The 69,352-nt window shown below is 50.8% G+C and overlaps 3 protein-coding genes across 5 annotated transcripts; 2 read left to right on the plus strand and 1 right to left on the minus strand.

Moving 5' to 3' along the window:
* Positions 1-4,423: 4,423 nt before the first annotated feature.
* Positions 4,424-13,316, plus strand: GAPDHS (glyceraldehyde-3-phosphate dehydrogenase, spermatogenic). 2 transcript variants are annotated; one of them, XM_068992370.1, is made up of 11 exons: positions 4,424-4,490; positions 6,635-6,797; positions 7,836-7,932; positions 8,102-8,208; positions 10,557-10,647; positions 10,728-10,846; positions 11,213-11,294; positions 11,578-11,729; positions 11,890-12,052; positions 13,056-13,153; positions 13,244-13,316. In XM_068992370.1, the coding sequence occupies exons 1-11, from the start codon at positions 4,424-4,426 to the stop codon at positions 13,314-13,316; spliced, it is 1,212 nt and encodes a 403-aa protein (XP_068848471.1). The 2 variants fall into 2 exon arrangements, with proteins under 2 accessions (XP_068848471.1, XP_068848472.1); XM_068992371.1 differs by having other exon boundaries at positions 6,644-6,797.
* A 409-nt stretch (positions 13,317-13,725) lies between these two features.
* TMEM147 (transmembrane protein 147) lies at positions 13,726-15,521 on the plus strand. Of its 2 annotated transcripts, XM_068992802.1 has the most exons (7): positions 13,726-13,876; positions 13,955-14,024; positions 14,562-14,621; positions 14,708-14,844; positions 14,984-15,068; positions 15,154-15,275; positions 15,358-15,521. In XM_068992802.1, the coding sequence occupies exons 1-7, from the start codon at positions 13,800-13,802 to the stop codon at positions 15,479-15,481; spliced, it is 675 nt and encodes a 224-aa protein (XP_068848903.1). In that variant the 5' UTR covers positions 13,726-13,799; the 3' UTR covers positions 15,482-15,521. The 2 variants fall into 2 exon arrangements, with proteins under 2 accessions (XP_068848903.1, XP_068848904.1); XM_068992803.1 differs by lacking the exons at positions 14,708-14,844; positions 14,984-15,068.
* Positions 15,522-18,783: 3,262 nt separating this feature from the next.
* ATP4A (ATPase H+/K+ transporting subunit alpha) lies at positions 18,784-31,245 on the minus strand. The gene is made up of 22 exons (XM_068991653.1): positions 31,234-31,245; positions 30,992-31,132; positions 30,847-30,906; positions 30,262-30,465; positions 28,786-28,899; positions 28,346-28,598; positions 27,807-28,075; positions 26,955-27,153; positions 26,473-26,582; positions 26,256-26,390; positions 25,594-25,786; positions 24,410-24,585; positions 23,791-23,927; positions 23,553-23,703; positions 23,289-23,457; positions 23,042-23,196; positions 21,730-21,853; positions 21,147-21,292; positions 19,689-19,822; positions 19,202-19,303; positions 19,019-19,110; positions 18,784-18,812 (listed from the first exon to the last, which is right to left on the minus strand). Exons 1-22 carry the CDS (start codon positions 31,243-31,245, stop codon positions 18,784-18,786), a joined length of 3,105 nt encoding a protein of 1,034 aa, XP_068847754.1.
* Between the last annotated feature and the right edge of the window lie 38,107 nt (positions 31,246-69,352).

Genomic DNA, 69,352 nt, shown 5'->3' on the forward strand with positions numbered 1-69,352 from the left:
AGAAGCACCCCTCAGGGAGTGGAAACAATCATTAGACCTTGCTCTGATTGTTGTTGTTGACCCCTGCCCCCTGCACTTACTATGCTCCAGCCACACAGGTCTTCTCTCTGGTCCTCAAACACACCGAGCTCATTCCTGCCTTATGCCCTTGGCACTTGCTCTTCTCTCTGCCCAGAATGAAGAACTCAGATTTTCACAGGTTGGGTTCCTCCTCACTCTCTTCTTGCCTCAGATGTCACCTTCTCAAAACACCCTTCCCTGGCCCTCCCCCAGTTATACTCTGTAATGTCATCCTTTACTTTTTATAAGCTCTTACTACAATCCGAAATTATTTTTTATTGTCTGTCTCACCTATCAGATTGTATGCTTCCCAGGTGGCGCAGTGGTAAAGAACCCACCTGCCAATGCAGGAGATCTCAATTCAATCCCTGGGCTGGGAAGATCCCCTGGAGAAGGGCATGGCAACCCACTCACTGGATTCTTGCCTGCAGAATCCCCACAGACAGAGGAGCCTGGGGGGCAACAGTCCATGGGATCGCAAAGAGTCAGACATGACTGAGCACACACACACACACACACACACACCCCTATCAGTTTGTAGACTTCCAGAGGGCCTTTGTCTGTGTTGGTCATGCTGTATCCTGAGCTTCGAGAACATTCAGTAAACATTTGTAGGCTGAACAATGAATGGATTAGAAGATATCAGGGGATGAGAGTCCAGGCCTGAGCCTGGGTCTCAGAACATGATGGAGGGAAGTTTGTATGTGTCCCCAGAGCAGCATCAGGTCCCTTGGTGAGGGTGGCAGATTTTGGAACCAGAAACATTCTTGCCCTACCTCCCAGCCCTTGGGCTAAGGCAGAGGACTGATTGCCACTAGCTGGGACAGGACTTAGTGTCTCCTGAAAAGCCGGTTGAGGCAGCCACAGGGAGGAGCTGAAGACCCAGGGCAGCAGGAGCCAGTCAGCCAGAACCTGGGCTGGGGGCCAGGAGCTCATCCCTTCCTCCCTCCTCCCCCTGAGGCCTCCTAAGTCCCGACCTGAAGTCCCAAGTGTTGACATAATGGCAAGGGCTGGAGACAGAAACAGCTGAAAATTTGGCCTCAGCGTGGAAGGGGACATCAGAGCGAAGGGCAGGGGGCGGTGGTAGGTCTGTCCTTGGTGGGTCTGTAGAACTGGTTTGGAGGGACTAGAAGGATGATGGCCAGAGGGTGGGTACAGTTGGGTGCCAGGTGAAAGATATTTGGGTTTTGGTGCCAAAGGGAGAGCCTGGGAGAGGGGGCGAAGATGGGTTTGCAGGTGGGCAGGCCAGGTACGAAGGAATGTGCTGGGTGTGAGCAGGTGGGGGCGGTGGAGTTATGCGTGTGGGTACACAGGTGTGGCGAGAATCTGCACGTGTTTTCAGGCTTTGCTCAACAAGGGCGACAAGATCCACTCCCCCTGGAGGACCCAGGGCTCCATCTCAGATCCAGGGATCCAGACCCAGAAAGCCAGGAGTTTCTGCCTTCTCTAGGCTCTGCCCATAGACCATGATTAATTGTGCCACCACTCCAAGCTTGAGCTCACCAAGTTGGTTTCACAGTCCAAGGATAAAGTCAAATCTCTGGGCCACCTCAGGTGTGGCTTTCCTGCCCTTGTCCAGCACCAGAATGAGGGAGTTTCCCAGGCCGGGAGGTTGCTAGGTGGGGAAGGGTGAGCTTCAGAATCTTAATCTGCCCCAAGATTGAGAGGTGGGGCTTCTCCTTCAGAAACGCACTCCGTTCCTCTCTCCCTGCCCCATCCTTCCATTTTCTGTCAGTCCCCATCCTTCTCTCCAGTGCATAGTTCTCACTGTTGTTGTTCAGTCATCCAGTCATGTCTGACTCTGCGACCCCATGGACTGCAACACATCAGGTTTCCCTGTTCTTCACTATCTTTGCTCAAACTCATGTCCATTGAGTTGGTGTGATGCCATCCAACCATCTCATCCTCTGTCACCCCCTTCTCCACCTGCCCTCAATCTTTCCCAGCATCAGGGTATTTTCCAATGAGTCAGCTCTTTGCATCAGGTGGCCAAAGTATTGGAGCTTCAGCATCAGTCTTTTCAATGAATATTCAAGGTTGATTTCCTTTAGGACTGACTGGTTTGATTTCCTTGCTTCCCAAGGGACTCTCAAGAGTCTTCTTCAACACCATAGTTCAAAAGTGTCAATTCTTCGTGCTCAACCTTCTTTATGGTCCAACTCTCACATCCATACATGACTACTGGAAAAACCATTCATTCTCACTTGCGCTGTTTAACTCAGGACTTTGGCATCTATCTCCATATATGAGATTAACCTGGAGTTGTCCTTTCTCTGCTGTTTCCTAGAGTGAGTAGTGGAGGTTTCAGGAGCTGAGCTGTCACAGCACCCCACAGCACTCATGAACTGTGCAATGTGGGTACACACAGTGTGACTGCCACTCCATAGGGCCTCAGAGCCCAGGCCCTACCCAGAGTGCCTCAGCACAGGAGCTGCCTCTAGGTTTCCCAGCTTCACTTAGGCTCTGCACTAGGTCCCGTAGAATGGCAAATATTTGTTCCCAGGGCCTCAGCACATCTTGCCCATAAAATCATTGGGATCTGAGTCACCCTTTGGGAGGACAGATCTTAACTCCTTGTTTCTTCTCTTGTTATTGGCCTACGCAGATTTGCCATTTCCTTTTTTTTTTTTTTTTGGTGGCGCTAGGTCTGTGTTGCTGGGCATGTGTTTTCTCTAGTTGCAGTGTGCAGGCTTCTCATTGCGGTGGCTTCTCTGGTTGTGGAGCTCAATATCCAGGGCTCGTGGGCTTCAGTAGTTACTGTGCACAGTAGTTGCGTTGCACAGGCTTAATTGTTCCGAGGCTTGTGGGATCTTCCCAGACCAGAGAAGTCCTGCCATTTCTTTTTGTATCAGTTTCGATCCCTCGTATTTCCTAAGAACATTTTAACTGCATCTAGTTTTTCACATATATTATTGTAAAGGCATACAAAATCAGTCCCTTTTCAGTCCTGGTTTTATTTGTGCACACTTCCTCCACCTTGACTATACATATTAAATTTGGTACCCCCCACCTCTGTTCTCTTTTTTGGTCTGGGTTTGTTGACATCTCCCTAGCTGTTCATTCTACTTATTTTCAGTTTCACCTTTCCCATCCAAGCAGGAGGGCCTCACCCTTGCTCTGTCTCATGGCAGATGCTTAGCACACTGAGTCCTTATGGAGGTCAGGGGAAGGAAGAGGTTATGTCATTCTGCCCTTTCTTGCTTCCACACCTCTCTCTGGGACGATGACTCCCTCCTGGCCCAAATCCCCCCTAAATCTTGGTCACAACTGTGTATCAACTGGCCCTACAGGTGAAGGTGCCTGCCTGTGAGTCACAGATGAGCAAGCAAGCCCCCACACCCCATGCTGTGGGGGGATGGGGCCATCGGTCCCTGTGTTCTTCCCAGAATGTTTAATGAAAGCCTGCTTTGTGTCAGGCACAGGAGCTGGAGGACCAGTTATGAACAAAACAGAAAACAATGGTCCCAACAGGGAGACAATGAACAAGCAAAGGAGTAACTGCATCAGGGTAAATACATGAAAAGCCATCAGGAAAAGAACAGCATGTGTGAGAGGACAGGACTCAAGATTGGGCATCAGAAGAAACCTCAGAAGGTTACATTTATTCATTCATCCTGGAATTATTTTTTGAGCCAGCACCTTTTAAGTACCATTCTTCTAGTCAATGGGATATAAAAGTGACAAAGGCAGACAAGCCCTCTAATGGGCAGAGACAATTTGCAAGGAAAAAAAATGGGTAAATAAAATGGTCTTTAGAGAGAGACATATGCTGGGAGGAAAAGAAAATTATAGAGTATAACCCTAAAGCAGTTTGGCACATTTTCGTACGTAACCCAGGATGGGAAGTCAAACAAAGATTCCTGGATGACAGGAGTAATGGTCATGGCAGACAGTGACTGAGAAAGGAGAGAACTTTAGATGCGGAGTTAGGAGGAACTCTCTTAGAGCACGGCACCTGAGGGAAACCAAGAGGCTGCCAAGGGAAGAACTGGAATGAATGCCAGAACGAATGAATAAACACAGGACTTCCAGGCAAAAAGAAATAGCGAGGATAACTATCCGGAGAAGGGTCCAGAAGAGCATAGAGCCCGTGTGCCCAAGGAGAAGAAAGAACAGAGGAAGGGCTTTGAAGGTCAGTGCAAAATGCTGGATTCCATTCGAGACGCCAGGGGTGGTCTTGGAAGGGTGGGACACGGCCGCGGCCACGTGCCTCGGCTGGGACTGGGCCTTCACCCCGGCTCCTCTGTGACGTCACAGGACGTCACGGTAAGACGTTCGGTCCCTCCAGCCCTGAGCCCCGTCAAGCAGTAACATCTCCGCGAGCGCCAGGGCAGCTGGCTGGGCCATGAAACTTTAGAAGGCCATGTCGAAACGCGACATCGTCCTCACCAATGTCACCGTTGTCCAGCTGCTGCGACCGCCGTGCCCTGGTGAGGGAGGCGGCGGAGCGACCCCTGGGAGGGAAGAAAGGGCGGTGGGTCCGAGTCCCTGCCGGCGGGAGGCGCCCCGGTAGCGTCCACCAAGAGCCGGACAGGAGGCGCGGGGTGAGGGACCGCTTGCCGGTCGGGGGCTCTTCCATCCTGACTCGCTGCCTTCGCTCCCCGCAGCCCCACTCTCCTCACCACCTGGTTTGTGGGCAAAGTGCGTTCTATGACGGTGGTGGAGGAGAAGGGGACCCCCGCCTCCAGGCTGGGCTCTGCGCCAATACCGCCATGGAAGGGTAGAAACCGGCCTGGGCGGAGGCAGGAGCCGGGTCTACGAGGGGGCACCCGGGATCTTCACCCCCTTCCCTCCCCGCCCCCTTACCGACTGAAGGCTAGGCGGCTCGCAGCCTCCGCACCTCAGGGGTGTGGGCAGGGCCGCGGTCGGCGAGGCTTGGGCGGGGCTCCAGAGTCCTGGAGACCCTGGAACGGGTTTGTAGGCCTTGAACCCCTCTCCCTGCTTATCACTCGCTCAGTGATCTCAGTCGTCGGTTTCCCCTCGGCAAGGTGGGTGTACAGCGCATGCCTCACAGGATTCAGTGAGCTGATGCACATGAAGAGCTCGGCACAGCACCTAGCCTTGGTGGCACCAGGAAATGGGAGCGTCATTGTAAATAATAGCGCGCCCAGTACCGTGTTTCACCTACTGGATGAGGCTTCATCACTGAAGCTGCCCCAGGCTCTTCCTTCCCAGCCCATGTACCCGGTCCAGGAGCAGAGGGAAGAAGGCAAGCCTGGGGGAAGTTGCAAAAGAAGGACCAGCTGGGGTTTCTCCTGAAAGGTCACAGAGTAGGCTCAGATCCCTACTCTTCACCATATGAAGAAATCCCCCCTTTTCACGGAAGCAGAAACAGAACACAAAGGAATAGAGACATTCTTAAAGTCACCAATAACCACCAATAACACTGACCAATAGTTTTATGAACTTGTAGCGGTACTGGAAACACACACAGCCCAGCCTCAGGTCACAAGGTCTTTGGCAAATTGGAGAGATTAGAAGAGAGGTCGGCTGACCCCCAGCTCCTAATCCCACTCTCTCCAAAGTCCCTTTGATTCTGGTGCCAAACACAACTCCAACCTTCATCCTCCAGTCTCTCTCCAATCCCTTCCATCTCCCTTTCCTCATGAATACACTAAGTGTCAGACATTCTCCCCTCTATTAAAACCAGCACCGATTGTGCCTTGAGATCTCGCTGAGTCCTCACAGTAGCCCCCAAGTGAAGGGTCGGTGTGACACCAGGAAACAGGCTAGTTTCATTACCTTGCTCAAGACAACTCAGCTGGCAGATGGCTGAGCCAGGGCTGATATCCAGGCCTGACCCCCAGCTTGAAACCCTCTGCCAGCCAGGGTCCCTTGACTGCTGTCTCCACCAGGTCCCTCCTCCCCACATCAAGCCCTCAACTGTAGCTCAGACAACACAGCTTCAAGCATAGGTGTTTAAAACACAGTATGGATGTGGACACGCATGTGTGGAGAAGCAGAAGCGGATAGGGGTTTCCATTTGTTTGATATGTTACGATGGACTTGTGTTTCTGAGGATAAGAATCACCTTGGAAACAGGATTCCTGGGGCTCAGTGCAGACCCACAGAGTCAGATTTCCCTAGGAAGAGGTCTTCCTGTGATCCTTACCAAAACACTTTGGGGACCACTGGACTAGACCAATTAGCAGATAAGTCTGGGAAACAATCTTCCAAATATTAAGTGTGGCATGTTTCCCAGACTCTCTTGCAAGCACTACCTGTGTCACCTCATTTAATCCTTACAGTGATCCTCTGCGAGAAGTACCATTATCATCTCCATTTTACAGAGGAGGAACAGGAGGCCACGAGACCATCACCCCAAGCAGCTGTTAAAAGTACACATCTGCTGAATTAGAATCCCCAGGGAAGAGGCCCTGGCACTGATATTTTAAAGCAAGCCCACACCCCTATTCTCTCTTTGGATTAGGTAGTTTTGGGAAACACTGGGCTCGACACTTGGCCACTAGGTGCCAGAAGCCAGCAGCGGATCCTGAGTGGCAAAGATGGCTCGTTCTGTCGCAGTGATGATGCAGCTCATTAGCTCACTGTCCCTCTCCCCTGCTCCCAACAGTAACCAGAGCACCGCCCCCACCGGCGCCCAGGGTTGAAGCTGAGCCTGAGCCCCCACCCCAGCCCCAGCCGGAGCCAGTCAAGGAGGAAGTCCCACCACCTCCACCACCACCGCCCCCTCCTGCACCTAAGAAGGTTCGGGAGCTGATAGTTGGCATCAATGGGTGAGTCACCCCTGAGCGGTTCCCAAAGCTTTAGGGCCTACCCCTAAAGCTCTACCCAGTTGGGCTTCCCTGGTGGCTCAGCTAAAGAATCTGTCTGCAATGCAGGAGACCTGGGTTTGATCCCAGGTTTGGGAAGATCCCGTGGAGAAGGAAACGGCAACCCATTCCAGTATTCTTGCCTGGGAAATCCCATGGACATGGACAGAGGAACCTGGTGGGCTACAGTCCATGGGACCACAGAGTCGGACATGACATAGCGACTAAACGACGACTCTCTATTACTAAAGCGGGCTTTTCCTCATGTCTTACCAATGCTTTCATCCTGCCCATCCTGGAGAAACACAGGGATAAAGTCAAGAGGACTCCACCTTCAGAGAGCTCACATTTGGGCAGAAAGTCAATGAATACGGAACACGGCAGCTCAGTGGTGAACAGTGTGGAACTTGGGGGGAGAGTAAGATTGAAGAGGGCTATGTTAGCCAGGGACTCAAGGAAGGCCTCTGGGAAGTGACACTGGAGTCCGACAATGCCCTGAGTGACAATGGGGCAGCAAGCAATGGCTATGGGGTGTAGGGGGCAGCTCAGTGTTCTAAGGACAGACAGGAATTCAGCACAGCTGGTGGGGGGCGGCACTAACAAAGGAGAAGAGGACGGAGGATGGCAGAAAGCCACACAGGGGCCTGGAGGACCGTGGTGAGGAGTTTGGATCTGGTTTTACTGATAGACGGGGATAGAGGTTTTCATTTTTCAGCTTGAGAGACATAATCTGACCTGAAGTTCTACAGGATGCATCCAGCTATGAAGTGAGGAATAGGGGTGAGAGGACACAGGGGCAGAGAAACACAAAAAGTGGTGGAAACGGGCGAGATCGTGTGAGCAAAATGACACTGGCCCACACAGGGATGCGACCGTCTTCCCCAGATTGAGACATCCCACCCAGTCCCCGAGCAGGCCTCTTTTAGCCCCTCCGTCCCACCCCCCTCCTCTGCCTGCTGGCTGGGAACTCTGAGGACAAACCCCCAGCCTTCTCCTTGGCAGATTCGGACGCATCGGTCGCCTAGTGCTGCGTGCCTGCATGGAGAAGGGCGTTAAGGTGGTAGCAGTGAACGACCCATTCATTGACCTGGAATACATGGTGAGCAGCAGACAAAAGGCAGGGTGGGAGACAGTGGGACCGGAGTGGCGAAGGGGTTCGGGGGAGCTCTGTGGAAGGCTCCCAGCTGCCCGGTGGACCCCTCACGGGGTGGGGGCCACTGCTCACTCCCCATCCACCCCAGGACTAGAAGTCATTCTGTCTCCTGCAGGTGTACATGTTTAAGTATGACTCCACCCATGGGCGATACAAGGGGAGCGTGGAACACAAGAATGGACGACTGGTCGTCGATAACAATGAGATCAGTGTTTTCCAGTGGTAAGGGCGGCTGTCTGATGCCAAGCTGAAACATACTAATGCAGGGGTTGTAGAGGTGATTAGAAAAGGATTCCAGGCTCTCATGTAGGGTTCAGTTTGTAACCCCCCAAACTGTATGTGCATATGCTTCCGGGTACTGGTTTGGAGAGGTGATCTCGGAGAAGCGCCTGACCCCTAGAATGGTGAAGCACTGATCTAGAAAGATGCCCCACTGTACTCAAAACACTTTTTATTTAATACATATGTGTGTTTTCTCTCAGGCCTATCAACTCAACCTGTCTAAAATTCAACTCTTGATTATCCTTCAACCCTTCAATCTATTTATTCCCCTGCCCAGGAAACAGTATCACCATCTAGCCAACTACTTCCATTCAGTTCCTACATAGCAGCCACAGAACCCTTCTTCAACAGCTGGACTGGTTACCCCCCATCCCCACTTAAATCCTCCAGTGGCTTTCCCATCACCCCACATACAAAATCCCAGCTGCCGACGGGGTTCCCCATCATGTGCCCCATGCCCCAGCCCCATGTCACCAAAGACACACTGGCGATCAACCTCTTGGAACCCTGCTCCAGCACCTGTTAGAACCCACTTCACCCAGTTCTCACTGATACAAACACTCCTCCTTTATCTAAAGATGTATTTGTGAAATATTTATTTGGTTACCTCAGGTCTTGGTTGCAGCCCATGGGCTCAGTGGTTGCCCTGATGCATGTGGGATCTTAGTTCCCCTACCTCAGGACTCAAACCCATGTTCCCTGCATTGCAAAGTGGATTCTTAACCACTGGACCACCAGGGAAGTCCCTTAAAGATGTTTAAAATCTAGTAAGTCAAAATCTTGTAGGAAAAGGCAACGGCACCCCACTCCAGTACTCTTGCCTGGAAAATCCCATGGACGGAGGAGGCTGGTGGGCTGCAGTCCATGAGGTCGCTAAGAGTCGGACATGACTGAGCGACTTCACTTTCACTTTTCACTTTCACGCATTGGAGAAGGAAATGGCAACCCACTCCAGTGTTCCTGCCTGGAGAATCCCAGGGACGGGAGCCTGGTGGGCTGCCATCCATGGGGTCACAGAGTCGGACACGGCTGAAGCGACTTAGCAAGTCAAAATCAGTAACAAGTAGATGTTTACTAAGCTTCAAATACATTTTCAAAATACCAAAAAAAAAAAAATTAAAATTCATAAAATGGGAATCAGTAAATCTACTTTATCTAAGGTAAATTAGCCACTGCTGGCCCTGTGGCTGCCTTCCATTTTACACACATGCACGTTCGCAAGCCCTCTCCAGCCGCAGGCAAGATCCACAGCCTTCCCAGGGCTCTTCCCAGCAGGCCCACTCTCAGCCCTGCTGTCCATCGGTGGCCAGGTGTGGGTGGAGGTGAGGACTGGAAAGTCAGAGTGAGAGAAGCTGTCTGACCCCAATTTGAAGCCATGACAGCAAAAACAATTCCAGATTCCAGCAGAGCAGCTGTTGCTCAGAGTCCTTTCCTTCCTGGGCCTGGGCACCATTATCCCTGTCCCCTAGGGTACCCTCCCAGGGCTGCTCCGCCCCCACACAGGCGCCCCTCAGTGTGTGCCCCACTGCTCTGCATTACAGCACCATGGATGCCCTCTGGCATGTCTGCACAAGCAGTGTGACTTATGTGTGTACTTTATCCTGCTCCCCCACCTTCCTGTTGTGTGACCCTGGGCAAGGGAACAAAGCTTGGTCTCCTCGTGTGTCTGATGGGGATGCTGATCATACCCACCACAGCCAGAGCAGGGAGAAGGGCCAGAGGTGTGCAGAGAGCACCAGGAAGGTCCTCCTCCCAAGGAGCCTCATGCAGCACTCCCGCAGGGAGGGCCCTGTCAGTCTGCAGTACCACTGTTGCTCTGGCATCTGTGGGCACAGGCCCAGTGGGTAGACTCAGTACTTCCTTGAAGAACGAATGAATAGAATCCTCAAAACAGGCCCCTGGGCAGGAGGGCAGGGCCCATGACAACCTAGGGGAGGGGGCTGGGGTCTCCAGGGTCACTGACTCTGCCGCATGCCAGCTCCCCAGTTGCTGCAGAGGAATTTGTTGAAGGGCCCTTTCCCCAACTTGGAAGGCAGACAAAGCGGGGGAGGGGGGGATAAGAGAAGAGCTGCTTGGGTCAGATGATGAAAAGGGGGACCTGCCAGATGACCACAGAGTGAGAAGAACCACGCATGGTGCCCGGGGAGACGGGGAAGCCGCTCATTCCTGCCAGATGGCCTGGCAGGAAGGCCTCGGGTCAGCCTTTCTCAAATGGTGAAGGCCAGGGACTGTGAAGGGGAGGCCAGGCAGGGGAGAGACCTACTGACAGCGCTGCCGCCCCTCCTCAGCAAGCAGCCCAGAGAAATCCCCTGGAAGTCTGTCGGGAGCCCCTTTGTGGTGGAGGCCACCGGTGTGTACCTGTCCTTAGAGGAAACTAAGGTAAGTTGGGAGGAGACACCCGGGGCTGCCTGGGTGGGGTGGCACTCGAAGTGCCTCATGACACTCTGCTTCTTCTCTAGGCCCACATCGAGGCAGGTGCCCAGCGTGTGGTCATCTGTGCGCCCTCTCCAGACGCACCCATGTTTGTCATGGGGGTGAACGAAAAGGAATATAACCCCAGCTCCATGAAAATCGTCAGGTAACGACGTATGGGCAGCAATGTTCTGCAGGGTGTGCCTGACGGACAAGCCTGGGGGTGGGGGGTGAGGGAGATAGGAATCCTCTCACCCTCACCACTCCCCCTCGCCCCCTGGTGCTGTCTTCACTTCACTCCACTTCTCCTTCCCAAGGTCTTAGCAGCCCTCTTGTTCATGTTACCCTAAAGCCATCAGTTAGAAATGTTCTCAGAACATGCTTGGGGAGCTTCCGCTCCCCACTGCTCCCTCATCCCCAGCCCAAGTTTTCAGCAAACCAAGTCGGTGTGCAAACCCTGAAGGTCAGGTAAGGGGGGAGGGGCGGCTCTGCGGCTCACCTCACAGTGCCCTGGCACTCCTGGCTGTTTCAGCAATGCGTCCTGCACCACCAACTGCCTGGCCCCCCTCGCCAAGGTCATCCATGAACGATTTGGGATTCTGGAAGGCCTGATGGTAAGCTGGGGAAAAGGGGCGGGGCAGGAGACCCAGCTGGGAACCGGTACCTCTTCCTCCTGTACTTGCTTCGTGTGTGGAGTTAACAGGGAGAGACTGGTTTTCTGTGTGGGGAGAAGCCCACCAGTGGTGACATCCTTTGAACCCTGGATCCTGCCTGCATGTGCCCCTCCTGGGTGGCTGTGGCCCTGCCAACCTCCACACCTGGACTGCTAACCCTGGGCCTGGGAAGAAGAAGCCTAGGAGCCAGGAAGGCCTCACCTTGGCCCTCTTCCTTCCCAAGACCACAGTCCATTCCTACACGGCCACCCAGAAGACAGTAGATGGGCCGTCGAAGAAAGCTTGGCGAGACGGACGGGGCGCCCACCAGAACATCATCCCAGCCTCCACGGGGGCTGCCAAGGCCGTGGGCAAAGTCATCCCAGACCTCAAAGGGTATGAGGGCATGAGGCTGCAACTGGGGCGAGGGCGTACCCAGAAGGACTGGACTGGCCCCCAATCCTGGAGGTCTCCAGTGTGGCGAAAGCAGAGACAAGGGGGAATGGTGGCGAGGCCCCTGGGTTCTGACTCCTGCCCCTGCTGTGGGATTCTTCAGGAAGCTGACAGGAATGGCATTCCGAGTGCCAACCCCAGACGTGTCTGTGGTGGACCTGACCTGCCGCCTGGCCCAGCCTACCCCATACTCAGCCATCAAAGATGCCATCAAAGCAGCAGCCAAGGGGCCCATGGCTGGCATCCTTGCCTACACGGAGGATGAGGTGGGGGCTGAGAAGGGACCCTGGGAAGAGCCCTCTGGGGAGGGAGCATGGTTTTCCATTTAAAGGAGTTGTTTGCAGCATATTAAAATAGGACCTGCAGGGCTGGGAAGGTCAGCTCTCCCCACCAAATCAGGGTCTCTGTACTTGCTCCCCTTTGGTCTGGACTGCTGTTCCCTCAAGTAGCCACACAGTGCGTCCTCACCTTCTCCAAGTCACTACTTAAATCTCTCACCTCTTTTTGTGGCCCTTGTCCTTACCTGAAATGTCATTTCATGGTCACTGTTGGCTCTGCTAGCATGAACACTCCAAGACAGTAGTGACCTTGGGACTCCTTTTTCACTTCCATAGCTCCAGCCATCTTCCAGGGCCTGGCATACAGCAGGTGTTCAACACCATGCTTAGTGAACAAGACAAGGACTCCCATTTTGCTTTAGGCCAGCCACGGCCCATGGCCTTCCCTGTGAGGAATGGGTATCACCTCCCTCTGCTCCATCAGTCCACTTTGGTGCTGTCTCCCTGCTTTAGCTCCTTTAGATCCCTTTAGATCCCTCCCAAAGCTGCCGGGATCTCTTAAAGAAATCAGATCACATCATCCTCAGAGCTGGAAACCTTCCTGTAGCCTTCCACCATGCTAGGGTCAAACCCCCAGGGGCCTCATGCTCCAGTTCCTTCCACCTCAGACCCTACTGAGGGGTGGAGCTGACCAGATCCTCCTAGTCGTCCAGAGCCAGGCTCACCACCTTCCCTCAAGGGCCTCTGGCGACTCATCCCCCTTGCAGGATTCCCAGGAAGAGATGTCTGTTGGTGCAGCATCAAAGGCTGTTTGCAGTCTGTATCCTTTAGCTTGGCCCCTACCTGCAATGCCCCCCATGAGTCTCCCTATACCCTGTCCCCAGAACCTGGACAGAGCGGGGCTCCATCAAACACTGTGCGCCCAACAGACTGAGCTCCTGAAGGTCCTTCTTCTGCGACCCACGCTTATCTTTGAAATTCTGATATTCAGGTCGTGTCCACGGACTTCCTTAGCGATAGCCACTCGTCTATCTTCGATGCTAAGGCCGGCATCGCGCTCAACGACAACTTCGTGAAGCTCATTTCCTGGTAAAAGGGGAAGGGGTCAGAGACCGTGGTGGGCAGAGTGGGAGTGGTCGGAAAGGATCCCCTGAACCCCCTCCATCCCTCCCTCCCCAGGTACGACAATGAATATGGCTACAGTAACCGGGTGGTGGACCTCGTCCGCTACATGTTCAGCAGAGACAAGTGAAACAGGCTGACCCACCCCTGCTTCCCAGTGCTCTCGGGCCGGAACCTGTTTCTCATCCCCGTCCTCGGCCCCCCGGGGAAAGGTGGGCGTCCCCGCGCGAGGGGCCTGTGCCGCTGGGCCAGTGGTAAAATAAAAACCCAGAGTGCTCACAGTTGCGCGCCATGTCTCTGCGCCGGTCACGACGGGGTCGGGTCCGGGATCCAGAGCCGCTCCGCATGCGCTCGCTCGATCCGGGCAACCAGACCCCAAGAGCCGCTCCAGAGAGGCCGGGACGGCACGGGGTCCAGCTCCGGACCAGGCTCCTCGCTGGCCGCCCCCGGGCGCCGCGGCGGAGCCGGATGACGTCAGCGCGCCGCGCCACGGACTCCGGCTCCCAGAAGGCCGCGCGGGCCGCGGCAGAGGCAGGTGGGCGCCAGGCCCGGGCTCGGGCGCCAGGCCGCCGAGGCAGAGAGGCGCGCTCCGGCGGGCCGGGCGGCCGGCGTCATGACGCTCTTCCACTTCGGGAACTGCTTCGCCCTGGCCTACTTCCCCTACTTCATCACCTACAAGTGCAGCGGCCTGTGAGTGCGGGGAAGCCGCGGGGCGGTGGGAAGCGGGTGCCGCGGGTCGAGCCGACCCCTCACCGCCCACTCTCGCAGGTCGGAGTACAACGCCTTCTGGAAGTGCGTCCAGGCCGGGGTCACCTACCTGTTCGTGCAGCTGTGCAAGGTGAGGGCGCCAGCGGTGCCGCGCTAGGGCTCGGGGGACCCTCGTCTCTGCCCCTGCCCGGACCCCGGAGGTGGGGCCATTCCCGCACCCCAACTGGGTGCTCCAGAATGCCTAGGGAAGCCGGGCTTGGAAGGGCTGGAACCCGAGGAGAGGTCCCCGAGCAACTTTTGTATAGCACTTTTAGTAACACTGAGAACATTCGATTACATGGCCAAGAGGGTTTTGGATACTAACTACTAAGAGCCGCTGACTAACCCCAAGTCCCAACACTGCTACCACTGCCCTGGTAGATAACCAGCCGCGGCGCCTCCAGACCTGACCTCGATCCCCTCTGATCACCACAGAACCCAGACTTCCAAGCCCCTGCCCTCAGTCACCCTAGCTTCTGCCTTCTTGCTGCTCTCTGGTGATCCCTCTTCCATATGGACACCGCCCCGCAGAACCCCAGTGTACTCCCCTCCACATACTAACTTCCCACCCAATCCACGTGGTTGCTTTCCCTCACCTTGAGGTGACCTCTGTGTGTTCTGGTCTCAGATGCTGTTCTTGGCCACTTTCTTTCCCACCTGGGAAGGCGGCATCTATGACTTCATTGGGGTGAGTGGGGGCAAGGGAGGGGGAGGGAGTACAGGAGTGGGGGCCCCTGGCACCTGTGCTTACTCAAGCCTCAACCTGACCCACAGGAGTTCATGAAGGCCAGCGTGGACGTGGCAGACCTGATAGGCCTAAACCTTGTCATGTCCCGGAATGCCGGCAAGGGGGAATACAAGATCATGGTTGCTGCCCTGGGCTGGGCCACCGCCGAGCTCATTATGTCCCGGTGTGTGCAGCAGCCTGGAGCCCAGACTCCTGAGAAAGGACACCTGGGTTCCAGGGGGTGCTGGGGGGGGGGGCTCACTCCGATTCTGGGTGCCGAGGGTGTCCGGGTACTGGAGAACCCCTCCCTCTGCCTTCCTCAGCTGCATCCCCCTCTGGGTGGGAGCTCGGGGCATTGAGTTTGACTGGAAATACATCCAGATGAGCATCGACTCCAACATCAGCCTGGTATGCACCCGCTTACCCCGCACACACCCCCTCTGCTGGTGGCTCTTCTCTGGAGGCCCAGCCCTGACTGCCCGCTTCCCTCCAGGTCCATTACATCGTCGCCTCTGCCCAGGTGTGGATGATAACTCGCTACGACCTGTACCACACTTACCGGCCAGCAGTCCTCCTCCTGATGTTCCTGAGCGTCTACAAGGCCTTTGTCATGGAGTGAGCGGGGTGGGGTTGGAGGCCGGGTCCAGATGGGCCAGGTTGTCACTTCTCCCTCCCTCATTGTGCTGTTTCCTCACAGGACCTTCGTCCACCTCTGTTCCCTGGGCAGCTGGACGGCACTGCTGGCCCGAGCGCTGGTGACGGGGCTGCTGGCCCTCAGCACCTTGGCCCTGTATGTCGCCGTTGTCAACGTGCACTCCTAGGCTTGGCATCCCAGACTCTCACATACCTTCTCCCCATCCCCAGGTTCAGTGAAGTAAAGAGTATTTGGAAAGTTGTTTCTGCCTCCGTTTCTCTCTCTGGAACTGTCTGCCAATACTGTGCTCACCTGGGTCCCAGCGGCCCTCGTTTTGGTTTTGGAGCCAGGTAGACAAGCCGGGAGACTAGGCCGCGTTGATTCGTCCTATGTTCCTGGACCAGCTCCTCTGCTTCTTGTTTTCCCTGAGTTGGCTGAGGGCTTGTAGACAGTCTTTGAGCAGTGGCATAGCCTAGGCCCTCAGGGAACAGGTGACAGAGGGGAGCTAGAATCCAAGAGATGGTTCTTGAGGGCTTCTCCTCCCTGCCTTAACCTGGCCCTGTCCCACATGGCTCTTCCCTGGCTGGTCACCTCCTCAGCTCCTGGTCCCAAACCATCCCTCCATCCACCTTTGGTATGGGAACTAAGGGAATCTATCTGAAACCCCCATCTTACTAGTTTGCCCTTCTCTGCTTACAACCATCTAGGACTCCTCACACTGGAGCAGTCCACTGGACCCTTGGTTTTATCTTTGAGCGTCTGTTTTGTGATTCTGAGGTCCTCAGTGCACTGACTTGTTTTTGTGGCCCTCAGATTAAACCCTGGCCTGAGTCTTCTTAGGGTGGAGAACAGAGACAGCTGCAGCCCAGGAGCAGAGCCCACCAATGTGGCTGTTACCCTGAATACCACCCTGCTCATCCCAGTCCTTCCCTGGTCTAGTGAGGCCAGCTTCCTGCCGCTTTCTCTCCCCTTCCCTAAGGGGGATTGATTAGAAGCAAGGTGTTGAATGGCTTTCTTAAGATCCACCAGCTGCAACCCCAGACCACGTGGGAAGGTGCACCCCAGCCCTGCTGTTATCAGTGGGATCCCCCAGGGCATGAGATGGAGCGCGTGCCCCTTCCCTCCCTCCCTCCCTCCCTCCCTGCCTCCCTCCCTGCACTAGGCTCTCAAGTCCTGCCATAATGTTACTTGACCCGGGGCCTAGGAAAGCAGCAAACACAGATCTGTTCAGCTCTACTCTGAGTCTTGGTGTTTCCAGAGGCAGCATTTACCTTCAGATGGGGCAACCACCATGTAGCCCACATCCTTCTCATTGTTCCTAGTCAGGACAGGGTTCCCAGGGGTCTTGGGATGGGGTGGGGAGGTGAGTGGGAGGTCACCATGAGTTTGATATGAAAAGGGGGTGGATGGGGCGCTCCCCAAGCCCGCATGCATGGATGTATAAGGGCATTGCCTTCTCCCGTATGCCCCTCCCATGCCCCACCTAGCCCTGAGCACATAGAGGGAAGGTTGCAGAAATGACTATTCAACCTATCTGCTGAGCAGGGAGAAGGCAATGGCACCCGACTCCAGTACGCTTGCCTGGAAAATCCCATGGATGGAGGAGCCTGGTAGGCTGCAGTCCATGGGGTCGTGAAGAGTCGGACACGACTGAGCAACTTCACTTTCACTTTTCACTTTCATGCATTGGAGAAGGAAATGGCAACCCACTCCAGTGTTCTTGCCTGGAGAATCCCAGGGACGGGGGAGCCTGATAGGCTGCCGTCTACAGGGTCGCATAGAGTCGGACAGGACTGAAGTGACAGCACCAGCAGCAGCAGCTGAGCAGGGACTCTGATCCAGGCCTTCTACTGGTGGCCATCTGTCTGTGAAGTAGCCCCAGCATTCATGGGGTTCAGGGACTGAATGGGGGCACGCAGGCCAGACCGATCAGGACTGATGGTTAACCCTGGCCGGGATGGTGGCCCTGGTGGGCTAGACTACAGTGATAAGGGCTGGGAAGGGAAAAGATGGCTATCTGTCTCCTGGAGGAGAGGGTGTGTGGGCTGAGACTTAAGAGGATGAGTTCATGGGGCAAAGAGAAGAAAGTGGGTGTCAAGGCCCTGCTTTTCAAGGAGCAAAGTCCTTGAAGTTAAAAGAGAGCGGCTGGCCTTTCCAGGGAAACAAGAACTGGTTGGAATGAGTTCGGGGAGCTGTGTGTTTTTATCTTGCCAGGTGGGCTGGGGGTGGGGAGTAGGGAGATGACCAGTGAGAAAGGAAGGAGGCCAGGGTAATAGAAGTGTGTTTGTGAGCACCCGTGAGGACGTTTCCAGGGAGGAGGAGCCAGAATGACGGGAGCAGGTTTGGAGGACGATGCAGAGGCCAGTGTAGGCCCCCTTGAACATGCCAGAGGAGGCTGGGGGCAGATGTGGGCATCACTGCAGAGACAGCTGAGGCCGGTAGGGGGGTGGGGACTGTGCCGATGAGGAAGAAGCCTGGGGTCCAGCCAGAGAGACTTGTCAAAAAACAGGGAAGAGAGGCAGGAAAAAGGACTGGGGAGAGGAGTGGCAAAAGTAGGGGTGGGGGTACTGTGGGCAGGGGAGTTTCCAACAGTTGGAGGATTCACTTTTCAGGTGATAGGGGTGTGAGGAGGGGACCTGTGACTTTCAGCCTCCAGGAGTCGGTTGGGACTAACCAGCGATAGGGTGCCCACTGCAGCTGCAAAGGTGTAAGTGGAATCAGGAACCTGTGAACTGGGAGGGGCTGCTTCAGGCAGAAACAATTCTGATGATTCTGACACCTGACACCTGTCACCTGAGGAGCCTCCAGAGATGGAAAGGGGTACTGAGAAAGGAGAGCCCAGAGGTGGTGTTTAGGTAGTGGTACAGTTAAAAGGCACTACTCTGGAGCGTGCACACAGTCACACCAGCTTGCCCAGAAATGCTGTCGCTCTCAGCAAAGAACTGGGAATTCCTTCTCCCAGGCAACGTTTACTGAGTACCTACTATGTGCCAGGCTGTGTTCTAGAAACTGGAGATAACAGCCTGGAACAAACAGCCCCTGAGTTGTAGGAAACAAAGGGGCTCATGAAGAAAAAAAAAAAAGATGACGATGCCCAGCACCAAATAAAAGCAGTCAGTGTGAGCTGGTTTATTACTATCATGCAGACACAAGTGTGTTTTTAAAGAAGACTTGCTGGCCTGGAGTCCTAAGGAGAGACCCACCTCGTAGGAGCTGTGAACTCCTACTCCCCTTCAAAGCGCCCCCTCCCCTTCAGGTGGGGGCGTCCCTGAGGCCAGCTCTGAGAACTGGGCCTAGGGAGGGGGAGTGGGGAAGGGGAGTAGGGAAGGTCTCTCCGAGGTTGAGTCGTTGTGGGCTACAAGAGCAGGCACAGATGGGGCTGGAACTCGACTGCTCAGATGTTTTGGCGGCTGTTCAGAGGGTCCCAGGTGTCCCCCACCTCCACCCCTACTACAGCGGGGTGAGGATGACTTGAAGGCAGCAGCCCTTCTAATAGTAGAGTTCCTGGTCCCACCAGCCTGGGGGAGAGAGAGAGAAAGGAGACTCAGTGCTGGGGGTTTCGGGTGAGTATGTGGGAGCCAGGGGCTCAAAGGTGATAGCTCAGTGGTGGTTTCATACGGCAGGTCCAGGGCTTAGAGGTCAAGTACTGGAAATCAAACGTCAACGCAGCAGCTCTAAGAAAGTTTCAGCCCTCCATCCCCAGGCTTCTAGGCTCCACACTCACTTCCTGGGCAACAGCGGACTCCAAGTTTCCGGATCTCATCATAGACAAAAATGAGGAGGCCAAAGGGCATGGGGACCAGCCACCACTGGTACCTGAAGGCACAGGTGAGATGGCAAGGTTAAGGCTCCTCCCAGGTGTGTGTCCCACAGGCCCACCTGACGCCCACAGCTCACAGCCCCTCACCGAATGGGCATGAAGTTGAAGATGTTGGGCATGCCAGGGCAGTAGCACAGGAAGCAGCCGATGCAGACCTGGAACACGATGGCAATCACCAGGATCCTGTTCCTGCAGGTGGGGCGGGGTGGGACAAAGACAGGCCAGGAGGAGATGGTGACTGGACGGACATCAGGGTGCTGGGTCAGAGGGGGTCAGATAGCAGCTGCAGGGAGATGTTCTAAACACCGAACCCTGGCGTAGCTCGCACCTCTCCCCCAGTGGACGCTGGCCCTACACCAGGAGTGGTCAGCATCACCCCTTTAGCTGAAGAAACATGGAGGGGCCGGTTGAGATGCACAGGGTGGGGGCTCTTGGCCAGCTATTGATCAGGAACATTAGCACCTGGCCCCGGCACATCCAGTGCTGGGGTCCGCTGGCTGCAGTAAACCCTGGTCAAGACCTGCTGGGGCTCGGAGGGCAGGGTGGGGGCGGGGCTGTGGCTGGCCAGGGGCACCTGAAGAAGCCCTGCTGGAAGGCGGAGAGGCGGCGTGTCTTCCGGATGAGCACGTCTGCAATCTGGCACATCTCGATGCTGATGAAGAACACGGTGTAGCAGGTGTACTGCTGGTACAGGCGCTGCCCGAACGTCTGTGGGCCCAGCGGGAACAAAAGCAGCCTGAGCCCAGGCGGAGAGCCTCTGCAGCCAGCCAGGCACACGGGGCCTGGGGCCACGAGCCCCTCAATACTCTATCCCTTGTGTCAGAGGCCGGGCCGGGGACAAAGGAGAGATGCACGGTCTGCCAGGGGTGCAGGACCCCAGAGTGCAGGGCCTAGAAACCTGGTCTAGTGAGCTTAGATGTCAGTGCCTGGCCAATCAGTAGGTCAGGTCAATTGCCTTCATAATGAAAGGAGGGATGCAGGATTTCCTGGGCACCCTAAAGGGAGCACCTGGGCAAAGGGAATTCGAACCCTGAGGCAGGGTATACAAAGTTCGGTGACTCCAGGACCCGGGAAGATGGCAAACATGAGCCAGATGGGCCTTTGAGGAATGCGGCACAAGCCACATTTAGAGGGGCAGCCACTGTTCAATCCATGTCTTCGGTATAACTATTTCTATAATACCACTAATTGTGTAAGGAACACTCACTATGCTCCAGGTACCAAGTGTTTTGCATGTATTATCTCATTGAATCCTTCCAATAATCCTCTGAGGTAGATTGGTGGTATTCAAACTTTGACATACATCAGAATCCCCAGAAGAACTGGTTAAAATATGGGTCCCACCCCTAGAGTTTCTGACCCCAGAGGTCTGAGGGAAAAACTGAGATTTTCAAACAAGTTCCCAGGTGTTGCGGATGCTGCTGGTCTGAGGACCACACTGTAAAAATCAATAAGGTCAAAGTCACGAAGACATGAGTAGGCTATCCACTTTAGAGGTGGGAAAACAGGCAGAGAGAGGCAAATGATTTCACCCAGTGTCACATAGCTGTGAGGAACAGTGGCAGACAATGAACCCAAGCAGTCTGGTTCCAAGCTCTATTTTCTTAACACAACAGTAAACGTTCAAGGGGAATGTCCCAATCTGTCACTCCACAGGGCAAGCTAAACACACCTGCCGGCCAGATCTAGCCTCTCTATGCACCAGCTTTCACCTAAGTCAGCCACACGTGCAAATACTCTGTGTAAGTCATGCTGCTGCAGGACGCTGGAGGGCGGGGCAGGATCCTGGTTCCACACCTGAGATCATGTCTTGCTGTCAGGGCGGAGAGAGGACCCATCTGCAGCTAGGGTCCTCAGAAATGAGTCTGGAGCTCGAGACTGTGATGGGAAAGGCCCCTTACCATAGAACTGGCAGAGCAGCTTGGGTGTCCAGGAGGCTCCGGCTGAGCTCAGTCATGCATGGAGGAGTGAGTGTGGGCCACACTCAAGGAAGGTGGCGCTGGAAACTCAGGGGATAGGGGCAGGGACTCACCCACTCCTGGCCATAGCTGTCCTGCAGATCCTGTAGGTGGTGGTCCTCCCACTGCGGCCGCAGTCCCACACATAGCAAAGGGAACCAGCCCTCCTGGGCCATGGCCGTGAAGTAGTCAGTGAAGCCAGCGAATGACTGGATGGCACCTGGGTGAGAAGCAAGGAAACAGGGAGACAGAGATGGAGAGACCGAGAGAGTCAGGAACACAGAAATGATAGCATGGAGACAGACAGGAACACAAACCGTGGACAGACAGAGGAAAGACTCCAAGAGAGATCGACAGTGACACGAGACAGGACATGGAGAGGCAGGGACAGACACACACCCAGAGGACCCAGAAGAGACAAAAGGCAATGACCCAGAGGCAGGGCCAAGGAGAATGAGGCCAGAGACGGAGGAGGGACCCAGGGGACCACAGGGGCCATCATGTGCAGACAAAGACTCAGAAAACAACAGACACCCGGGATCAAAGGCAGACACCAAGATCCAGAGCAAGGCCAAGTCCCGGGGAAAGACCCCACGGCGGTGAGCAGTCCCGCAGGACAGCCCTGCACCGCCCCACCCCGCCGCCACGGGCACGCACCGATCTGGAAGTAGGAGTAGGCAGCCAGGGGCTCATTGACCAGTCGGTCCCGCTTTGGGTTCCGGGGACGCAAGTGCATGATGTCACTCTCAGCCTTCTCGTATGCCAGGGACACTGACGGGAACTGGCCAGGGGTGGAAGGAACCAGGGTTGGCAGTTTGCCTGGGCCCCTGTCCCTGACTCTTTGGACCCCCTCCCCCTCTGCAGTGGACGGGGACAGAACTGAGGTAAGGAGGTGAGGCCCACAGTGGTCACACAGTCACACCTGCCCGGACAGCCTGAGGCCAGCTGGCCCTTTCCACGTGTGTCCACACCTGTCCTGGTGTCCATCTCCACGGGAACGTCTGGGTTTGTCGCTGCTATTGTGTGTTCTCTCGGTCTCTGTCTTTGTCCCGTCCTCCTCCTCCTCCTCTCTGTTTCTGGTCTGGGCTCCTCTGGTCTTGACGGCTTTTCCCATTGCACGTTCTGTCTCTCTCTGCCCCTTACTTTCTTTGTTTTTTCCCTTGTTGTTCCTGTCTCTCGTCTCGTGCTGTGATTATGTCTCTACTGTTGCATCTCTGTGCTCCTGTCTCTATCTCTGTCACTATCTCTGCATCTCTTCTGCCTCTCTGTGTACCTGTGGCCTCCTCCCTGTCCCCTACCCGTCTGTTTGTGGCGGCAGACTGTACTGACCGAGGACAGAGGTTCGAGGCACCAGTCTGCCTGGGCTTGAATTAGCTGTGTGACCTGGGGCAAGCCACTCAAGTTGTCTAAGCTTCAATTAGCTCATCGGTAAAATGGGGATGGTGAAATAAAACTCCTCATAGACTAGTTCTGAGGACAAAATGAAGTAATTAGCACATACCTGGCCCAGAGCAGGCATTGTGTAAGTGCTGTTGAATAAATCTGTGCCGTGACCGTGCATCTGGCTGTATTCGTGGCTGTATCTGAGGCTCTTTTCTGTCTGTCTGCTTTGAGGTCTATCTGACACTATTTATCTGTCCATGTCTGTTAGAGAATGTCTGCAATCCAAGCTCAGCCAGATAGCTGTGTCTGTTAAAATCTGTTTGTCTGAGTGTCCATATCTGAGTCCATGCATATCCTTGAGTTTGTCTGTGCCTACCTGAGTGTCCACCTGTGTGTCCATGTCTGTAAGTCTGTCCATGGCTAGCTTCCTGCCTGCCTGTGTGTCCACATCTGGCTGTCTGTTGTACACACATCTGTATCACTCTGAGTCTAAGACTGTCCGTGATGGTCTCTGTCTATCACGCCTGCCTGTGAGCATATGTCTCTGGGCACTATATGGGAGGGGGCATCAGGGCCGTAGACTCACGATGTCAGTACAGAGTTCTATGAAGAGGATGGTGATGCATCCAAGCGGCAGGGGCACACTGACAGTGATATAAATGAGATACGGTGTCAGCTCAGGGATGTTCTTGGTCAGCGTATAGGCGATGGACTTCTTCAGGTTGTCAAAAATCAGTCGGCCTGCGGGGGAACCACAAGCACCTCAGTGTCCCCCTAAGCCCACTTCCTCCCACACCCACACTGCTGGCCCCCATCTCTGGTCTGGCCCGGACCCTGCTCCACGCCTGTCACAATGGAGGCAAAGTTGTCATCAAGCAGGATCATATCCGCTGCATTTTTGGCAGCGTCTGAGCCAGCAATGCCCATGGCCACGCCGATGTCTGCCTTCTTCAGGGCTGGGGAGTCATTCACACCATCTCCTGTCACGGCCACGATGGCACCCTGCAGGCAGTGAGTACAAGTGGGAGGGTGGTCAGTGACAGTGCAGCCCAGGGCCAGCCCAGCCCATCTGCCTGCCGGCATCGTCAGGGTCGCACCAGTCTCTGGCAGCTCTCCACAATCACCAGCTTCTGTTGGGGACTGGTACGAGCAAACACCATCTCAGGGTGGGTCCGCAGTGCCTCGACCAGCTCTGATGGGTCCATGTCCTTCAGCTGCATGCCATTAATCACACAGGCACGGGCATCCCTAGAAAGGGAAGTGGGAGGACATCACTGGGGCCTCAGTCCATGTGGGGTGTGGGAAGAACTACAAGGAGGACATAAGGGGACTTACTTCCGGTTAACCTGGTCCACGGGCACACGGAGGCGGGCAGCGATGTCCTCCACTGTCTCACTGCCTTCTGATATGATGCCCACGCTGGATGCAATGGCCTTGGCTGTGATGGGGTGGTCACCTGTCACCATGATCACCTGAAGGAGGAACCAGCAGACCCCTGACCCCTTCAGATTAACCCACTCTCCCTGTCTGCCCCAGTGGACATTCCTCAGCCACAGTGATTGGTTCAAGGATGAACATGTAACCGAATGTGGCATAACTGCCAAAGATGCACTCTTTTTTTGGTGTGATGGCTAAACAGGTGGGATGTTATTTAGTTGGAGCTTCTGGGTGGTGGTCATCTTTGTCCACCAAAATGGAGGACTGCTTGAGAATAAAGCCAGCAGAGAGAAAAGCAGAGCTGAGACGTGGAGAAAGGCAAATTCCTAAAGATACTGAACTCCTGGATCCAGCTATACCCAAACCTTCATTCCCCAGAAATTTTCAGTTCTTGAACCAATGTATTCCTTTGTGGTTCAAGGTGTTTTCAGGTGGGTTTCTGTCACAGGGTTGCTCATCCTCAAATACTGTCATCCTCTGTTCTCACCCCCGGCTGATACTCTCCCCAGGGACATACCCGGATGCCTGCTGTGCGGCACTTGAGCACAGCATCAGGAACGGTGGCCCGGGGTGGGTCTATCATGGATACGAGTCCCGCAAAGCACAAGCCACTGGTTGGAAAGTTCATGGCCTCCACGTCGAAGGCGTAGCCATGTGGGTAGTCCTTCTCACTCAGGTAGAGCTGGCAGAAGCCTGACCAAAAAACAAGGAAGTCAAACAGGAGTCCTGGGTGAACCTCTCCATAGCAAAACCAAGTGATGAGTAAAATAACCACATCTTGCACCAAGCATCTGTGAATGCCTGACCCTGTGCTGAATCCTTCACTCACATTACACTTAGCCCTCTGTATCCACAGCTTCCACATTCACAGATTCAACCAACTGCAGATCAAACATATTCCCAAAAAACTCCAGAAAATTCCAGAAAAACCTGAGTTTGCCACACAATGACAACTACTTGCAGAGGTACATCCTACCTAGTGCATCAGGCGCTCCAAGTAATCTGGAGATGATTTTAAGGATACAAAAGGAAGTGCACAGGTTATATGCAAATACTACACCATTTTACATGAGGGATTTGAATGCCTGCAGATTTTGGTATCTGTGGGGTAGTAAGGGTGTGGGGGGAATGTGGTGGGTGTCTTGGAAGCCGTCCCCTATGGACACTGAGAGACGACTGTGTTGGAATTCATCTCCACAGCCACTCTGGGAGTTACTAGCATCCTCATCTTGCAAATGAGGACACAGGTTTGGAGAAGGGACACTTCTTGCCAGAAGTCACACACCAAGCAAAGTGGAAGATAAGGCAGGGGTTATGGAAGTTTAAGGAAGCAAGACAACACTTGGGAGGGGGTCAGAGGTCAGAACAAGGATTGAGGAAAACCTTGAGTTGAGGCAGAGACTGGAGGAAGTCGAAAGGTCTGGAGGAGGATGCTGAAAGGCAGACGAGGAAGAAAACAAGAACTGGGCATCGGGTGGGGCAAGAGTTGGGGAAAATCAAAGGATCACAGGTTGAGTCAGGAGAGGTAAGATCCAGGTGAGGACAGGTTGGGTGGGGTAGACATTGACGACAGGGATCAGGGCTGAGATAGGGAAAGTCAAAGTTGAGTGTGTAGACTGGGGCAGGTCAAGTGTCGAACAAGGATAGGAAAGGTCAGGGTTGGGGCTGGTGCAGAAGGTTGGGCAGGATATGGAGTCTCACCCAAGACGCGTTCACCCAGGCCTCCCAGGCTGAGGTAGGCAGTCTGGAAGGCCTCGCGCCATTGCTCATCCAGTGGCAGCTCCTGGCCCTTGATGAGGATGGAGCTACAGCGCTCCAGCACGCGCTCGGGGGCACCCTTCATGACGAGCACGTGCCTCGGGTCTCGCGGGTCCTCCAGCGTGTGGATGGACAGCTGTGGGCGGAGGAAGAGGCGAGGTTGTGGGCGAGGTCAAGGGGGAGAGGCGGGGCTTGGGGAACCGAGGGGCTGACAGAGCCCAGGCGCTGCGGGAGCAGCCTTGGGTGGGTCAGGGAGGGACTGAGCGTGAGGGGCTTGCTTGCTGGGCAGGTCCTTAGCAGAGGCTGAGGGTTGGGGAGGACCTACCGGCCTGGATAAGGGCCTGGGCGTGCGGAAGGGGCAGAATTTAGGTCGGAGTTGGACTGGGGCGGGATTTGGATTGAGAGCTTCTCCGCATCGAGGGCCTGACAGCTGAGAGCGGGCGGAGTGCCCGGGCCCTTGCAGGCCTTTGGCTGTGTAGAGGGAGGGGCCTGAGAGTGAAGGCCGATCGCAGGCCAGCCCGGAATGTGGGTGGGGCCTTAGATGGGCGGGACTTGTGGTGGGCGGGACTGGACCGTGGGCGGGGCCGGCCGCGGCGGGTGCGCACCTGGAACTTGTTTGTAGAGTTGAAGGGGATCTCACAGACTTTGGGGAAGCGCTCGCGGTAGCCCATGGCATTGCCCAGGGTCAGCTCGGAGAACTTGAGCAGCGCCGTCTCCGACGCGTCCCCGATCACGATGCGCTGGGAACGCGGGAGGTGTCAGGGGCGAGCCGGGATCCCCAGGCTTCGTCCCTCGACTCCCCTGAGCGCCCGCTGCTCTCACCTTGGGCACCGGCACTGCGTCCTGGCCCGATTTGAAGGCAGCGCGGTTACACAGGGTGAGCACGCGGCACAACGCCCGCCATGTCTCCGAGGATTGGTCAAATGTCTGCCCTGGAGGCCAGGCATCCAGGCTGGGGCTGCGAAGGGGCTCTCCCGTACCAGAATCGAGTTCCCCAGCCCCCTGGATTCAAGACTGAATTCCGGCCTGGGTGGGACCCACACACCTCCACGTACCCCGGGGCGGAGCTTTCTCTCCAGACCCAGTATCAAGTCTCTTAGGAGACCCAGTAAATATCAAACCCCTTCACAGACCCGGAGCTTAGCCACCCAGGACCCAGCCTTTGCCTGATGACTGCTGGAGCCCCTTCTCCATTAATGCAAAGCCTTCCCCAGACTTCTTTCATTAACTTCAGAGCTCCCTTCTAGATCTCCACCATCTACCAGATCCCGCCCAGCCACTGTCCCCCACCCCCACCCCCACACCTGACTGGTCTTCTGTAGTGTCCGCCGAGTGGATGTGGTTGTCGAACCACAGATGGGACACAGTCATGCGGTTCTGAGTGAGGGTCCCCGTCTTGTCAGAGCAGATCACCGAGGTGGAGCCTAGGGTCTCCACTGCTTCCAGGTTCTTGACTACACAGTTCTTGCTGGCCAGCCGCTTGGCTGTCAGGGACAGGCACACCTGGGGGAAGGGTGGGGAATGCAGGCATGGGGATCAAGCCTTGCTCCCCGCCCCAGCTCCCTCCTTTCTCAGCACTGGGGATCCTTTACCCCAGCCGCAGTATGCAGCGTTAAGCTGCCACAGTACTGCGTACACAGCACTCCCCTGCAAAGACTGGGCTTTTTCTTGCCTCCAAACTTTTGTCCACTCTGCTTTCCACTTGGGGTGCCTCCCCAGTCTGTCCGGATAAATGTAGTCAGGCCCCTCTCTTAGGTGTCCTAGCTGAGGTTCTGCAATTCCTTACCAGCACAATCAAAGTAAGAAAACTAACATTCCCCAAGTCTCCTCTTGGACTGGCCCAGGACTGGGTGCTCACTATGGAAGGCTGCCCACAGCAGCTTTCAACACCCAGCCTCAGCCTCCTCCTGTCAAAGCCCTTCCCTGTTCATCTCTGAGTGTTGGGTGTGTGGCACAGGACCCAGGCCAGAGCAGACCCAGTGGGTGTTTGCTGAATGGATGGGATAGGTGGAGAGATGGGGGTGGGGAGAAGGAGAAAAGGTGATGGAGGATGGATGGACAGACAGGGAGAGGATACAGGGAGGCCTGGATGATTGGAAAGATGGATGGACAGGCCTCTCAGCTCACTGCACTGTTCTTCTGTGTCCCCAGCTCACCGTGACGGTGGCCAGCAGCCCCTCAGGCACATAGGCTACCACGATGGCCATGAAGAAGACCATAGCTCGCAGGAAGGTGTAGCCGATGCACATGGCCACGATGAAAAATGTGGCACCAAAGAGGATGGCCAGGCCTGCGATGATGTCCACAAAATGTTCAATTTCGATGGCGATGGGCGTCTTCTCATTTTCTACTCCTGAGGCCAGTGATGCGATGCGCCCGATGATGGTGCGGTCGCCCGTGTTCACCACCAGGCCCTGGGCGGTGCCTGCAGGGGGGCCAAGAGGGTAACTCAGCATCAGGTGAGCGGCACTGGCAGGGGTGGGGGGCAGGGGTTCGCTTGCACAGCAGCAGCAGTGAACCAGAGGGACGGTCATGGAAGGCACTGGAGGCAATAGGGGGAGCTAGAGAGGCAGCAGTCACATCAAGTCGGGGAGTCAGTGGGTCTCAAAATGAAGCGAAGGGGGCAGTGGAGGCAGCAAAGGGCAGCACGGAGGCAGTGTCGTCAACTGGACGGATGGCTGGGGACCTCACAGACCCTCAAGGCACATGGTGGAGAAGAAGGCAATGTTGCGGGTCTCCAGGGGGCTCTCATGGGTGCAGTCGGGTGAGCGGGTCTGTGGCTCAGACTCTCCCGTCAGCGAGGAGTTGTCCACCTTGCAGCCCTGGGCCTGGAGGATGCGGATGTCGGCCGGCACTCGATCCCCGCCTTTCATCTCCACCAGATCGCCCACCACCAGCTGATCTGCGTTGATCTGGAACTTGTCCCCGTCTCGGATGACAGTTGCTTGCTGTGGGACCAGAGCACCAGAGTTGGGCGCAGGGAGCAGGGGTGAAAGTTGCAGGGGGAAGGTGGGGAGGTGAAAGTGGGGAGAGGTGAGGACCTGTGGGGAGAGCTGGGGGCAGGGGGTGAAGGGCTGCCTGGGCCTGATGGGAGGAGCCACAGAAAACGCCAGTGGCTGGGGGCTGGGGGCCCACCTGGGGGACGAGGTTCTTAAAGCTGGCAATGATGTTGGTGCTCTTAAACTCCTGGTAGTAGCCAAAGCAGCCTGTGACCACGACCACGGCGATGAGGGCCAGCGCCAGGTACAGCTAGGGGAGGCAGAGGGGTTGGGAATGACCAGGGGCTGGAAGCTCCCTGCCTGAGGCCACTGCCTGCTTTCTGGTCCCCCTGGTGATTTCCTCCAGGGTCACCTCCATGGTTTTCCCCTCTCTACTAGGAAGCCTCAGGCACTATTTCCTGAGACCTGTGTCCCTGTCCCCATGAGCGTCACATCCCACATTCAACTGCCCTGTGCTCGCGGTGGGCACAGGTCCCACTTTCCTGGCCCTGTGGCCCCATGCCCTGTGACCGTGCCCCACATCACTGTGCAGCTTGGTGGCACGTGTCCCCTTTTCCTATGCCCCCAAGTCTTGCGTTCTGCACTGTCCTCTGCCTCATGTTTCCATGTCCTGTATTATCTGTTTTCCAAGGTTCATAGTCTGCATTTTCAAAATCTGTGTGCCCTGAGCCCCTGTGGGAGGAGCCACAGAAAATGCCAGTGGCTGGGGGCTGGGGACCCACCTTGTCCCCTGTGCCCAACAGCCCCTGTGCCCTCCTGTCGCCACTTCCATGCGTGCTGTCGATCTCATGCTCCATGTTCTGTGTCGCCCAATGTCCCAGGTCCCAAATTCCAGGTCCCTCCACACGTCTATGTGCCCTTGAGTCCCCATCCTGTGTCACATGACCTGTGACTTTCAATCCTCTGTCCAGTGTCACATGTCCCAGGGCCCCCATGTCCCTTGTCCTGACCCTGGCATGTATCCAGTGTGCTCTTGTCCTGCATCTCAATATCCTTCATGTCCGTGTGCTCCATGGCTAATAGCTTGTGTGTCTCCATGCGCCGTGTCCTGAGTCTTCTGTCCTCATGCCCTTGTGTCCCCATGTCTGAGTCCCAGTGTCCCCTGTGCCCTCTGTCCTTGGTCTGTCTCATGCCCTCATGACCTCTGTTTTCCAAGGACTGTGGTGTTTATTTTTTTTAATGTTAAAGTCTTCATTGAATTTGTTACAATATTGCTTCTGTTTTATGTTTGGGATTTTTGGCCCTGAGGCATGTGGGATCTTAGCTCCCCAACCAGCAATCGAACCCGCACCCCCTGAATTAGAAGGTGAATTCTTAACCACTGGACTGCCAGGGAAGTCCCTTCCCAGGACCATATCTTAAGTGTTGCCTGTCTGTGTCTTCCTCCCTATGTCCTCCATCTCCGCAACACAGACTCCCCTGCATCCCCTGTGATCTTGGGTCTGTCTCTTAGCCCAGTGTCCTTCAGCCCACATGACCCACGTCTTAAAGCTGTTTTTCCATGTCTCTAGATCCCCATCCTATGTCACTCGTATCCTGAGTCGCATGCTTAACATCCTCTGTCCCCCAGGTCCCTGTGTCCCAGATCTGGCTCCCAGCACCCACCACTCACATTGTCGTCCGTGGTGAGGTCGCCCTCACTGGCCTGGATGGCAAAGGCGATGAGGCAGATGGCAGCAGCCACCCACATGAGGCACTGCAGACCGCCCGCCAGCTGCCGCGCGAATTTGACGTACTCGGGGGTGCCCCTCGGCGGCCTCAGAGCATTGGGCCCATCCCTCAACAGCAGCTCAGCAGCCAGGCTGGCAGACAGGCCCTGGGGATGGGCGGGGGTCATGGTGGTCACCAAGGGCTCTCCTCTCATTAACAAGAGCTCTCCTCTCATTAACAAGAGCTCTCCTCTCATTAACAATAGCTCTTCTGCCTCTGTCTCTTCCTGCTCCCTTTCTGTCTCTCTGTTTCTTTTTATCTGCCTCTCTTGTCCCTTTCTGTTTGGCCTTTTCTTTTCTTCTTTTGACTGCACTTTGTAGCATGTGGGATCTTAGTTCCTCAACCAGGGATCAAACCCATGCCTCCTGCACTGGGAGCAGTCTTAGCCACTGGACCGCCGGGGAAACCCTGTTTGGCCCTTTCTAATGTTTTCCTCTCTCCCCTCCTCTCCTTCCCTGCACCCACCTCTCTGTCTGCCCCAGCTCACCTTGGTTGCACTGGTTCGGTATTTCTGTTCCAGCTCCTGCACTGACAGCTGGTGGTCATTCTGCATGGAGGGGGCACCACACTCACTTTCTGTCTCCCGGGCCCCCACCCTTGCCCTCACCCAGCCCCGCCCAGCCCCTGCTCACAATCTCCATCTCCTTCTTCATGTTCTCCAGCTTTTCCTTCCTCTTGCCCCCTCCACTGGCCGCCTTCTTCTTGCTCATCTTGGCCGCCATGTCCCCACCAGGGCCAGGACCCAGCTCTACCTGGTGCAGCTCGTAATTCTCCTGGGGTTGGGGGGGCGGGGAGCGGGCAGGACAGAGAAGGCATCAGATCCCACTAGAGCCCCTGCCTCCAACCTCCACCCCCCATCCCTGACCGCACTCACTGCCTTCCCCATGGTGCCCAGTGTAGTGCCCTCCTTTGTTGAGACCAAGCCCAGGATCTGGACCAGCCCTGATATACCCAGGGAGGTAGGGGGTGGAGCAGGACAGGCTTGATTACAGCTGATTACAGGGCTCCTTGGGGTGACCTCCAGGCCTGGGCCGCTCGGGTCTTTCCTACTGGGCTGCCCTACCAGCCCAGACCCCACTGCAACCTGTTCCTGAGATCAGGGGCCCACTGGGAAAAACCGTCCAGACAACAAGAGGAATAGTAAGAGCATAAGGTGCTCTTATGAAGAGCAGTAGTAAGAACATAAGAACATTATGTGCTCAGCACTGTGCTAAGGGCTTTCACATATTAGCTTGTTTAACCTCACAACTACCCTTTGAGGTGAGTGCCATTCTCACCTGCCTCCCCCTCCTTACAGATGGGGAGACAGGCACAGGGGGGTGAAGTCACATGTCCCCACATCCCACAGATGTGAGAGGTAGGACTCAGAAGCAGGCAGCTTGACTGCAGACTGTCTGTCCTATTTAAAACTGCATAGCAGGTGCTGGACCCCTGGGTGTGTGGGGGTCACAACAGTGGCTGTCCTGGCTGTCATACAGGGAGAACTTATCCTGTGCTGGGTCAGCCCTGTGTGCTTGGCTCGAATGTTTCCTTAGCTCCTCACAACCACCCCATGAAGCTATGTTCTCTTATTATACCCCATTGTACTGGTGGGGAAACTGAGCCACAGAGAGATCAAGGACTTTGCCTGAGGTTGCAGTGACTAAGTAACAGGGACTGGTTTCCAGGCCAAGCTTGACCCTGGAGCCTGGCTCTCATAGGCGCTCACCAATGAAAAGACCCCAACTTCCCAGCAGCAGTGCTAAACATGGGCCAGTACTGAGCATGAGTCCCTGCGAGAAATTCCTGTGAAGGTGGTAGTGTTATTCCCATCATACAGAGGGGGAAACTGAGGCTCAGAGGACCCCAGAGGCATGCCACCCTCCAGCTACAGCCATCACAGCCCTCAATCATTGCCTTGCCTCCACCCCAGCCTGCCCAGGTGGGAACCACAGTGCAAAGTGGGGAAGGGATTTTTTGAACTTAGTGCTTGGTACCAGGTGTGAGGTCTGGAGACCCCCATCGAAACCTCCCTAGGCAGGGACCTCCATGGGAAGCCATGAGGGCCGCTCTGGTAGGATGGCAGGTCCTTGCTAGTCTCCTGCTTGAGCCTCACAATGTCTCCAGGGGCATGTGTGGGTAGATCTGATAACTGCCTTGGCAATGTCCTTCTCTTCTGGGGCGGGTCACCTGGGAGCAGTAGGAGCCCCTCACCTCACCACCACCACCACCCCCTCATCTGGCTGCAGGAAACCCCAAGAGAGGAGGCAGGGCCAAAGTCACACACTCACTCACCGGGTACTTTTCTCTCTGAGTCACACGTGTAAAACGGCTTGTTTTACTATTCCCCTGCTTACAACCCTCCACGGGCTTCCCTTCACACTCAGACTAAACTCTGAAATCATTCCTGTAAGACCTGGCCCCGGATCACTTCTCCCAGTTCAGTCTCTACTGCTGAGCCATTGACACTGGCCTTGCTGTGCTTTGCCCCTCTGTCCATGGGATTCTCCAGGCAAGAATGCTGGAGTGAGTAGCTGTTCTTTCTCCAGGGAATCTTCCCTACCCAGGGATTGAACCTGGGTCTCCTGCATTTCAGGCAGATTCTTTACCGTCTGAGCCACCAGAGAAGCCCTTCTTTCCCTCAGATATCAGCTGGCTTTTTCTCCCCTCCAGGTCTCAAATCATATGTTGACTCTTCAGAGAGTCCTCACATGTAATACGGCATCCCCACCAGACTCCACCCCCTCACCCTGTTTACTCACACAATTAACCCAACCTGACCTTGTGTCTTATTTGTTTGGTGTCATTAGTGTCCCAGTGGAAGGAAGACTGGGACTTGGCCGCGTTTGCTGCTGTATGCACAGCACCCGGAAGGGTGATCTCAGACACCCTGTAGGTGCTCAGTAGACACTGTTGGATATTGAACAGGATTTCTCTCTTTGAGTGGTTGGGAACATTCACTAACAAGGAACACAACATTCAGGAAGTCTCATCATTGGGAACTCCTCTGGTGTCCCCTCACTGTGTGCAGGGCTGGGAGCAGATAGGCAGACTCGTCTGTATAGATTAGGGAAGCCCACAACCTAGGTCACAGGTGAAGAGACAAGGCGCCATCGCTGGCAGCAGAGGGCTGACCCGAGATACAGTGCGGACCCCCATCAAAATTCAGGGACTGCCCTTCTCTGGTCCCTAGCTCGTTTGTACTTCTCATTTCTGAGTTGTATTATGTTCATTTTCAATGATTTTAAATATTTTAGACTTACAAGTCACAGGGATAGTAAAATGAACTGCTGCTTACATTTCCCCTCAATTTAATGACTTGACCATATCTGTGCTAGACAGATGATATAAATAGATAGACAGATGATAGATTTGTTATTGCTGTTCAGTTGCTAAGTTATGTCTGACTCTCCACGACCCCATGGACTCCAGCACCCAGGCTTCCTTGTCCTTCACCATCTCCCAGAGTTTGCTCAAATTAATGTCCACTGAATCGGTGATGCTTTCTAACCATTTCATCCTCTGCTGCCCTCTTCTCTTTTTGCCTTTGGTCTTTCCAAGCCATAAATATTAATAAATGGATAGCTACCTGATGCAAAGAGCCAACTCATTCGAAAAGACCTTGATGCTGGGATAGATTGAAGGCAGGAGGAGAAGGGGACAACAGAGGACGAGATGGTTGGATGGCATCACTGACTAAATGGACATGAGTTTGAACAAGCTCCTACAGATGGTGAAGGACAGGGAAGCCTGGCATGCTGCAGGCCATGGTATCACAAAGAGTTGGACACGACTGAGCAACTGAACAATAACAAGATAGATGATAGGTTTTTTTTAAATTTTTGGCTGAATCACTGACTCATTTGAGAGTAAGTTGGAAACAAGATGCTTGTTTACCTATTAATACTTGGGCACGTGTCTTCTATGAACAAGGGCACTTTCTTACATAACCACAGTCCCCAGTCAAATTCAGAAACTAATGTGGATATGACGTTATTAACTGATTTAGGGAATTTATTTGAATTTCCTCAGTTTTCCCGCTTATGTCTCTTTCTTGGTCTAGGACCCAATCCAGAATCAGACATTGCATGTAGCAGTCCTGGCTCCCCACTCTCCTTCAGTCTGTGACATTCCCCCAGTCTTTCCTTGCCTTTCATGACCTTAACGTTTTGGAAGAGCATCTCTGTTATTTTGCAGAATTTCCCTTGGTTTGGGTTGGCCGATGGTTCCTCGTGGTTGGCAGGAGCACTGCGGCTACGTTTGTGTTCTCTGAGTATCATGTCAGGGCAGGCTTTATTTTTGAGTTTTCAAGCAGTCTGGAACAAGTCAGACATTTGGGGGATATCAAGAGGCTTAGGGAATGACCAGAGGGCTGTTCTATGGACTTTTTATTTTCTACTTAAAACACTGTGGCAGTCGCGGGCTGGCACTCAGCTGGACCAGTGATTCAAGTAGTGGAAACAGCCACTGTCTGAGCCCCCAGTCCTCCCACACCCATCCCAGCCTGACCTTGCTCCAGCCCCTTGGCCTTGTCCATTCTGACTAGTCAGTTCCCCATTAATTTTTTTTTTTCATAAGCCCCCTGCCTACACAGTCTTCAGCTGGCACTCAAGTTCTGCATCTTCGGGGGGGTCTTTGCTTGTGCATTTTTTCTTTCATTGTGTGTCCAAGCAATCCTAACCCTGTCTCCAGGGTGGACAGGCGGGTGCCCCAGGCAGGATCTGGATAAAGTGGGAGGTGTACCAACGTTGGCACCTGGAGCGGTGCCCAGGCAGATTGTGCCATGTGGGAAGGGGACAGGCAACTCCCAGCAACACTCAGGGACAAAGACTTCTCTCAAGAATGTCACAAAGCGTGACACAATCCATCTAACACAGGGAGCAAGATTTCCCTGAACCTGGGGCACATGGGACAATAGAGACTTTCTGAGAACAACTGACGTTCAGAATTGAATACTTTTTCCTATCTGTCAGAGAAGACAGACTGTTAAATGAATGGCAAACATTTGAATGGGTTTTTATGGGCTTCCATGGTGGTTCGGATGGTCAGGAAACCGCCTGCAATGCAGGAGACCTGAGTTAGATCCCTGGGTTGGGAAGGTACACTGGAGGAGAACATGGCAACCACTACATATTCTTGCCTGGAGAACGTCATGGACAGAGGAGCCTGGTGGGCAACAGTCCATGGGGCTGCAAAGAGTGGACATGACTGTGCAGCTTTCACTTTCAGGGGAATTTGAACAAGAGTTTCCTTTTGTGACCGCACACACTCTTAGGGACTCTGCATCCTACAAGACCCTCTGGGAGCAGACCCCTGGCTGTCCCTCCTTCATCCCATGTGCCACTTCTGCTTCATGCTTTAAGATGTCTACTCATCAAAACTGTTAATTCAAGGGAATTCCCTGGCTGTCCAGTGGTCAGGACTCCACACTTTCACTGCAGACTCGATCCCTGGTCAGAGAACTAAGATCCTGCAAGCCAAAAGAAAGAAAAAATCATTTCAAGACCTTGAAACATACAGTTTTCTCTGCCTGAGACACTCACCTTTCATCCTGTCCACGTTCGACTACCTCTCATCTATCCTGCTCCAACACAGACGCCCCTTCCTCCAGGAAGTCTTCTGGATCAGGTATCCACCCTGGGCTCCCACAGACCTCTAGGTTTCCCTATACTAGCCCGAGACCAATCTGACGCTTAATTCCTCCTTCACAAGCCTGACCACTCTGGGCTGACTCTGTCTGGTGACATTTCCTCTCCCCACCTCCTCCAGAGGATAGAGTCCCAGATGTCTCGGTCACCACCGTGTGCCTGCACCACCCAGCCCAGAGTCACCCCGGCTGGCCTCAGAGAGTGTTTGTGGAGTGAAAGAGCTCATTGTGACCTTGGTTTTCTGTGTTTGGTCTCTGATAAGATAGTGGGTTCAGCAATGCCCTTTGCCTCCCGGGCAGCTCACCCTTCCCCCACCTGTACTCCCCCTCCAGCTGGATGCGAGGGGCCCAGCAGGCAGGGACCTTGCTTCCTCTTCTTCTTGCAGCTGGCAGAGGAGTAGGCAGTGGGTCAACGAGGGAGGGGCAAGGCCACCCCAGCCCAGCTGAGCCAGCAGCCTGGTCTCCTGGGTTCTGCTCCCCTCCAACCTTTGTACAGATGTGCAAAGGTCAGATGTCCTCGGAGGTTCTTTATCCGGGATCTTAAAGTCATATCCTGCATCCAGCCATCTCTCCCATCTCTGCTCCCTCTCGGGTTCAACCTCCATCCCTTCCCGCCTGGGTTCTCCACCTCTGTCTCCCCGCTTTCATCCCCCTGTTCCCATCCCTGTCCCCATACACGCAGCTAGAGGAAGCTGGTGAACCCCTGAGTCAGAGCAGGGCCCTCCTGGCTCAGAGCCCTCCCCGGGCTCTACCTCACTCCAGCTGAAAGCAAAGTCCTCACACTGGGGCCTGAGGTCCTGGTGAGCTGTCCTGTGGCCTCTCTGTCCTCATCTCTCCCCCGCCCCCGCCCCACCCCCCACACCACTTCCCTGACCCCAGCCACGCAGTGCCTCAAGCACAATGAGCAGTCCTGCCTCCTGGCCTTTGTATTTGCTGTTTCTTCATCCTGGAATTGGAGGAAAGCATGGCAACCCACTCCAGCATTCTTGCCTGGAGAATCCCATGGACAGAGGTGTCTAGCGGGCTACAGTCCATGGGGTTGCAAAGAGTTGGACACGACCGAGCAACTTAGCATGTACGCATGCCATGTCCTGGAATGATTTTCTCCCGGATTCTGCATAGCTCCCTCTCTCCCTCCACTGGGTCTTTGTCTCTTTTTTAATATTTATCTATTCTTGGCTGTGTTGGATCTTCGTTGTGTCACGTCTACTGTGTTTGTCGTGTTGTGTCTTTGGTTGCGGTGCGCGTATTCTCTAGTTGTAGTGCGTGGACTCTGGAGCATGTGAGCTCAGTTGTTGCAGCTCACGGGTTAGCTGCTGCAAGGCATGTGGGATCCTAGCTTTCCCACCAGGGATCAAACCTAAGTCCCCTGCATTGGAAGGTGGATTCTTAACCACAGGGCCACCAGGGAAGTCCCTGAGGGGGTAGGATTTTGGAGGCATCTGAGGTTTGATCAAGAGACGGGCTCCATCAGCACTGAGTTTTAGGAAGCTGCCCCTGGCTGCTACATAGACAGTGAATCAGAGGAGACTAAGATTAGAAGCCAAGGGAGAAGGCTGAGGAAGGAGCCTGGGGGAAAGGACAAGGGGTCAGCCGGGAGGAGGGGTGCTCAGGCTGGCAAGGCAGTGTCCAGGTGAGGCCCAGGGCTCTGGCCTGAGGGTGGTGAGGCCGCCCCAGAGATGAGGCCTGGGAGGAAAGGTAGACTTGAGGAAGTGCTCAGACATGGTAGGAGCAAGGGACATGCACGGAGATGACCAGGGGGCTCCGGGACAACAGGGTCTTGGAGCTTACAGGAGAGTCGGGAACTGGGCACTGAGATAAGGGTGTTGTCAGTGTAGAAACGTTTTAAAAAGATATTTATTTATTTGGCTGCCCCAGGTCTTAGCTGTGGCATGAGGGATCTTCTATCTTCATTGCGGCCTGTGGAACTAGTCCCCTGACCAGGGATAGAACCCAGGCCCCCTGCCCTGGAAGCACAGTCTTAGCACCAGACCACCAGGGAAGTTCCCATGGGGAAACTTAAAGTGAGGTACAGGAGATGAGACAACCTCTGGCAAGGGTGGGGGAACAGCAAGGTGGGAGGGGAGGGCAGGGCCAGGACGCAGCCTCTGGGAGCCACGCTATTAAAGATGAATGCACAGTCTGAGAGGTGTGAGAACCAGGGACGAGGGTGGGATGGAGGGGGTGCTCCGGAAGCAAAGGGAAAAGGAGCCTTTTGAAGGAGGGTGGGTTCAGCAGTGTCTTGGGTTTCTAAGAGCCCCCAGTGCCCAGCACAGAGCCTGGCACACAGCATGTGGCTCACTGTTTGCTGAATAAAGGCATGGCTGGAGGAGTCGAAGGCAAAACTCACAGATGTTTGATAGAAACCGTGAGAAACCAACAAGGACTGAGTTTTGTGACTAGGGCATGCCGACTCCCCTTCCTTTTGCCTGGCAGGGAAGCTTGAGAAAATTAGAGTTAGAAAAGGTAATCTCGGATAGAGAAGTATGCAGATCTCAGAATGGGGTTCAGAAGCCAAGAATGAGGCATACAGTTCTCTTGACCTAATCGTCTAATTCTGGAAGGAGGGGGAGGGGCAAGGAGCCCGGACATCGTTTTCCAACTTCTAGCCAATCAAAAGAGGAGAATCAACATGTGGGACTGGACCAGCGTCATCAGGAAAGTAAGCCTGTCCATACCGACCATCAGCCAATAGGGAAAGAGAAACATGGGGGCTGGGGGGCCGTGGCATCAGGATGGTGGATGTCCAGGACACGCCCCTTGCACACGTCAGCTAATCATGAGAGGAGGAAAAAAAAAAATGATGATGGGGCTGGACCAGCAGCTGGTTCATACGGATTCCTAAGCTCTGTACACCTTCTTGGCTTTCCAGCCAATCGGGAGTTGGAAGCAGGGGAACAGCTTTTTTTTTTTTTCCTTCAGTACTTTGAAAATGTCATACTAATGTCTCCCGGTTTCAATTATCTCTAATTAGAAGATAGTCCTTGGTTGCTAACACTATACTGTATAACTGAAATGTGTTAAATTTGTTAAGAGGGTCAAACAAAACTGTTCTGTCACACACACAAAGGTAAATAAATATTGATATGTGACATGATGGATGGGGGGAATCCTTTCACGATATATATGTGTATCAAATAAGCACGTTGTACACTTTAAATACCTTTTGTCAGCTACACCTCAAATAAAACTGGAAAAATAAAGAGAATAGTTTTAGGGGTTTTTGTTCCTTGAAGTTCAGGTGTCTTTTCGGAATTCTCTGGTGGTTCAGCGGTTAGGACTCTGTGCTTCCACTTCCAGGGGCATGGGTTCCATCCCTGGTCAGGGAACTAAGATCCCACAGCCATAAAAAAGAAGAAAGTTCAGGGGTCTTTTCTCTGTGGTCACTGCGATGGTTAATTTTATGTGTCGACTTGGCTAAGCTATAGTGCCCAGTTGTTCAATGTTACTCTGACAGTGGCTTATAGATGTGGTTAACATTTACCATCAGCTGACTTTAAGTAAAATAGATTACCATTCATAACGTGGGTGAGTCTCTTCCAATCAGTTAAAGCCTTAAGAGGGACAACTGAGGTTTCCTAGAAAATTAGAAAGTCTGCCTCAAGACTGTATCATAGAAATCCTACCTGAGTTTCAACCTGTTGGCCTGCCCTATGAATTCTGGACTAATAGTGGCAACATCGATTCTTATTTGAATTTCCGGGCTGCCAGCCTGCCCTACAAATTTCAGATTCGCCAGTGCCCACAATCACAGAAGGGCTTCCCTGGTGGCTCAGATGGTAAAGAATCCGCCTGCAGTACAGGAGACCCAGGTTCGGTCCCTGGATCAGGAAGATTTCCTGGAGAATGGAATGGTTACCCATTCCAGTGTTTTTTGCCAAGAGAATCCCATGGACAGAGGAGCTTAGCAGGCTACAGTCCCTAGGATTGCAAAAAGTCAGACACAACTGAGCGACTAACACATTTCTTCACAATCACAGAAGCCAATCTCTTAAAATAAATCTCAATCCCCACCCCCATCTCTCTTTTTATCGATATCTCATGTGTGCATGCTAAGCTGCTTGGTCCTAACCGACTGTAGTCGTCTGCCAGGCTCCTCTGTCCATGGGATTCTCCAGGTTAAGATACCGGAGTGGGTTGCCATGCCCTCCTCCAGGGGATCTTCCTAAGCCAGGGATCGAACCTGCCTCTCTTACGTCTCCTGCATTGGCAGGTGTGTTCTTTACCACTAGTGCCACCTGGGAAGCCCCATCAGTGTCTCATCGTGTTCTGTTTCTCTGGAGAATCCTGATGGATAAGCTACTTTAGAGACACTCTCTCCAGACCTTTCTGAGCTTTGAGAATCAATGGATTAATGTTATCTCATGATTTAGAGAAAATTATCAGCCATTATCTCATCACATATTGAATCTGCTGTGTACCAGAGCTCCTCTCTATACAGAACTCCAATTACAACCACGTTACATAATCAGACAGTGTCTGGTAGCATTCAGACAGAGTGATACTTTTTCCTTCCTTTTCTTCTCTGTGTTTCACTTTGGGTGATTCCTATTAAATTGGTTTTGAGGGGCTTCCCTGGTGGTCCAGTGGTTAAGATCCACCTTCCAATGCAGGGGACGCAGGTTTGATCCTTGGTTGGGAAACTAAGATCCCACGTGCCTTGGGGCAGCTAAGCTTGAGAGTTGCAGCGAGAGAAGCCCACATGCCCCAGTGAAGGTCTGGTGCAGCCAAAAATTAAAACAATAAAATAAAGTCTTACCCTCACAAAATAAATACGTTGGTTTTGAATTTATTGATCTTTTCTACTGCATCCATCTCAATTTCAGAACCTGAATTTTTCAGCTGTGCATTTGACTGTGCATTCCAGCTTTCAGTCTGCCACATCAGCCCATTCGGCCTTTAAAGGCTTGGTAAGTTTCTCTTCCCCCAGAACAGTCCCTCTGTCACAGGCCCAGCCCTTTAGCCACCTGTGCCAAAATTTAGCAAGTTTACTTGAGATGGACCCTTCATTCACTAGAATTTGGTTTCTTGAGATATTACCTTTTTTTTTTTTTTTTGAGATTTTGCTCTTTATACCATAGATCTTTGATGACTTTAAGCTATGATTTTTTAGTTTATTCCTCTATCGTTGTTACAGAAAGAAAATAGTCTTCCATGACCTTCTACATCTTCCAGGAATGGAATTTGGGCTTTAAAGATAGAAATCAGATCGCGTGCTTTCCTGTTTAATACCTCCGATGGCTTCCCTTCACTTCGGATCCAAACTCCACACCATGGGCACGACTACCATGACTCTGTGACTCTGGGTGATCTGTTCCCTGCTCAGGATGCCATGCTGACTTCTTTTTTTTTAATTAAAAAAATAGTTGTGTGTGTTTATTTTTGGCTGTGCTGGGTCTTTGTTGCTGCATAGCTTTCTCTAGTGGTGGCGAGTGGGGGCTACTCTGCAGCTGCAGTGCAGGGCTTCTCACCGCAGTGGTTTCCCTTGCTGTGAAGCACAGGCTCTAGGCTCATGGGCTTCAGTAGCTGCAAGCATGCAGGCTCAGTAGTTGCTGTTCTCGGGTTTAGTTGCTCCACGGCATGTCGGATCTTCCCTGTCCAGGGATCAGGCTCATGTCTCCTGCACTAGCAGGCAGATTCTTTACCGGTGAGCCACCAGGGAGCCCTCACACTGACTTCTTAGCGTATTCCCAAGGCTCTCCTCCAGGCTTACCGGCTCTTCCCCTTTTCCTATGCTTTCTTACCTCAGGGATATTATACTTGGTATTCTATCTCATTGATTCTCTCTTCTCCTGGTAATTCGATAGCCCTCACCTTCTCATGCTTCAGGCAGGCCACAGCTCAAATATCGCCTCTTAAGAGAGGCTTTTCCTACATACACGCATCCCTGTGTTCATTGTTGTTCAGTCTCTCAGTAGTGTCTGATTCTTTGCAACCCCATGGACTACAGCAGACTAGGCTTTCCTGTCCTTCACTGTCTCCCAGAAATTGCTTGAACTTGTGTCCATTAAGTCAGTGATGCCATCCAGCCATCCTCGGTCATCCCCTTCTCCACCAGCCCTCAATCTTTCCTAGCATCAGTGTCTTTTCCAGTGAGTTGGCTGTTCGCATCAGGTGACCAAAGTATGGAGCTTCAGCTTCAGCATGATTTCCTTTAGGATTGACTGGTTGGATCTCCTTACTACCCAAGGGCCTGTCAAGAGTCTTTTCCAACACCACAGTTCAAAAGCATCAGTTCTTCATGCTCAGCCTTCTTGATGGTCCAACTCTCACATCCATACATGACTACTGGAAAACCATAGCTTTGACTAGATGGACCTTTGTTGGCAAAGTGATGTTCTCGCAGCACTACTTACAATAGACAAGACATGGAAGCAACCTAAATGTCCATCTACAGGTGACTGGATAAAGAAGGTGTGGTGCATAGAGACAATGGAATACTACTCGGCCATAAAAAAGAATGGACTAATGCCATTTGCAGCAACATGGATGGACCTAGAGATTAAAGTCAGACAGAAAGACACATATACAATATCACTTATGTGTGCAATAAAAAATACGACACAAATGAACTTATCCACAAAACAGAAATAGACTCACAGACATAGAGAACAGACTTACAATTTCCAAGGAGGAGGGGGTTGGCGGGGAATGAAATGGGAGTTTTGGGGTTAGCAGATTGCAAACTATTATATATACCATGGATAAAAAACAAGGTCCTACTGTATAGCACAGGGAACTATATTCAATATCTTATAAGAAACCATAATAAGAATATGAAAAATAACATATATATATGTATAACTGAATCACTTTGCTGTACAGCAAAAACTACATTGTGAATCAACTATATTTCAACAAACTTTCACAACCCACCCCCAAAAGAGAGGCTTTTCCTGAACACATTACCGTATCTGCCTCCCTCCCATTTTCCAGGCTCTTTTAAATTATTTATGATGATCTGAAATAACCCTGTTAATTTGCATTTTCTTATTTCTGTTCTAGCCTCCCCCAAGATAACATATATCCTGTGAAGCCACAGCCTAATCTGTCCCATTCAACACTGACTCTTATGCCCTAGCCCAGGCACACAGGAAGTATGTAATAATCTGTTGAACGAAACCTCCAGGATATTTCCAGGAGCTGTTAGTACACAGGGCTGTGTAAAGGCATATCCCAGCCACACAAACGCACATACACAGTTGCGCAGAAGGCATCATATGGACAGCTCCTAGAAGTGCTAGGAGAGAAACTTCTTCCATGGGGCAGGAGCAGGGTGCTAATATCCAAACCAAGATCAGAGATTCTCAGGGGAAGGCTTCCCTGGTGGTCCAGTGGTTAAGGATCTACCTACCAATCCAGAGGATACAAGTTCGATCCCTGCTGCAGGAAGATGCCATATGCTGAGGAGCAACAAAGCCCTTGGGCCACAGCTGCTGAGTCGGCACCCTAGAGCCCATGCTACGAAACGTGAGAAGCCTGTGCACTGCAACTAGAGAAAATCCACGGACGGCAATGAAACCCAGTGCAAATAAACAATAATTAATTAATTTTTTAAAAAAGATTCCCAGGGAGCAAAAAGGCCTTGAAGTCCCTGGTACCTTGAGAGGCACAGGGCATGCCAAAGAGGTCTCTGGCTCCCGGTTCTGCTAGGTCTTCTGAGCTGTCTTGGGGCATAAAGATGGACAGGAGCACCAACAGGCCCAGAATGATGGTCACACTGCTGAAGCCCAAGGGCAGCTTAGAATTTTTCTTTGCTCTGAAAAATTCTTTGGTGTCCAAACTGTTTGCTTTCCACACCTGCAGAGGTGAAGACAGGCTGATGTTTTTCTGAAGAGGAGCAAAATGGAGGAAGGCGCCCCTGGAGAGAACCTGAAAGCTGTGATTAGGATGAGGGAAGAGGGAGTTAGGTGGATGGGAGGAGGAAGCCACGGAGTGAGCTGGTGCAGGAGGTCTGATCGGGACTAGGTAGAAGGGGGCCACAGGGATCTGTGGGAAGGAGCAAGGTGGTGAACAGGGTCGGGACAAGCCCCAGGGTGGCCGGGAGGGTTGGGTGGAGAGGGGGCTGAGATTAGTAACTAGAGAAGAGGGGGAGCTGGGCAGGGGCCAACTCCTCTGGACAGGGAACACGTGGGGCTGTTCTGCAGAGGCAGGGCTATAGCTGATCCCCACCAAGCAGAACATTTGCAGTATCCCCTAGTGGGAAGAAGCAGAAAACTGCAAACATGGCCAGCAGTACATAGATCTTCAGAGGAATGGGGAAGGCTGTCTTGCAGATGGACGGCATCCCAGTGACCCTGTGTCACCAAAAGAGTATGTGTGGGGTCTGGCTGCTGGCCACTCAAAAGCCAGTAAACAGGCCAGGCTGGCGGAAAGGAGTTTGCTTCATTTCAGATGCTGGCTACTTGGTGGGGAGGACGGCATCCATCTGTCCAAAGGCCGACTCCCCCACCCCACCCCACCCCTCGACAAGGAGGGGACAAGAGCTTTTAGAGACAGGGTGGAGGGTGGGGAGCTGCTGCATGTGGAAACAGCGCAGTCAGCTCTGACAGTCATCTTCAGATTGGTCGCCAGCGGTCTGAGCAGCAGCATCTTGGTCTAGTTCGTCTTCAGTTCCAGGATCCATTTGTTCCCATTTCTCTGAGGCCAGTTCTCAGAATTGTGGCAGCTCATGTCCTGGGTACAGCCTGGTCATCATGTAGCTAACTTTTCCACCTGGTGTTTTGGTGTCTATAAGACAACTCATAGGAAATGGCTCAGAATATTATCTATAGCCCTTGAGAAGGAACCAAATGTCCTTGACTCTGCTTAATGACTACACCACTATTATTTCGTGTCCTTTGGCTGTTTTCCTTTGTATCTGCATTTCTCATTTCTCTGATTAAGCTTATTCTTTGACTAAAGCTTTCCACAGACAAAAGGCAGGCAGAGGACACGGTCGGGGCAAGGACAGTGGGGTCCTGCTCCGTTTCACTGGAACTCTGGGGCCCTTGAACTCTCAGCCGTGGACTCCAGGAGAGGGGATGGGATGTGCAGAGGAACTGAGGAGGGTCAGCAAATGCTGAGAAACCGGGATTCACAGCGTTGCGGAATCCGGAGTTACGCAACACACCTCGGAGGACACTCAAGTGGAGTACAGTTTATTATGCCAGCGGGTCCAAGGGGAATCATTTCCCAACAAGGCCCCTGATGTTTCTGAGAGGCCCAGGTTTATACCCCCCACTGCATGACTGGTTACATGTTAGCAACCTCTTTGTCGTACATGGTTGAGTTTTACAACAAGTAGGTGCTAGGAGAACAAACAATTAAGGTTGGGGGGTGGGGGGACAAAGATTATACATCAAGGGAGGATGGCTCCATAGTTAATCTAACAGTGGCAGCCTGACCGCAACTACAATCTCCATTTGTCATCTGTAGGGAGGGAAGTCTCCAGGAGATGTGGTTTTCACTAGCAAAGGTTTCCTCACTCTTGGGCAGGGTTCAGGCCCAGTTTACATCCTGTCTTTAAAATGGATGACAGACTTCAAGATGGAGTCTCTCTTGCTTTCCTCACACTGGCCCCAACATTCCCCCCTCTTGATGCTCATCTTATCTTTAACGATGGGCATCAGTCATGGGTAAAACTGCACACCAGGATTGTGTAACGGTAGCAGGGCTGTCAGTCTGGAGGTTACACATCGAGTTATACACTGGAGAATACAAAGCCCCCAAATTAATAATATAATGATTAACAAAAGAGTTACAAAAAGATTTTCCACCAATCACCTTTGATCCAAGAAAATACCAGCGTCTAAAAAGGAGGATTATCATTAGACATAGCTTTTACCTGGTTTTTCATGTCATCTAGAGTAGCTGATATATTGCCAGAGAAATCAGGGATATTTACACAACATTCAATTTTATAGTACAGGTCCCTCCTTGGGTGGCTGTAAGTCTAAACCCATCCAATTTTGAATCATTGCCATTCTCGTTGTCTTGGATTGCCTTTGCATTGTCCAGGAGGGCCTGTTTTGTGAAGTTAGTTAGAGCTTTTATTTTAATCATCACAGACCTTGCCCACCATGCATGTAAATAAGGCAAATTTACCGGGGCTTGTTGTAAGGCTGGCTTAATACTTCCATGAGCAAAAATCCTAATGTGCAGTAGCCAACCCAACCGACTGGAAGCCAAGGCCATAAAATCCACATGGCCATTGGGTGCCATTAGGGGCCACCCATCAGATCCCAGGGTCATACTTCCAGTCTGAGCCAGGCCCACGAGCTGGTAAATCTGGGCGATAAGTGACCTCTAATATTTGTTCACACTGCTCAGAAGACAAGTATCCCACATATTTTAATTCTTTTGGGTCTATGGGATGGTCACCAAATCCAACTTCTTGTTCCCTGTGTCCGCAACAGATAGGGGCAGGGACAATAGGTTGGCCTTTTTCTGGGATAATCCAAAAATATTCATCCCATATCTGATAAAACTGTTCAAATTACCTGATGGATTGGCCCTTCTCACTGGCTATTGAGTTCTCATTCTTTTTATTTTTTAAGTAAAAGGTGTAGGCTTTGGTCACTTTTGTAAGGCTTGTATTTACCTCAAGTGTTACCCCATGGCCTTGACCAATTTGGTTAAAGTCCTGGTTACACCAAGGGAAAAACGACAGGTTGTGAGTTACCAAGGAAGCAAATGCCTCTTGTTGCTGTTTCAAAAATGAGCAGAGGGAGCTAAAGTCCCCCTCTGCACAGGGGAGACACCCACCAAGGAAGTCCATCCATCACTGACAAAGGCATGGCCCCACACACCTAACAGTTAGAAGTATTTTGGAAGGTTGTATCTGAGTGGGCCCAAGACAGGAACACATTATCCTGAATTTGCAGTCGGGTAATCATGCTGATCAGGAACAGCAGAATTATTTGCAGCGGCTCCAAACTGAATCTGTGGTTGCTGATGAAAGATGAGTCAGGTCTTTAATGGTTCCTCCAGGTTAGGATGGGCAGTCCAAGGTCCCTTTTCCTCTGCTGCTGGTGTGTGGTGAATCTAGGGAGTAATACCTGCAACTTTAACTAAAGTGGGAGTGGTTAGTACAACCGGACATGGAACAACAGACTGGTTCCAAATAGGAAAAGGAGTATGTCAAGGCTGTATATTGTCATCTGCTTATTTAACTTATATTCAGAGTACATCATGAGAAACGCTGGGCTGGAAGAAGCACAAGCTGGAATCAAGATTGCCGGGAGAAATATCAATAACCTCAGATATGCAGATGACACCACCCTTATGGCAGAAAGTGAAGAGGAACTAAAGAGCCTCTTGATGAAAGTGAAAGAGGAGAGTGAAAAAGTTGGCTTAAAGCTCAACATTCAGAAAACGAAGATCATGGCATCTGGTCCCATCACTTCATGGGAAGTAGATGGGGAAACAGTGGAAACAGTGTCAGACTTTATTTTTTGGGGCTCCAAAATCACTGGAGATGGTGACTGCAGCCATGAAATTAAAAGACGCTTACTCCTTGGAAGGAAAGTTATGACCAACCTAGATAGCATATTCAAAAGCAGAGACATTACTTCGCCAACAAAGGTCCGTCTAGTCAAGGCTATGGTTTTTCCAGTAGTCATGTATGGATGTGAGAGTTGGACCATAAAGAAAGCTGAGCACTGAAGAACTGATGTTTTTGAACTGTGGTGTTGGAGAAGACTCTTGAGAGTCCCTTGGACTGCAAGGAGATCCAACCAGTCCATTCTAAAGGAGATCAGCCCTGGGTGTTCTTTGGAAGGAATGATGCTAAAGCTGAAACTCCAATACTTTGGCCACCTGATGTGAAGAACTGACTCATTGGAAAAGACTCTGATGGTGGGAGGGATTGGGGTCAGGAGGAAAAGGGGACGACAGAGGATGAGATGGCTGGATGGCATTATCGACTCGATGGACATGAGTCTGAGTGAACTCTGGGAGTTGGTGACAGACAGGGAGGCCTGGCGTGCTGCAGTTCATGGGGTCGCAAAGAGTCAGACACGACTGAGCGACTGAACTGAACTGAACTGATATGGCCCTTTCAGGGGAGTAGGGGGTGGACAGCATCTGTTGCTTCCAATCCTTTATCCATACTAAATCTCCTGATGAGTACGGATGTACAGCAGTGTCTAGAGAAAATGGATTTTTTTTTTAAACATAACAGGTGATGTCATGGATCAACTTTCCCACCTGTTTCAGTTGCCGCAACACCTCCATCCCTCCTTTTTGTAATAAATTTCCCTTTACTTCCCAAATAAGGGGGGGAGGCCTCCTGAACATTATCTCATAGGGGGAATACCCATGCCCGGGGGGTCATTCTGATCCTCATTAACACTGATGGCATCACATCCATCCGGGAGGGGGCACCAGTTTCTGGCACCCATTTTGCCAAAGTCACCCTGATGGTCCAGTTCATTCTCTCAACCGTTCTTGAGCTTTGTGACCTATACATTGTATGTAGTTTCCATTTAACATTTACTGCTTTGCAGACCAGTTGGAGTAATTCAGCCACAAATGCAGGCCCATTATCTGATTATATACTCAGAGGGAACCCAAACCTAGGAATAATGTCTCTCAGCAAGAATCAGGCCACTTTCTTCGCTTTTTCAGTCTTGGTGGGGTAAGCGTCTACCCATCCTGTAAAAGTACATACCATTACCAGCAAATATTTGCAGCCTCAGCATGGCTTTACCCCAGTGAAGTCTACTTCTAGATGTTCAAATGGAGCTGTCCCCTTTAATTGCATTCCAGGAGGTGCAGTCTCCTTGGGAGGCAAATTATTCTTGGCACAGGTTACAGGTTACAGGTGGCTTGCATCTGCCCACAAGGCTACTAGATGTGGTATGACAAAATAGCGAGCTAAAATCTCATAAGTCTTTGTTTTCCCTAAATGGGTGGATTGATGGAAATCTGTAGCCAGTTGAAATGCCAACCTAGAGGGGACAAAGAGCCTCCCATCTGAGAGTTCCCACCATCCATCCTCCCATAGTGTTTCTTGCTCGGTTCATGCCCAGGTGGTTTCTTTTCCTTGTCATAGATTGGGACCGCTTGGGCGGTTAGTAGGCTAGACACCACAGGCGTCACCATAAGTTTGGTTGCTATATTGTCCTGGGCGGCTGCTTGCTTTGCTGCTCGGTCAGCCAGACAGCTCCCTTTCGCCTGAGGTGGGTCCGACCTCTGGTGGCTCCTACAGGGCATTACTGCCACTGTAGCGGGTTCCTACACTGCTTCCAACAGCAGCAGAATTTTCTCTTTATTTTTTTATCTTTGTCAGTTGCAGTTAATAGCCCCCTTTCGTTATATACGGAGAACAGCTGGTAGTAAAGAACAGTGGGGCCAGGAAGAGTGTGCCCGTCTGACCCAACTTGCAGCGCCGCCTGGACTTTCCTAAGAAGCATCTGCAAAACCTCTCTCTCGAGGTTTCTTTGTAGACCTCAGCCAAATCTGAACACTCAGCTCTCCCTTTTTCCCTTCCTCTGAACCGGGGAGGGCGGGTATAATGCTGGCGCAGTCTCTCCCATCACACTCGGTGGCACAGTAGGAGGGAAAGGAGCTTCCTCAACCGAGGGAAGTGGGGGAGGAAAATCTCCCTCTTTTCTCACTTCTTCCTCCTGCTCTGGGAGTCCCTGTCATGTTCCCCAGTGTGGGGTAGGAAGCGGGAGCTCCTCTTCCTCTGGATCATGATTTTTTTCCCCAGCTTTTCTTGCCTGGGTTCTGCCTGCACTAGCAAAATCTTGCTTTCTCCTTTTTCAGGGTAACATACCCGGGCGCTAGGTGGTGGGTTTTGTGCAATTAGTAGCCATGAGTCAATGTACGGAAACTGACCTGGGTGGCCTGGCTGCCCGGTTGCCAGAGTACACGGCATGAACTTTGACCAATTTTAGGGTTTCCTCTGAGGACCATCCTACCCCAAAGGATGGCCAGTCTACCTCACAAAAGGTTTTAAGCTTGTTTGGGGGTTAACAAGGGGAATCAGTTTTTAATCCCCCCAGTGGGTATAAAACTGGGCCGTTCAGAAACATCAGGGTCCTTGTTGGGAACTGATTCCCCTTGGACCCGCTGGCATAATAAACTGTACTCCACTGTCTTGAGTGTCCTCCGAGGTGTGTTTTGTAATTCCAGATTCCACAGCAATAGAACCAACCGCACCGAAGTCCTTGCCCCACAATGACCCTGGCTACCACTATGGGAAAACAGACCCTGTGACATCCCAATGGTTCCATATAATACTCCCGCTGGCCCTATATAACACCCTTCAAGAAACAGAAACCCTGCAAGCTTCTCCTGTCCTCCTACACCCATTCCTGCTCTCCAATAACGTGCTCCATCCTGGTTTGCTGTGCAGTCCAGTTAGTTAAGCCTGGTCCTACCGAATTATTGAGAGCTTCCCTTTTAGTTTAGAAAGTCCTCAGTTTGGATGTTAAATGGAATGGTCACTTTAGCCCAGTGATGCTAAAACTTAAACATACAACAGAGTCACATGGAGGACTTCCTGGAAAAGGTAACTGAGTGCCCCAAATTGCTGATTCGGCAGGTCTGGGGCAGGGCTCAAGAATGCGCATTTCTGGGACTTCCCTGGTGGTCCAGCGGCTAAGACTCCATGCTCCCAATGCAGGGGGCCTGGGTTCAATGCCTGATCAAGAAACTAGATCCTTCATGCTGCAACTAAGAGTTTGAATGCCGCAACTAAAGATCCCAAATGCTGCAACTAAGGCCTGGTGCAGCCAAAAATGTAAATTAAAAAAAAAAAAAAACACACAAAAACCTTTTAAAAAGAATGTGTATTTCTGACAAGTTCCCAGATGAAGCTGCTGCTGCAGGATAGGGACCAGGCTTTGAGAACCACTGCTTTAAATGATGACTTACTCTCAGTACCCCTCTAACCCTCTGGTCACTTCTGTAATCCGTTTTGTGTACCTCATATTCCCCCTCCTGCTACACTCCTCTCCCTGATCCAGTAACAACCTTTCTGTCTCTCTTAACACCTCCCATAACCCGTCCTCCTCCTATAACCTCTCCCTGTCCCCTAGAACTCCCTTTCTGCTCCCCATAACCCTTTCCTAAACCCCTATAATCCCCTCCCACAGCTCCTTCTCTGTCTTATACTCCCCCTGCCTCTATAAACCCTTCAATTTCTTCATATAAATCCCTTCCTGTTTCCCCTCAAACCCTTTCTCAAGACCCCATAACCTCCCAGATCCCTTCCTAACCCTCTCCCTGTCCCGTGAGAACCTCCTTATCCCGTGTAACCCTCTCCTTGACCCCTATAATCTTCTCGTTGTCTCTCACAACTTTTTCTTGTTCCTTTCTAACCTCCAGCCTCTTTCCCACACAAATTACTTCCTTTCCCCCGCCAAGAAAATCTTTCCTGTGGATTTACAATTCCCTCCTGGACACCCAGACATCCATCATCCCCCTGTCTATCCCATACTAGCTCTGGCTGTCCTCTTTTGATCCCTTCCTGGTGCCCTTAAACTCCCCGCTATTTCTGGATCATCATCCACAAACCCAGTTAATGCCACCACTGACCGCTCAGCCTAGCCCTGGGGCTGCCCTGGAGAGCTGAGTCACAGGGGCGTGGCCTCTGTTGGTTACCACTTCATTGTGATTGGCTGCCCTGATTCGCAGAGGGTGGCGGAGGGTCAAATGACGGTGTCTCAAAAGGGTTTAGACCCAGATTCTGGTTGGTTCAGTGTTTTAAGGAAGCATTACTTAGGCACTCCCCTCCCTTCTTCTCTGCCTTGTCCCCTTCATTGATTCAATAAAGAGGTAGGGTTTCAAGTATTTCAAGCCATTTCCCGGTGTCTCAGACGCTAAAGCGTCTGCCCGCAATGCGGGAGACCCGGGTTCGATTCCTGGGTCGGGAAGATCCCCTGGAGAAGGAAATGGCAATCCACTCCAGCACGCTTGCCTGGAAAATCCCATGGACGGAGGAACCTGATAGGCTACAGTCCATGGGGTCGCAAAGAGTCGGACACGACTGAGCGACTTCATTTCACTTCACTTCAACTATTTGCCTTTTTGTTGTTCCCAGTGTGAGCTCCAGATTGACTCAATGAATGAACCTCAAGCACAGGCTACTAAATTCTGGAATGACTCTTTGTTAGGCTCCATAAGTGCAAAGGGCAGGGTGTAATGTCGTTGTTGCTGTTTTTAGAATGAAAATATCAGAAGCCTAGGGTGCATCAGGCAGCACTCTGCTCTTGAGGGCCAAGTGCCAGCCAAGACAGGCAAAGCCACAGCTGTCCCGGAGTTCACAGACCATGCAGGAGACGGGGAGATGGAGAGGGGAAACCTGAATAAATAAGCCAAGTGATTTCAGAGATGACCAAGGGCTATGGGAACTAACTAGGACACCAGGGCGAGGAACCCAGGAGGGTGACAGGAGGGCAGATGGCAAGGCTGGCCTGCCTGGAAGAGGACATCCAAGCTGAGACCGGGGATGAGGGGCCAGCCATGCGAAGATGGGAGCGGGGGGAGAGTTCTAGGCAGGGGGAATGGCAAGTGCAAAGGTCTTGAAGTGAAAAAGAGATTTGTGTGTTCCAGAAACAGAAGCAAGGGCAGTGTGGGTAGAGTGCGGAGAGGCAGGAAGAGAGCTGCTGACCAAGGCTGAGCTGCATACCTGGGCGAGGGATTTGGGTTTGATCCCAAGAGCCGTGGGCATATGGAGGGTTTAATCCAGGGAGAGAGAGAATCTGGCTTAGCTTGTGGAGTTTCTCCAGCTGCCCCGAGCTGAATGGAGAGTGGAAAGCAGAAGGTTTTTGTTTTGCCTGAAGACAGTGTCTGGCAGTTTTATTCTCAGGGAGAATGGCGCAGTGCCCTGAGCCCTGAATCCCTTGAACATGGTGGGACTTGGGGGTGGAAAAAAGGAGTATCTGGCAGAGAGAATGAGCCAGGAAACATCAGCCAGGAATAGCCGTGTGGATCTGAGAGTGTCTGTCTGTACACGTGTATGTCTGTCTCCTAAGATGAGGACTCAGTGATGCCTTCCTCATCTTAGGCTGTCCCCCTCCCCAGTCCCTGGAAGCATGGAAGCTGAAAGGTGCAGGTAGGACAGGTGTAGGCAGAAATCATGTTGCCAAAGAGTGCTTCTCACCTTCTACCAGAGAAATCATTAACACAGATTGATAAGAATGAGCACCCCAGGGGTTCCCTGGTGGTCCAATGTATAAGAATCCAGGGGACACGGATTAGATCCCTAGTCTGGGAAGATTCCGCATGCTGCAGAGCAACTGAGCCCGTGCGCCACAACTCCTGAATCTGCATGCCACAGCGACCAAAGCCCATATGCCTATGGCCCATGCTCCACAACAGGAGAAGCCGCTGCAGTGAGAAAGCCTGTGCTCTGCAGTGGAGAGTAGCCCCGACTTGCTGCAGCTAGAGAAAGCCTGAGCACAGCACCGAAGACCCAGTGCACGCAGAAAGAAAGAAAGAAGGAGAACCCTCACCCATGGCTGAGAGTCCCTTGGCTGGTGTGTTTCTTGCCAGGTGGATCCCATGGCTGGTGGTCATGTGTCTCTTAGCCAGTGGGCTACATCCCAGGGAGGCCATCGCTGCCAGTGCTTCATCTCACTAAGGGTTTAATGTGCAACCCTGACCAGAGCCATTCTTTGGCGGGGTTTCAGCAAGTGAGAGTGAACTGCAAGGGCTGTGCCACCTGCCACTCTCTCCAGGGGCTCACCCAACTTCTGAAATTCCCTTGAATTAACATTCTAGAGTTGCCTTTGTCCACAAAACCAGGTATAAAGGCAGGACTAGGAGAAAAGCTGGAAATAGAGCTAGGTACTTGTGCCTGCAACCTGCCTACGATAAAAGAGTAATAAAAAGAAATGTCAATCAAGTAGAGTTAGGATACCAGAAGGGGGCACTCTGGTACCTTGCATCAACAGCAGAGTCCTACAGGAAGAAGAAAGATCCCCTCCTCTTAGCTGGGGATTTCCTTGGTGACTCCGATGGTAAAGAATCTGCCTCCAAAGCAGGAGACTGGGGTTTGATGCCTGGGCTGGGAAGATCCCCTGAGGAAGGGAATGTACCCACTCCAGGGTCCTTGGCTGGCTGGAGAATCCCTTGGACAGAGGAGCCTGGAGGGCTACGGTCCATGGGGTCACAGAGTCAGGAGTGACTGAGTGACTCACACCTGCTGGAGAAATATCTGGCAGTCTGCTTGTTTCAGGTCAACACTACTGTGTGCTTGTTCTGTAAAAGAATGTTTTCTTCTCTGTTACTTGCAACCAATGACTACAGATGGATCCCTGCGTTCTTGCCAAAATTTGCAATAGTCTTTAATTTTGGTTTCAGTTTGAATTTCCCTAATGACAAAGGATGTTCATCACCTTGCACATGCTATGGCCGTGTGGAAATTACATTGTGTGAAATGCATGTTCGTGTTTTCTGCTCATTAAAAAAGCTGAACTGTTTATTTTTTTCTTCTTGCAAATATTTTCTTTCAATTTGAAACAACTTTTCACCTTCTTAGTGGTGTCTTCACAAGCAGAAGTATTAAATTTTAATAAAATCCAACTGTCATTTTTATTATTGTGCTTAGGTTTTTTTTAAGTCTTATATAATAAATCTTTGTCTACCTATGCAACGGTTATAAAAATTACTCTCCTGTGCTTTCCCATAGAAGCTTTATATTAAGTTTTAGCTTTTATGTCTAGGTCTGTGGTCATCCTGAATTAATTTTGTAGCTAGCACAGTTCTCATGTACAACTCTTTTATGACCCCAGCCAACTCTAGCCTGCCAGGATGCTCTGTCCATGGGATTTCCTAGGCAAGAATACTGGCATAGGTTGCCATTTCCTCCTCTGGGGGATCTTCCCAACCCAGGGATTGAGCCCATGTTTCCCACATTGGCAGGCGGGTTCTTTACCACTGAGCCACCAGGAAAGCCCCCTCAAACGGTCCCCTCAGAGCTACTGAGAGACTGTTTCCTGGGAGATAGTTCTCAGTAAGACCCCTCAATAAAACCTAAATTCACAGCTCTTATGCATTTTTCTTTAAGTCTTAACAAAAGTCTCTATAAAAACCCAAAAGGCTGATTCAGAGAGCATCCGGGCTGGCAAACATGTGAAGATACTAAGAGGGTGTTTCTCCTAAAGAGAACATGGAAGCTCGGTGACCTTTCCCCAGACCCTGCACTGTGCATCTTTTCCATCTGATTGTTCCTGAGTTACATCCTTTTATAATAAGCTGGTAATCTACTAAGATCTACTGAATCTTAATGACCCAGATAACCACGATGGTGTGATCACTCACCTAGAGCCAGGCATCATGGAATGCGAAGTCAAGTGGGCCTTAGGAAGCATCACTATGAACAAAGCTAGTGGAGGTGATAGAATTCCAGTTGAGCTATTGCAAATCCTAAAAGGGGATGCTGTGAAAGTGCTCCACTCAACATGTCAGCAAATTTGGAAAACTCAGTCGTGGCCACAGGACTGGAAAAGGTCAGTTTTCATTCCAATCCCAAAGAAGGGCAATGCCAAAGAATGTTCAAACTACTACACAATTGCACTCATCTCACATGCTAGCAAAGTAATGCTCAAAATTCTCCAAGCCAGGCTAAAACAGTACATGAACTGAGAACTTGCAGATGTTCAAGCTGGATTTAGAAAAAGTAGCGGAACCAGATATCAAATTGCCAACATCCACTGGATAATAGAAAAAGCAAGAAAGTTCAAGAAAAAACATCAATTTCTGCTTTATTGACTACACCAAAACCTTTGACTGTGGATCACAACAAACTGTGGAAAGTTCTTCAAGAGATGAGAATATCAGATCACCTTACTTGCCTCCTGAGAAATCTGTATGCAGGTCAAGAAGCAACAGTTAGAACTGGACATGGGACAATGGACTGGTTCCAAACTAGGAAAGGAGTACATCAAGGCTGTATATTGTCATCCTGCTTACTTAACTTATATGCAGAGTATATCACACAAAATGCTGGGCTGGATGAAGCACAAGCTGGAATCAAGATTGCCAAGGGAAATATCAATAACTTCAAATATGCAGACGACACCACCCTTATGGCAGAAAATGAAGAGGAACTAAAGAGCTTCTTGATGAAAGTGAAAGAAGAGAGTGAAAAAGCTGGCTTTAAATTCAACATTCAGAAAACTAAGATCATGGCATCTGGTCCCATCACTTCATGGCAAATAGATGAGGAATCAATGGAAACAGTGACAGACTTTCTTTTCTTGGGCTCCAAAATCACTGGAGATGGTGACTGCAGCCATGAAATTAAAAGACACTTGCTCCTTGGAAGAAAAGCTCTGACCAACCTAGACAGCCTATTAAAAAGCAGAGACATTACTTTGCTGACAAAGGTCCATCTAGTCAAAGCTATGATGTTTCTAGTAGTCATGGATGGATGTGAAAGTTAGACCATAAAGAAAGCTGAGTGCCAAAGAATTGATGCTTTTGAACTGTGGTATTGGAGAAGAATCTTGAGCGTCCCTTGGACAGCAAGGAGATCAAACCAGTCAATCCCAAAGGAAATCAGTCCTAAATATTCATTGGAAGGACTGATGCTGAAGTTGAAGCTCCAATATTTTGGCCACCTGATGGGAAGAACTGACTCATTTGAAAAGACCCTGATGCTGGGAAAGATTGAAGGAAGGAGGAGAAGAGGATGACAGAGGATGAGATGGTTGGATGGCATCACTGACTCGATGGATGTTGAGTTTGAGCAAGCTCTGGGAGTTGGTGATGGACAGGGAAGCCTGCCATACTGCAGTCCATGGGGTCACAAAGAGTCAGACACGACTGAGTGACTGAACTGAACTGAATCTACTAAGTAAGTTGTTTCTCTGAATTCTATGAGCCACTCTAATTAATCAGTCCTGAGGAGGAGATTGTAAGAACCTCTGATTTACAACCAGTCAGTTAGACTTACAGGTAACAACCCAGACTGGGGACTGGTGTCTGAAGTCTCAGGAAGGGGTTGTAGGAAACTTCAATCTGTACCTGGGTGGTCAGGCTTGTGACTGGCATCTGAAGTGGTTGGGGAGGGTGGGAGCTGCCTTGCAGGACTGAGCCCTCAAACTGTGGAATTTGGTGCTAGCACCAAGCAGTGTCAGAATTGGGTTTAATTGTAGGACATCCTGGAGAACGAAATGACAGCCCACTCCAGTACTCTTGCATAGAAAATTCCATGGACAGAGAAGCCTGGTGGGCTATGGTCCATGGGGTCCCAAAAAGTTGAACACAACTGAGTAACTGAGCACCCATGCACACAGGACATCCAGCTAGTGTCTGACAGTAGCTTATTAAGTGTGGGGATCACCCCTCCAAAATTGGAGTTGGTAACAGAACCTATTCAAAGATATTTTACATTCGATTTAGACATGGAACTCTTTTAAAAACAGAATCCAGGGTCTGTGTTCTCCCTGTTTAATACCTGTAATAGCTTCACTTCACTTTTTTTTTTGTATTTCAATTAAATTTTTATTTTTACTTTATTTTACTTTATAATACTGTATTGGTTTTGCCATACATTGACATGAATACACCACGGGTGTACATGCGTTCCCAAATATGAACCCCCCTCCCACCTCCCTCCCCATAACATCTCTCTGGGTCATCCCCATGCACCAGCCCCAAGCATCCTGTATCCTGCATCGGACATAGACTGGCGATTCATTTCTTACATGATAGTATACATGTTTCAATGCCATTCTCCCAAATCATCCCACCCTCTCCCTCTCCCTCAGAGTCCAAAAATCCGCTCTACACATCTGTGTCTCTTTTGCTGTCTCGCATACAGGGTCATCATTGCCATCTTTCTAAATTCCATATATATGTGTTAGTATACTGTATTGATGTTTTTCTTTCTGGCTTACTTCACTCTGTATAATCGGCTCCAGTTTCATCCATCTCATTAGAACTGATTCTTTTTAATGGCTGAGTAATACTCCGTTGTGTATATGTACCACTTCACATTTAAAATCCAACCTTCTTCCTGTGACCTTCCAGCCTCTGTGACCTGCCTCCTGCCCACCCTCTGAATTTATTCTGTAGCACTCCCATTGCTCCACCCCAGTTGCACTAGTCTTCTTTTTCTCCTGGGGACAAGCCAGGCTCCTTTCTGCCCTGGGGACTTTGCACTTGCTGTTCTGCTTAGAACTCTCTTCCAGAACTTTCTAAGGCTCTCCCCTCCTCTCACTTCAGACCACAGCTCAGATATCAGCTCTCCAGTGAGGGTTTTCCTTAGCCACTCTGTCATAAGTCCCTCTTCCTATTCTCCCAATTTTTTTCTTCTTCATAATGTTAACACTACCTAGAACTGTGCTGTCCAGGACAGTGGCCATTAACCATATGTGTCAAATTTAATTTAAATTAATTATAATCAAGTTACATTAAACACTGAGCTCCTTAGTTGCACTTAGCCTCATTTCAAGTGCTCAACACTCACCTGTGACTAGTAGGTACCATATTGGACAGAGTGGATTACAAAGCATTTCTATCATTGCCAAATGTTCTGTTAGACAGAGGAGACCCAGAACCATCTTCTTGCTTTACATTTTACCCTTTTTCCTGTGTCCTCAAAATATAGCAAGTTCTATGGAGGTAGATCCCTCATCTCTTGAATCAGCACTGAATCACTAAGGCCTAAAACTGCCTGACACAGTAGAGTGGTTGCCCAATAAATGATTTGCATATTCACTGAATGTGTAAATAAGCCCCCTGGAAGTGGACATGCAGGGGCATGAGAACATGTGTGCACATACACATACATACAGATGAAAGGAAAACAGAAACTTCCTCATAAACTTTATTGCTCTCAAAAATCCAATGGTGGGGAACTTCCCCCCAGTATAGGTAGGTTACTGATGTTCAAGTTCAAAGGCTCCAAGAGGCCCCAAGAGGTACAGTTCATAACTCTCTGAGGGAGCTGAACTTTCAGGATGACCTCATTCTTGCTTCATGGCTCTGACAACAATGGAGGAAATAATGAGAGTGGAGCCCACCAGGATGCTCGAGATGCTGAAGCCCAAGGCTAGTCTGGAACTTCTCTGTGCTTTCCTCTGGTCCCCAAGGATGTTGGCTTCACGGGTCTGTGGGGATGAAGGTAAGCTGGTGGCAGTGTTTCCAAGGAGAAAGGAGATGAGGGAAGGGCATCCCTGGGGAGAGGTGCGGTGTGAAAGACCAGTAACAGCGGTGTGGGGGTGTAAAGTGCGGGGGTCAGCCCCTCAGTGGAAAAAGAAAGAAAGAAGGGAGCCAGGATGAGGGTGTGAGTCTGGGAGAACACAGGAGTGGGGAGCAGAGAAGGGGCTCCTGGGAAGGAACAAGGGCAGCTACATGGTGAAGCAGGAGTAAATGTCCCAGGAGGAAGAAAAAGGGATTGTTAGGGAGGAGCAGGAAGGTGGGATGGGACAGAGAAGGCAGATCTGGGGGCAACAGGATTTGGTGGTAGCTGAGTGGTGCCCACCTTGAAGGAGAACAAGAGGGCCGGGATTGCCAGCAGAATGAAGAAGAAGAAGGAAATGATGGAGAGAAACAAATAATCATTCTCCGGGGGATTCAAGGGCATCAGAATGACTGCCTGCATCCGGTAGACCTTCTGCATCGGGGGGACCTGCTGCGGTGGGATGACCTGCACAGGAGCAATCTTGGACTCTCGGTCCTTGGGCTCAGTTTCAGTGGCCATGGACCTTGGCCAGAGGAGGAGACGCTGAGCAGGTGCAGTCTGTAGACGGGGGAAATGGGACCCAAAGAGGGGATATCTGAGTTCCCAAGAAATGAAGACTGTCCGAACCAATCCCTCTACCTAGAAAGGCACTGAAAACAAGATACTGCCCCAAACTAGGGGGCAGCACACCAAACCAGAACCCACCATACCATATATGTGCCTATACAACAGTTTCGATTGGCCCTATAGCACGATTCAACCCTCCTCTATCCTCTGGTAACTCCTCTGTACCCTGCCCCATTACCCACTCCGTATCTCCCTCTAACTACTTTCCTCCTCTTAACTCTCCCAACACCCTCCACATATACACACTTAAATTTTCTGATAACCCATCACAAACCTAGTTAACGTATCTAGAACTTCCCTTCCCCTCTCAGACCCGGAGGCAGTCTCCGGGATTTGAGTTACTGGGCGTGGTTTCCCCACTGACCACCACTGCATTATGATTGGCTGTTCCCGTATAGTTGTGCCGCCCGTGCTCAGACCCGGCTTCTGATTGGTTCAGTGTAGGTAAGTAGTGTTACCTAGCCAATCCCCTTTCTTCTTGACTTCTTAATTGATTCGGTGAAAAACTGGACTAGGTATTCGCCCTTTACGTTGTCGTTCCTAACTTGAATTCCTGATTGGTTCAACATACAGTGTGTGGGTCTTTCAGATTGAATCTGAGTGTAAAAGGCCGATTGATATGCCTACGAGGATCCTGCTGAACACTAGACTTAGGCTGGGCACTGAGGACCGTGTAGTAACTAAGGCAGACAAGATCATGGCTTTCCTGGAATTTACAGTCGCTGGGAGAGAAGGGGAAAAAACACCCAAACAAATAGATTAAACGATTTAATGAAGGATTAAGACCTACGAGGAATAACTAGAACGGGGAGGGAGAGGGATCCCCAGGGCCCACACGGGACTGCAGAGTGGGGTTGAATAGGCAGAAAACGTCCCTCTGAGAAGGAACATCTAAGCTGAGACCTGAAGTACAAGAAGAGCCATTCCCTAGAATATTTGGAGAAAAGAGTTTCAGGCAGGGGGAACAGCAAGCATTCATACAAAGGTCCTGGGGCGAGAAGGAGGTTGGTAAGAACAGGAACAGAAACAAGGGCCATGTAGCTGGACTCAGTGATAGATCAAGATGCATAAACAGCGCACACGACTGTACGTATTCAAACACACACACAGTCTGCAAGCCAGCAAGTCCTCCTTAGAGTTTTTCACTTTGACAGCTTCCTTTGAATTAATAGCCTTGTGCGTGGCGCTGATGCAAGAAAGTGAACTGCCTGCACTCATCCCCTTGAACAGAGGCTGAATGATCAAAGGATGCCTCTGTTGCTGGTTCCTTGGCTTGGAGATTCTTTGGTTGAGTGTTTCTCTTGGCTGAGAAAATTGTAAGATGTTGAGGACCCTCATGATTCCATATTCAGCACAGTGACCCATATTGGAAAGGTCTCATCTGTGACCCACTTGTTCTTGTTAGCTTTCCTGGTCTGTGATGATGGAAGGGAAATGTGCCTTCATGATGTTTGCTCTGGGAGAACTTTGGGGATGGGACCAAAGCCATGGCTGAAAGTGACAGCCTTCCAGTGACAGCCCATAATGTCATAGGATGGAAGAGATGCAGAGGGTGGGGGCTGTCAGCAAAGTATGACACAGGAGAGTGGCAGGAGCTCAAAGAATGATCAGTCTTGATAGAGAAAGCCGGAGATGGAACCTCCAGGGGAAGAACTGGACCTAAACAGTGGTTTTTAAAGCATGGTCCTCTGACCAGCAGAGCCAACATCACCTGGAAATCTCATTAAAAAGCAAATTCTTGCCCACCCCCAGACTTTCTGAGTATGAAACCCCAGTGGTGCCTGAAATCTGTTTTAATACACCCTCCATGCAATTCCAATGCAAGCTAAAGTTTGAGAAACACCAGACTAGAGGAATGAATGAGAAAGGGTGCAAGTGCCAAGGACCCTCTGAGAGCTTCACTTTGAACTCCGGACTTTGTCTTTAGGAGGTTCTTTGGGTTCTGGAAGTACAGAGGCTCTTCAGCTTAGGGTTTTATGTCCAAAAACAGTGGGAAAGGATAACAAAATAGTTTCAAGGGTGTGGCCATCAGCCATTAGAAGAATCTCCTCAGCTTTGCTCTAAGAAGTAGGAGAGGTCAGCCAGCCAGTTGATGGGGCAGTAGAAACGAAGGAGTGCCATCAGAATCTCCTGGAGGGCTTCTTGAAACAGTTTTCTGAGCTACATCCCCAGAGATCGATTTAGCAGGTCTGAGATAGGACCAATGAGTTTGCATTTCTAACAGACCCCTAGGTGTTATGCCTCTGGCCCTGAAATTGCCAGTTGAGATTCCCCTCTGGTAGCAACCTCTTTCCTTAGGTTGCCTGGGGAAGAGGAAAAAGAAGCAGGGCTCCCAACTTCTGAGGTTGGACCTAGGGAAAACCAAGGACAGGGTAGGTTTCCTACACAGAGCAACAGATTAAATGCACCAAGATTCCACCTTTCGAGCCTGCTCAGTTGTGTCCAGCTCTTTTCAATCCCACGGACTATATAGCCCACCTGGCTCCTCTATCCATGGGATTATCCTAGCAGGAATACTGGAGTGGGTGGCCATGCCCTCCTCCAGGGGATCTTCCCGACCCAGGGATCGAACCGGTGGCTCCTGTGGCTCCTGCACTGGCAGGCAGATTCTTTATCACTGAGCCACCAGGGAAGCCTGGGTAAGATTTGTTGGCAACCATTTTGCATGTTAGAGAATTCTTGGAATGGGGGAAGTCTGACATCCAAGTTGTTATTCCATGGATACTACACTTTTTATGAATACTAAATTTAACAGCTGATCTAGTGATGACATTGGTTACGTTATTATGAGATTTATTTGAATTTTTATGAATTCCAAATATTCAGTCAATAATTGTGAAGCCAGTTTGTGTATGTGTGTATTTGTGGCTCAAACTTTTTCTACGAGCATCCCTTGGACAGCAAGGTAGTCAAACCAGTCAATCCTAAAGGAAATCAACTCTGAATATTCATTGGAAGGGCTGATGCTGAAGCTCCAATACTTTGGCCACCTGATGTGAAGAACTGACTCATTTGAAAAGACTCTGATGCTGGGAAAGATTGAGAGTAGGAGGAGAAGGGGGCAACAGAGGATGAGATGGTTGGATGGCACTATCAACTCAATGGACTTGAGTTTGAGCAAACTCCAGGAGATAATGAATGATAGGGAACCCTGGCATGCTTCAGTGGGGTCGGACATGACTGAGCGACTGAACAACAACAAGAAAGCTCATTCTGGCACTGTGTCCAAAACAGAAGGAAACATTTGCCATTCTCTTCATAATGGGTACTCAGGAGCAAAAGTTTGTTGCATGCTGCTCCCAAGAACCTCCTATCTAGCCTGTGAAAGGAACCTGCCACCAGCAGCCTGCAAAAGAACATTGTGACTCTCCCAAGAGACCTCAGAAGTTCTCTAATTGATCATCTAATTAGCTTAGGGGCTTCCATGGAATTTGTGGAAGAGAAAAGAGTTCTTTATTAAAGAGAGAGGTCTCTAACTGAGCAGGTCAGGAAGCAACAGTTAGAACCTGACATAGAACAACAGACTGGTTCCAAATAGGAAAAGGAGTATGTCAAGGCTGTATATTGTCACCCTGCTCATTTAATATGCAGAGTACATCATGAGAAATGCTGGGCTGGAAGAAGCACAAGCTGGAATCAAGATTTCGGGAGAAATATCAATAACCTCAGATATGTAGATGACACCACCCTTATGGCAGAAAGTGAAGAGGAGCTAAAGAGCCTCTTGATGAAAGTGAAAGAGGAGAGTGAAAAAGTTGGCTTAAAGCTCAACATTCAGAAAACGAAGATCATGGCATCTGGTCCCATCACATCATGGGAAATAGATGGGGAAACAGTGGAAAGTGTCAGACTTTATTTTTTTGGCTCCAAAATCACTGCAGATGGTGACTGCAGCCATGAAATTAAAAGACACTTACTTCTTGGAAGGAAAGTTATGACCAACCTAGATAGCATATTTAAAAGCAGAGACATTACTTTGCCAACAAAGGTCCATCTAGTCAAGGCTATGGTTTTTCTGTTAGTCAGGTATGGATGTGAGAGTTGGGCTATAAAGAAAGCTGAGCGCTGAAGAATTGATGCTTTTGAACTGTGGTGTTGGAGAAGACTCTTGAAAATCCCTTGGACTGTGAGAAGACCCAACTAGTCCATCAAGTCCTGGGTGTTCATTGGAAGGACTGATGTTGAAGCTGAAATTCCAATACTTTGGCCACCTCATGTGAAGAGTTGACTCATTGGAAAAGACCCTAATGCTGGGAAGGATTGAGGGTAGGAGGAGAAGGGGATGACAGAGGATGAGATGGCTGGATGGCATCACTGACTCAATGGACATGGGTTTGGGTAAACTGGGAGTTGGTGATGGACAGGGAGGCCTGGCATGCTGCAATTCATGGGGTCACAAAGAGTCGGACACAACTGAGCAACTGAACTGAACCCTACAAAATTTATTAGTTGAATTAAATGATTTTTTAAATTATTTAATTTATATGTATCAATAATTTTAAAATATTCAACAAATCTAAACTTGATATACAGTGCATGCATGCTGCGTGCTAAGTTGGTTCACTTGTGTCTGACTCTTTGCAACGCTATGGACTGTAGCCCACCAGGCTCCTCTGCCCATGGGATTCTCCAGGCAAGAATACTGGAATAGGTTGCCATTTCCTCTTCCAGGGGATCTTCTCTACCCAGGGATTTGAACCCGAGTCTATTATGTCTCCTGCATTGGTTCTTTACCACCAGTGCCACCTGGGCAGAATCGAAATAAACAACTAATTTGTTGGTCCATATAATTAAATAGAAATTTTAATTCAGAGAAAAACAAGAAAACAACAACACAAGAAAAAAAAATTATTTAAAAGGTCCAGGAGATCTAATAGATATTAGATAGGAATCTTCAGAAAAAGAAAGGAAGTAACAAGGTAATGATAAGATATAATTTTCTCAAGCTGGATAAAATACTGCTCATGGAAAGAATTCACAAAGTTTCTGACAGAACGGTGCACCACACATACACATGCACACACACACATACACACACACACATACACACACACACACACACACACACTCCTAGGCTTGTTCTGGTGAAGTTCCTGAATTCTAAGAGTAAGACAAACAACCCTGGAAGTCCTAGACAGTTACTTAAATGGAGAGAAACAGGGAATTCCCCGGTGATCCAAAGGTTAGAATTCCACACTTCCACTACAGAGGGCACAGGTTCAATCCCTGGTTGAGGAACTAAGATCCTGAAAGCCTTGAGATGGGGCCTAAAAAAAAAATTTTTTTTTAAAAAGGAGAGAAAATTAGGCTGGCACCAGACTTACTGCCATCACTGAGCATGGACTTGAGAAAATGGCTACAGACCATTGAGACAGTGACACAAAAATATTATCCCTATTAAGATTGTTCATGTGTTCCGATTACAAAATCTTTTTATTTTATCCAGGATTTAAGTTAACCACTCATCTATCATACCATAGGAAGTCCTGGAACTCTAACCCAACAAAAATTAAAACATCTCAAAATACAAGACAGAAAGGAGACAGAACAGTGGCAAGCAAGGTGTGTTTGCATATGTTTTGAAAGTTGTTGTGAAAGTGTTAGTTGCTCAGTTGTGTCCGATTCTTTGCAACCCCATGGACTGTAGCCAGCAGGCTCCTCTGTCCATGGGATTTCCCAGGCAAGAATACTGGAGTAGGTTGCCATTTTCTTCTCCAAGGGATCTTCCAGACCCAGGGATCAAACCTGGGTCTTCTACAATGGCAGGCAGATTCTTTACCAACTAAGCCACCAGGGAATGTATAGATAATCAAAACAAATGGGTTCATGTTGATGGTGAAACTGGAAATTTGTAACCTGTGTTCCTATTTTTTAAATCAGATATGTTCTCTGTCACTTCTCCCCTAAAACAAAAAGGGAGAGAAAAACATGGATTCCAGGAACTAACAACTATAAGAAAAAGTGTGACACCCTAGGAAGACTGAAGGCTGCCTCCAGCTGGTGTGGAGTGTTTATAAGGTGCACAGGTGGCCACAGATGGTATGGAGCAGAAAGTGGCTGGAGGGGCCAAGGCTTAATAAATTGAAGGAAAGGTCAGCATGCATGGAGGAGCCAAGGCTTAATAAATTGAAGGAAAGGTGAGTGTGTGTGTGTGTGTGTGTGTGTGTGTGTGTGTGTGGTTTTTGTTTCCTAAAGGTAACCTTTGACATTTTTTAAGCATTTATTTATTTATTTACTTATCTGGTACACTAGGTCTTAGCTGTGGCCCTCAAGATCATCAATCTTCATTGCTGTATGCAGGATCTTTGATTGTGGCATGCTAACTCTTAGTTTCAGCATGTGGGATCTAACTCCCTGACCAGGGATTGAACCTGGGCCCCTGCATTGGGAGCGAGGAGTCTTAGCCACTGGACTACCAGGTATCTCAAGTTCTCTTTTCTTTCTTTCTTTCTTTTTTTTTTTTTTTAACTTTTTGGCTGCACCATGAGGCATGCTCGATCTTAGTTGCCCGACCAGGGATTGAATCCACACTCCATGCAGTGGAAGCACCAGAGGGTAATCTTTGAGTTTTAAAAACAATTTATTGAAGTATGATAGGTCTACCATGACTCAAAGAATCTGCCTGCAATCCAGGAGGACCCAGGTTTGAGCCCTGGGTTGGGAATATCCCCTGGAGAAGGGAATGGCTACCGACTCCAGTATTCTTGCCTGGGAAATCCTGTGGACAGAGGAGCCTGGCGGGCTACCATCCATGGGGTCACAAAGAGTCAGACATGACTGAGCAACTAATGTATCACTGAAAAGTGCACGTATCAGAAAGGTACAGCTCAGATCTTTTCCAACTGAACTCATTGGGTGAATACACACCCAGTGTATTCTGGCATTCTACTGTTTATGGGCATTTGGGTAGTTTCCAATCTGAGTTCTTAGGAATAAAGTTGCTATGAATATTCTAGTACAAGGATCCCCAGCCTCTGGGATCTAATACCTGATGATCTTAAATGAAGCTGATGTAATAATAATAGAAATAAAGTGCACAGTAAATGTAATGCACTTGAATCATTCCCAAACGAACCCCTCCCCTTGCCCAAGTTCATGGAAAAATTGTCTTCATGAAACTGGCCCACTGTTCTAGCACATCTTTTGGTGAATATATGTACACATTTCTTTGTGGATGGAATGGCTGGGTTGCCAGAAGGATGCTTTTCGGATCCTGCTCTCGACTTTGATACAGTTGCCTTGAGGAAATCATCAGCTGTACCTTTAGAAGTCGGCAGCAACAGTCCAGGCTGCTGGTGTTCATGGAAGAGTTAGGGAGTAAACCCTCACCTTTGGACATTCACTCGCTCCTCCAGCCTACTGCTTTCAAACTTCCAGAACTGAATGATTACAATTCAGAGAGGCGGCCTCCTTCTATGCTGCTCTTCCTGCTGGCAGGCAGAAGAGGGGGGGACAGAAATTAGTGGTAAGCATGCCTAGGACTCTCTCTTGGGGCTCAGCCATCTGCTGGTTCCTAAAATTCACCTCTACTTGCACAATTAGAAAACCCAGCTAATCCTCCCAACATTTAGAACTTAACACATATGTCCTCAGAGAAGAATTATTGGAACAAGATGGACTAGGAATTGAAAATTACCATGATCAGTTCACAGAGGGGAGTTATTGACAAGTAGAATGCAGGGCATTCGGTGTTGAAAATCTTTAGTATTAACACGAAAGCATTTTCAAGATCTAGAGGTAAGCAGAGTGTGGTATCAAAGTGTTTGAATATGTATGCACATGGAAATGCATAAAGGTAACTGAAAGACTTCAGAGAAGGCAATGGCAACCCACTCCAGTACTCTTGCCTGGAAAATCCCATGGACGGAGGAGCCTGCAGTTCATGGGTTCGCTAAGAGTTGGGCATAACTGAGCGACTTCACTTTCATGCATTGGAGAAGGCAATGGCAACCCACTCCAGTACTCTTGCCTGGAAGATCCCATGGATGGAGGAGCCTGCAGTTCATGGGTTCGCTAAGAGTTGGGCATAACTGAGCGACCTCACTTTCATGCATTGGAGAAGGAAATGGCAACCCACTCCAGTGCTCTTGCCTGGAGAATCCCAGGGGTGGTGGAGCCTGGTGGGCTGCCGTCTATGGGGTCACACAGAGTTGGACACGACTGAAGCGACTTAGTAGCAGCAGCAGCAGCAACTGAAAGAGTTACAGTAAAATATTGTGAGCAATTACCTGGTGGCTCAGTGGTAAAGAATCCACCTTCCAATGCAGGAGACATGGGTTGGATCCCTGAGTCAGGAAAATCCCCTTGAGAAGGAAATGGCAAGTATTCTTGCCTGGGAAATCCCATGGACAGAGGAACCTGGCAGGCTACAGTCCACAGGGTCCCAAAGAGTCACACACAACTGAGCAATTAAACAGCAACCTACGAGAGGGGGAAAGTGATACCAGGACCAGCCATAACATGAGCTTCTCCTCTCCTTCAGACTCTTTTTATTACTTGATTTTTTTGTGAGAATATATTTGTGTGGAAGTTGTGCAAAAAAAAAAAAATTCTATGGGACTTCCCAGGCAGTTCAGTAGTTAAGACTCCAAGCTCCCAATGCAGGGAAGAGGGGGTGGGGGTTTGATCCCTGGATGGGGAGCTGAGATCTTGCATGCCAAGGCACTGCCACGTGGCGTGGCCAAAAATAAGTAAAATTAAATTTTAAAATCTCAGGTAAAGAAACAGTTTTAATGATCCAGAGGAAAAAGAGAATAAAAAATGACCTGGCCAATTTGGCCATGGGGGAATTCTGCTGAGAACAGTTAGAGAGTTCTGGAGAGTCTGGGAACAATTCGTGAAGGGGCACATTGATAACGGAGCAAACAGAACCAACAGAGGAAGGAGGAGGAGGAAGGTGAGGAGAAGCAGGAGGAAGAGGGAGAAGAGAAGCAAAAATTGGAGGAGAAAGAGGAAGAAAGAAAAAATCTGAAGGCGTCCAGGCAGATGGGTTGCTTGGTTGTTGAGTTTAAAAATTAGTTCAGAGTATGTAATCACCGTAAGTGGCTTCCCTGATGGCTCAGACCATGGGTTCGATCCCTGGGTCAGGAAAATTCCTCTGGAGAAGGGAATGGCAACCCACTCCAGCATTCTTGTCTGGAGAATTCCATGGACAGAGGATCCTTGGCGGGCTACAGTACATGGGGTTGCAAAGAGTCGGACACAACTGAGTGACTAACGCTTTCACTTTTTTCACTTTTAATCACTATGAACCTCCATGCTCAGTAATGGAGCATACTTACACAGGCCTAATGAAATATAATCCCTATAAACTGAATAAAAATGGTAGTCCCATTCTGCAGAAAGTAGAGGGGAGAAGAAAATGTGTAGGTGTTATATCTGTGTGTTTCATTATAGTAATTCAACTGATGAAGTCTCAAGATAGAATAGACATTTGGGGTTTGTTCCCTGGTGGCTCAGCTGGTAAAGAATCCTCCAGCAATTTGGGATACCTGGGTTCGATTCTTGGGTTGGGAAGATCCCCTGGAGAAGGGAATGGCAACCCACTTCAGTATTCTGGCCTGGAGAATTCCATGAACTGCATAGTCCATGGGGTCGCAAAGAGACATGACT

This window comes from Capricornis sumatraensis, chromosome 20, assembly GCF_032405125.1.
Source record: "Capricornis sumatraensis isolate serow.1 chromosome 20, serow.2, whole genome shotgun sequence".
NCBI lineage: Eukaryota > Metazoa > Chordata > Mammalia > Artiodactyla > Bovidae > Capricornis > Capricornis sumatraensis.

Excerpts from the sequence above, each read along its gene's own strand:
- ATP4A (XM_068991653.1), bottom strand. Across the intron at positions 28,900-30,261 it reads ACCTCACCACGGACGACAAT|CTGTACCTGGCGCTGGCCCT; the intron begins GTGAGTGGTGGG and ends TGCCTCCCCTAG. Across the intron at positions 18,813-19,018 it reads AGTCCGCTGTTGCCCAGGAA|GCTGGTGGGACCAGGAACTC; the intron begins GTGAGTGTGGAG and ends TCTCTCCCCCAG.
- TMEM147 (XM_068992802.1), top strand. The coding sequence starts at position 13,800 with ATGACGCTCTTCCACTTCGGGAACTGCTTCGCCCTGGCCTACTTCCCC. Across the intron at positions 15,069-15,153 it reads TCGACTCCAACATCAGCCTG|GTCCATTACATCGTCGCCTC; the intron begins GTATGCACCCGC and ends GCTTCCCTCCAG. Across the intron at positions 15,276-15,357 it reads TACAAGGCCTTTGTCATGGA|GACCTTCGTCCACCTCTGTT; the intron begins GTGAGCGGGGTG and ends GTTTCCTCACAG.
- GAPDHS (XM_068992370.1), top strand. The coding sequence starts at position 4,424 with ATGTCGAAACGCGACATCGTCCTCACCAATGTCACCGTTGTCCAGCTG. Across the intron at positions 8,209-10,556 it reads GAGATCAGTGTTTTCCAGTG|CAAGCAGCCCAGAGAAATCC; the intron begins GTAAGGGCGGCT and ends GCCCCTCCTCAG. Across the intron at positions 11,730-11,889 it reads GTCATCCCAGACCTCAAAGG|GAAGCTGACAGGAATGGCAT; the intron begins GTATGAGGGCAT and ends GGGATTCTTCAG.